General features: G+C 45.2%; 3 protein-coding genes across 4 annotated transcripts; 1 reads left to right on the top strand and 2 right to left on the bottom strand.

The window, feature by feature from the left end:
* Positions 1-1,641: 1,641 nt before the first annotated feature.
* LOC118853842 (glutathione S-transferase theta-2-like) lies at positions 1,642-13,832 on the bottom strand. The gene is made up of 6 exons (XM_036764072.1): positions 13,638-13,832; positions 9,227-9,314; positions 8,082-8,232; positions 7,731-7,904; positions 3,328-3,537; positions 1,642-1,968 (listed from the first exon to the last, which is right to left on the bottom strand). Exons 1-5 carry the CDS (start codon positions 13,747-13,749, stop codon positions 3,334-3,336), a joined length of 729 nt encoding a protein of 242 aa, XP_036619967.1. The 5' UTR covers positions 13,750-13,832; the 3' UTR covers positions 1,642-1,968; positions 3,328-3,333.
* Positions 13,833-22,385: 8,553 nt separating this feature from the next.
* On the top strand, positions 22,386-39,233 carry LOC118853859 (glutathione S-transferase theta-1-like). Its single transcript, XM_036764095.1, has 5 exons — positions 22,386-22,497; positions 25,465-25,552; positions 29,979-30,129; positions 34,480-34,656; positions 39,042-39,233. Exons 1-5 carry the CDS (start codon positions 22,386-22,388, stop codon positions 39,231-39,233), a joined length of 720 nt encoding a protein of 239 aa, XP_036619990.1.
* Positions 39,234-45,471: 6,238 nt separating this feature from the next.
* On the bottom strand, positions 45,472-59,861 carry LOC118853821 (zinc finger protein 454-like). 2 transcript variants are annotated; one of them, XM_036764041.1, is made up of 4 exons: positions 59,039-59,845; positions 56,562-56,743; positions 55,936-56,031; positions 45,472-50,670 (listed from the first exon to the last, which is right to left on the bottom strand). In XM_036764041.1, exons 2-4 carry the CDS (start codon positions 56,728-56,730, stop codon positions 49,442-49,444), a joined length of 1,494 nt encoding a protein of 497 aa, XP_036619936.1. In that variant the 5' UTR covers positions 56,731-56,743; positions 59,039-59,845; the 3' UTR covers positions 45,472-49,441. The 2 variants fall into 2 exon arrangements, with proteins under 2 accessions (XP_036619936.1, XP_036619945.1); XM_036764050.1 differs by having other exon boundaries at positions 46,466-50,670; positions 59,817-59,861.
* Between the last annotated feature and the right edge of the window lie 11,064 nt (positions 59,862-70,925).

Below are 70,925 nucleotides of genomic sequence, written 5' to 3'. Positions count from 1 at the left end.
TGAGAACTAACACTGACACAGATGGATACAGAAAAATAGCCACCCAATGCAGGAAAAAGTTCAACAACTGCAGTGTCTCCATACCAGAGAAGAATACTGGCTAGGGTCTTAAGTTTGTTCAGTCATTTTTCAGTTGTGTCTGACTCTTGAGGACCCCATCTGGGGTTGGTTTTTTTTTTTTGGCAAAGACATTGGAGTGGTTTGCCATTTCTTTCTCCAGCTCATTTTACAGATGAGGAAAGTGAGGCAAACAGGGTTATATGACTTGCCCAGGGTCACACAGTTAGTGTCTGAGGCCAGATCTGAACTCATGAAAATGAGTCTTCCTGACTCTAAGCCTCCTGCTCTATCCACTGCATCCCCTAGCTGCACCTTATGGTCTTAAGAGAAGCCTTTTAATAACCAGAAGCTATGACTTAGCCCTTTGCCCTGTCTGCTGGTCACTTGTACACTTCACCATCACTGTAAGCAACAGTTAGAGCCCACTATCCCAAGGAGGTGTGTGTACTTGTGGTAGAGTGTGGTCCAGACTATTGGGGGGGGGGGTCACGGGGCAGGGGGAATTTTGATATTCTTAATATACCACAGTAGTAAATCCTTTTCCAAAAGTTAATGGAAATCTGGCTGGTTTTCCACAGGAAGCACACTAGTGGGGCCTCACAAGCAACAGTATTAAAAACCAGCCCCTTGAAATTACCCCCAAAAACCATGAGGGGAGAAACAGTCAACTGCCTCCGGGGACCCAGCCCTACAACATACATTGGAGTTGGGGAAGTAGTCCAGAGGTGCTACCCCAAGTGTGGCATGGTCCCGAGAACTTTCATCATTCTAGTGGCCAGGAGGAGTGGTGGGCAAGCTTCTACCTCTTCACTGCCACTTAGGGATCATTGCCTTTTTTCTCTAGAACTTGGACACCCATGTTGTTCTATCTGGTGACCGCCTCACCTGGTTCACTATTGCAAGTAAGTCCTGTCCTACTCCTTGTCCAACAGCTGACTTTCTGCCAGACACTGCCCTCCCCCTGGCTCTGGACCCACCATCAAATCAACTCTGGCATTGTTCCTGGAAGGAGTGTGTCTGTCTACTCTTCCAGAATCTAATCATTATCCCAGGAGCACAGAGCCTGGAATCAGGAAGACCTGAGTTCAAATCCAGCCTTAGACACTTACTTGCTGTGTGACCCTGGGTAAGTCACTTCACTGGTTTGCCGTGGGTTCCTACACCATAAAATGGAGATAATAAGAGGAACTACTTCACAGCGTTGTTGTTGAGGATCTAATGAGATGATAATTATAATGTGCTCAGCACAGTGCCTGGCACTTATTGAGCGCTCCAGAGGTGTTAGCTACTATTAGTTATCATTATCGATCCTTACAATGCCCTGGGAACTAGGTGGTGTTACTGTCTGCGTCTTACAGATGAGTTACCAGGAAACTGAAAGCCTGTGACATGATGTTTATTTGAGTCTCAGAGACTAGTTTGTTTGACATGGGCAAAGAATGGAAAAAGCTAATGGGGAAAAGCTAATGGGGTTTACTTCATAAAGCTGAATAGAGAATGAGAGCTGATTGATTAGTCCATGACATTGTGTGTTTCTGTAAATTACAGAGAGGAAAGAATGAGTGAACAGACAAATAAACAAATGAATGAAAAAGCATTTATTCAGTTGTTACTCTGTATCAGGCACTATGCCAAATGCTTGGAATACAAAAATAAGCCAACAAGACTGTCCCAGCCATCACAGAACTTACATCCCAATGGGGGGGGGGAGACAACAGAAAGGGGGGCTAGGCCATGAGGAAGAGGTGGAGGACATGGGCATATGGTTTGGAAAGAGTTGGGAAGTGGAATGGAGTGCTGGAGAGAGTTCATCTGTCAGTGTCCCAGAGGCAGAGTCCAGGATCTGGAGTGAGGAGGAGGAGGAGGAAGGCAGATGACCGGATTACAGACAGCATTGTTTGGAAATGTCTGGGAAAATATCAGAACACAGCCTTTGGCTGGATTATTGTGAAATTAGTCTGGTATATCCAGTTCCTCTATAGTGGGTGCTAATAATGTTGGATTATTCTTCATTAATTGATCTTCAAATATTTCAGAGTCTGTCATGTGGAAGAGCAATTAAACATGTTCTCCTCAGCCTCAGAGGGCAGAGAAGAGCAATGGGGAGATGTTTCAAAGATTCATATTTGGCATCAACATAATGAAAAACCACCTGGCTCTTGGAGCTATCTGAAACTTTGGATAGGCTGTGTCCAAAGGGAGTGAGTTCCCCACCACTCGCCATCCAGAATTTTAAACCGGATGAACATCCCTTTGGGATGGTAGAGAGAGTATTCCAGTTTGGCGCACATTAGACAGGTGGGCTCTGGGGTCCTTTGGCCTCCAAAGGCAGCCCTCTCCCCGTCCTCCAGGTGTGTCTCTGTCACTCTTGAGCCCTTTGGAGCTCTTAGTTCATTTAAAGCCCTAGGACCTTTTCTCCTTGAATTGCCATCAAGACAAGTGGTTTCCTATTCAGTTTTAGTGTTGGATTTTATTTTTCTAAATATGATTTTACTTCTGTTTGTGTAAAACCTATAAATTCCCTAACCCAGTCTGAGGATTCCAGACAACTGGGATCTTTTTCCTCAAACATTGTTGGTTGGTTCACTGATCTCTCCCTACATGTGGATATGAGCTTCTGTATTTATGTATTTGAGTTATACATATGTGTGCTGGTGTGTACATGCATGGAGGTGTGTGGATGGCGGTCATGAATTTAGGTAGAAGGAGGCAATATCTATGGATGCATCTGTCAGTACTGAGCTTATTATCACTGGGGCTCATTCCTTTGAGGATTCTGACCTAGGGAGAAATTCTAGAAGAGAAGCAGATCCTGCTTATCAGGACCTTATTTACTTTAGTCCTCACTGACTGGGGAGGGCCTGGACCCTGGTTTTTCTTTCTGCCCATCAGCTTCTGGGAAGGTCTGAGGCTGTCTAAGGAAGTAGGAGCTGTAGGCTCTGTCCCTGAAGGGTTCCCAGGTGCTACAGCCTGGGAATACCTGGGGGGTGGGGACTACAGAGGAGCTGGCTGGTCCTCAATGCACAGGAGAATGGGATGTGAAGTTGAGGAGAAGCCAGCCTCAGCTCCTGAACCAAGAAGCAATTATAGAAGATGGGTGTTCTGTGAACCCGGCTTGGGAGGTTGTTGCTGAAGATAGGAATTACATTTCTAGGGAAAAGAGACAAGGTGCCAGAAACTCTTCCTTCTTTTCCTCTTCTCTTCACATCCAGATGGCTTCCCCCTCACTTGGCCCTAATTTCCTCATCCCACAGCCCTCCATCTCACCTTGTATTAGGGGATCTTTGAAAGATGTAATCTCATCCAATCCACAGTGGCAGAGGGGATATCCTTCAAGGACTTGGGCTCTGCGCAAAGTTTACGGATGGCTTCCCGGGTCTCTTGGCATAGCTTCTCTCCCAAGGTGGCTTCCACCCTTCCACGCCAAGCTGCCAGCTTGGGCCTTCCCTCGAAGACATCAAAACCAGCATAGAAGGTCTGCAGGAAAACACCTCCAACTCAGTATTTCCCAAACTCCCCACTAATTCTCCCTGGGGGAGGGCAGAGAGGTAACCACTGGGAAGCTGGAGAAAGACTTGATGGAGAAGGAGGTGCCTGAGCTCAGACTTGGAGCAGGGAAGCTGAGGATTCCAGGGGTGGGGATGTGGGCAGGGTGGTAAAGAAGGAAAGGATTCCAGGCATGGGAGAGTTTGTTTAGGTATGGAGATTGGAAATCTCCTCACTAACCCTACCCCTTCCATCCAAACTTTCTGTTCCACCTTCCTTCCAATCACCTTGATTTGCAAACTTGGGGTTATCCTTGATATCTCCTCCATAACCATTTCTAGCCAATCAATTGCCATGCTTCATTCATTTCTTCATCTCCATTTTGTATGGCCATCACCCACTAGGGACTCATCATCTCCTGCTTGGAAAATATGTGCTTAATTCATCTCTTTCTAATCTATCTGTCTTATAGCTCCCCAAATCTTCTTCCTAAAATACAAGTTAACCCCCTATCCATGGCACTCTCTTGCTCAACATTCATCAAAGGTTCCCTATTGCCTTGCTCAAAGAACACAATGTGAATAGACTAGACCTGAACATCTGCTGTCTTGGTCTTCATAGTCTGATTTCACATTACTCCCTTCTATGGAGTCTGTGTCTCAGGAAACCTGGCCATTAAGCTTGTCTTTGAACTTGGCATCCCATTTTCAATCTTTACTAGACTTTAACACACAAACTCTCCCATGCCTGGAATCTTCTTTACCACCCTTCCCTCCCACCTGCCCCACTAACCGCCCCCCCTCTCCCACCCCCCCACACCCCCCCAGAATCCTCAGCTCACTCTCCAAGCTGAGCTCAGGCAACTCCTTCTCTATCAAGTCTTTCCTGAGCTCCCCAGTGGTTAGCACTCTGCCTTTCCTCAAGTGACCTTAAACTTTATTTCTTTATTTGTATCCACATTATATCTTCCAGTAAAACAATATGTCCTTGAGGGCAGAGGTAGGCTTTCTCTCCACCCCAATTTGTGCCCTCATCCTAGGGCACTTTAACCTACATATTCCTTCTCCCTCAAACACTCAGACTTCCCAGGTCCTCCATGTACTCATTTTCCATAACCTGTACCATTGCACCTCAGCTACACACAAAGATGGTCAAACCCTTGACCTCACCATCACCCACAAGTCTTCTACTTCCATAAACATGAGCTCAGAAATTCCTTTATCTGATCAAACTCTTCTATGGTTCCAGCTTTCCTTCTGCCTCACACTCCCTTAAGGTTTTCTTGGTCTTCACCATGATGTCCAATTCTTCTATTCTTTCTCAGGCCATCTCTGCTACACTGACTATACTGTCCTCCCTTCACCATCTCAGCCCTTGGGGAAGCATATCAACTCCACAGGACCATCTACACCCAAGCTCCTTGCCCTGTTGTCCTCTTAATCCTGAGGGCCTCTCTAAGCCCAACCCTGGATTGCACTCGCCATCCACTGCCTCTGCTCCTATGCTCGTGCTATTGAATGTAGCTGGAAGAAACCGCAAAACCAAGCTGACTGCGATCCACTACAGCCTTACCTTCCATACTCTCACCTGGGCCTTGCTGAAACAAGGCTATCCTTGCACATTTTCCTAATGTACTCAGCAGAGCCACGAGTCCAAACCTATCCATCCCTCATCAGGCTTCTTATGGGAGACTGCCTTCCACATCCACACTTGAGAGAACCTTACCCCACAAAAACTTACATTATTTCAATAAAAAATGTGACCCTCACATTTGTCACCATTGCCATTGCCAAATGCCACTTCTCCCCTCCTCCTCACCCACATCACTCAGACGTCTTTCTCCACTGTTTCCACTTTTGCTTGTTTCTCTTGTGATGAGGTGACCATTCTGCTTGCCAAGGCAACCCCTCTACGTTCACATCATTCCATCACTTCACCTCTTCCAGGAAACTGTGCCCTCTATCGTCCCCACACTCTCACTAAACTTCAGTCTCTCTCTACTTAACCTCATCTTTATCATCAACAAACATACCCACATCTCTCCCACTGTTAATCAATCCTCACTTCATCCAAGCCTCACTGCTGACTATCATCCTACATCTCTCCTCTCCTTTGTGGCTCAACTTCTTGAGAAAGAGATCTCCATCAGTGCCTCCATTCCTTCTCCTCCCTTTCTGAAACCCTCTACAGCCCAGCTTCTGATCTCATTAGTCAACTGAAAGGGCTCTCTCCAAAGGTCCCAATGATCTGTCTCATAGTTGGTAAATCCAATGGCTTTGCTCAGCTTTCATCTTTCCTGCGCTCTCAGCCTCTCTTCCTCTTCTTTCTCCTTTCTAGGTTTCCAGGACACCATCTCTCCTGGGTTTCCTCCTACCTTCTCAGTCTTCTTTAGTGGATTTCACCCAGGTCATGCACACTGACCATGAGAGTGCCCCAAGTCTCTGGCCTGGGCCTTTTTCTCTTCTCTCTCAAGGCTAGTTCACTTGGTGATCCCATCACCTCCAATGGATCCAGCTATCATCTCTATGCTAATTATTCTCCGATCTATTTATTCGGCCTTAAATTCTTTCCTGACCTCCACTCTGACTGCCTCTTGTACATCTTCAAGCATCTCAAACTCAACTTTTCCAAAACAGAACTCATTAGCTCTTCCCCCACTTCACATCCTTCCCCTTTCCTTATTTCCATCTTCTATGTGAGGTTAACATCATCCTTCCAGTTACCCAGTCTCACAGCCTCGATGTCACTCTCTACTCCTTACTCCTGTCATTTGATTGCTGTCTGCCTCACTTTCCTCAACTGTTAATTAGGGATAATATCAGCATCTCCCTCCCAGGGTTGTGGGGAGGATCCAGTGATATATTTATAAAGTCCTTTGCCAACCTTTAAGCACTATGTAGATGATAGATATTAGCTGTTATTCTAGGTGCAGAAAGTGGATTCTCCATCCACAGGAGAGTGAGCCACAGGAATCTGGGAGCCAGAATCCCAGCCAAGTGTTTCAATTAGCCCAGCATCAATGCCCCGAGGATCAAGAAGCAATCCTCCAAGGGGCCCTGAAGGTCTCCAAATCTGAGGTAGTCTCAATGGATTGGAACATGAATTTGGTTAAACCAATGGTGTGTGGAAACTAAACAAAGTGAGCCTACACTCCAAGAGTCTGAGATGGCACAGGGGAGAGTATGTCCCAAAGGCAGTGGGGGGAAATGTTTGTGTGTTCATGCCTATCTTTGAATTGAAAATCCCTTGATGTTCTAGGGCAAAATGGAATTGGAGTGCTGGTCACTGACCCCTAATAATGTGGGGTAACACAGCCAGTGAGAGCTTGAACCAACTGCAAAGACCTAGCACCACTTATGGGGACCCTAGGACCCTAAGGGGAAGAAGAGCTTGGCGTGGGCATAGGGAGCCAGAGCATACCTCATGACACTCCCTTCTACTCCTATCCTTTGCTCCCCTCTGCAGACTCCGAGATCAGCATCTCAGCTTCTGGCTGTTCTCCCACACAACACTGCACTTGCCAACTCTGTGCCTTTCCCCTGGCTGCCCCTCATTCCTGGAATGCTGTACCTCCTCATCTCTCCTTTCTGGCTTTCTCTGATACTCAGCTCAAATCTTCCCCTCAGAAGAAGCCTGTCCTGGTGTTCTCCCTGCCTTCCCCCGCCCCCCGCCGCCCCCAACTAGTGCCTTCCGCCTGGCACTGCCTCCCATCTACTCTGGAGAGGCTGTACATAGAATTTGTTATCTCTGTGCTGACTCCCCCATTCAATTTTTTATTTCCTAGAGAACAAGACTGTGGTTTTTGCCTTTTTTTCCCTTGGTTTTCCTTGTATTTGGCACAGGGCCTGGCACACAATAGCTGCTTAGTAAGTACTTGTTGGTGTTTATGACGACCACACATCCCTGGGTCCCCGTTCCCTCAGCTGTCTAATGGAGATATTAATTCTGTCCGTCCAGCTCCCAGTGTGACATGATCCCATGAAAAAATGCCAAAAATAATGCACAGGACAGCCAAAGGGCTGTGCTTGGGTCTCCCCCAGGCCCCAGGAAGGGAGTGATAAAGGAGCTGGGAGGCTAGGCTGAGGGGGCTCAGGGCAGGGACAAGCAGGGGTGGGTATCATCTGGGAAGATGTTCACTTCTGACTCTGGACAAGTCCCCTTAGCTTCCCACCTGTCCCTCATACCTGCATCAGCTCCTCCAGTGCCACCAGATCAGCCACAGAGATCTGCTCACCAGTGAGGAAGGGTTTGTCCTGCAGGAACTTCTGCTCCAGATGTTGTAGGGATTGCATCATGAAGGCTATGTTCCTGTCCACTTTCTCCTTGGGGATGTGGACATCAATGAGAGGGCCCAGCACCTGTCAGAGTGGGGGAAGAGGGTTCAGTCTCAGCTCTGCACGAAAGGTCACTTCCTCAAGTCCATCTGGGTTCATCTCTCCACCTGAAGGCTTTAGGGACTCTGATCAAGGCTAAAGTTCAGGGCAGGTTGTAAGGACTTCCTATCCCTCACCCTCAGCTCAGGCCCATTGTCTTACCCGAATCCATAGCACTGAGCCAAATGTGCCTCGAATGGAGTCAGCATGCCAGTACAGATATTCTTCAACCCGTGCCCGGGCCTGCAGGTCTAGAGGATACCAGTGAGCTGGGGTGTTGTATTTCTGACTCAGGTAGTGCAGGATGGCTGCACTGAGTGGGGAGAAAGGACAGCCTTGGTCACCTCCCTCCTACTGGCCCTTCCCAGGATTTTCTCCCTTGTGCCTTCTCAGGGCACATTAGGTTTATATGGGCATTTCCATAAATAGACCCCTTCCTTCAAAAGATTAAAGATTTCCTTTGGTCATCTCATCCAGCTATTCTTGTGTAATTCTTTCCAGGAAATTGTGCCTGTGCCCCCCCCCCATCTCTCTCTTCTCTCTTTCTCATCTCTCCTCTCTCTCTCTTCTCTGTCTGTCTCTGTCTCTGTCTCTCTTTTTCTGTGGCTAAGAGTGAGTTTGTTGAAGGGTGACTGTGGAGGACAGAAGACGATGTGATCTCCCCCCAAGACCAGCATCTTGGCCCTTGACTTTCAGTCCTTGTCAGAGGCAAAAGGGCCTTCGAGACAAGCCATCCAAATGCCCTTGAATTACACCAGGAGGATAAAAGAAGAAAAAAACAAAGAAAAAAAAGAAGACACTTGGCCAACTTCTCATAGTAATTTAGAGACAAAGCCAGGACTAGAACCCAGGACCCAAATGTCCTCTCCTCTCCACCCCCAAGTTCTATCCACTACACATTTCTCTCTCTTTCTCCTTGTGCCATGGACATTGTTCTGGTCTCCAAGAAAGCTGAGACTATGTAGCCAAGGTGAAATGCAACACAGTGTGTGTCTTTAGGCCTGAGGTTGGCTGAATCCTGTTTGTTAACCCATCCAAAGGCAGAAGGCCCCATTATCTCTCCCTTCTTCTCTCTATCCTTCCTTTCCTTTCCCTCTCCCTCTCTGACAGTCCATCTCTGTCTCCCTTTCACCCCTGTACTAACTTCACAACCTTAGCCAAACTTTACAAAAATAACAAGGGTTCATCTCACTCCAAAAGTCTTTCAAAGACAGATAGTGAAGGAAAATTTAGGAAGACAATGAGGGTGTGAGTGTGGGAGGGCACAAGGGCAGTAGGGGAGCTGGGCCCAGGGCCAGGAAAGGTACCTCTCTGCCAAGGTGAAATCTCCATCTTTCATGGCCGGCAGTCTCTTCAGGCTGTTCACTTTGGCGAAGTCATCAGTCATGTGCTGCCCTAAAGGGAGAGCAGATGTGCCAAAGGAGGCAAGAAGGCCCCTGTCCCCTCCCCACAACCTGTAGCCCTCAGGGAGCTGGCCACTGCTTCTCGGTGCTTGGGCATCCATGAAGGGTGGTGACGCACTGGTTGCCCAGGTTCTCATTGTGGGGCAGTTGGCCAGGATGTGTTGGTGAGCATATTAGGGCTGTCACTATTATCCTCACTCTTTGTGACTCCTCCCTCCTGGGGAAACGGCTTGTCCAAGGAGGTGACCAAGGTCATGAACATGGCCAGCTCAAGGTCAAGGTAGGGAGAACTGCGCAGGACACAGCCCTGAAGGCCTCTTCCAGTCAGCCTAGTCCAAACCGTTTGTTCCAGAAGAGATCAAGCAGGTGAAAGGAGCAACAAGAGGGTGTGCCTGATTCTGACCAAAAGGGAGAGAAAGACCAGTTGCTAATGTGGAAATGATGGAACCCCTGGGGAGAGGTGGTCATTCCACCTGAGAGCTTGTGATTTTGTTGTTGTTCAGTCATTTTCACTCTTGTCTGACTCTCAGTGACCCCATTTCAGGTTTTCTTGGCAAAGATACTGGAGGGGTTTGCCATTTCCTTCTCCAACCCATTTTATAGAAGAGGAAACTGAGGTAAACAGGGTAAAGTGACTTGTTCAGGGTCACACAACTAGTAAGTGTCTGAGGCCAGATCTGAATTCAGAAAGATGAGTCTTCCTGACTCCAGGCCCAGTACTCTATCCACTGTGCCACCTAGCTGCCCTAGGGTTTTCAATAAAACACTGCAAAGTGGGTGTGGTCTCCTGTGCACCCTGAATTTCTGAAGAACAGATCCCCAAGGGTTCTGGGAAAGCTTAGGTCCCATCTCATGGACCAACAGTTTGTAAGGAAAGTTACCCCAAACCAATGGGTGGCTCTCAGCAATGAAATTAATCTCTGAAGGTGCAAAGAAATGATTCCATGAGATATAGAAACATTGGAGGTGTCTAAAGAGATGGATGTGAGGCCACTCAGACTTTTTGAACAATCATGTCATCCCACTGGTAGATGGGATAATGTAGAAGCCCTAGTACAGCAAGTAATTTGACAAAGCAACTGACTCATTTTATCCATGTGTAAAAGATGGAAAGAGGTGGGCTATATGATAATACAGGTAGGTGGGATAGAAGCAAACATCATGGTAGATTCAGATCTGGCTGAATGATCAGACCCTCACAGCAGATATAAACTGTTTGAAGGGGGCTTGGAAAATGTTCTCTCATGAGGTGTCCTTGGCCAGTCAATATTTTTATCAGTGATTTAGATGAAGGCATCGATAGTGCAAAGTGCCATATTTCCAGGTGCTATGGAGAGTTAGTATGTTAGATGACTTAACCTCCCACCTGGCTGAAGTCTTTGGGACTTGGCCATCCTCTCCTAGAATCTCTTCCTCTTGCAAGATCCCATCAACTCTGACACGTACACCTCCTCAGAATGTTTACTCCTGGGACCTCTTCCTCCCTCTGCTTGGGTAGTGGAGATCCTCTATTTAAGGAGGGCACCCATCTCATCCTTTCCTGCCTAGCTACACCCTCCTCCATCAGGCCTTCAGGCCAGGTGCCGTTCTTCCCTTGGCAGTTTTTTTTTTTAATGTGCTGTCTTTTCCATGATATTGTGAGCTCCTCAAGGGTGGGGACTGTCTTTTCCCTTTTTGGTGTGTGTCTTAGCATTTATATAGCACTTCAAATGTTTGGAAGGAGCTTTGAATGCATTAACTCATTTATCTTCACAACAACTTTGTAAGGTGGGCACTACCTTTATTTCCATTTTTCAGAGGAATCTGAGGCTGACAAAGGTTAAGTGGCTTGCCCATGGTCACAAAACTAGTAACTAAGGAAGGAGTTGAACTCAGTTCTTCCATGTACTTCAAGGCCAATACTCTATCCACAGTACCACCTAGCTGCCCAGGATTGATTAACTCCTGAAAGACTGAGGGATTTTACAGAGGAAAATGTTTGATACAATTGGAAAAGGTGGCTTTCTCCAGTTCATTTAATAAATATTGAATGAAGTGGGCTGAGGACCCTGAGCTAAGTTGATTAAAATTATGTGTGTGCAAACTGTATTAATTAATGGGAAATACACAAACATGATCCCTGGATGTAGCTTGTTCTTCATTCTCAAAGAGGACCATGACATCAGGAAGATGATGCCATGACCTGCAAGTGAATTGGAGTCCAGGGAGGGAGGGCTGTGCAAAGTCACCAGCCTCACTTCTCCTCCACAGCCATCTGAATCCAGTGGCCATATACAGATCAGGACAACTGGAGATGGCCCCACCCCTGGAAGACTCTGGAGTTTGAGGTATTAAGATGAAAGATGAGGCTGAGTCAAGTAGCTGGCTCTAGAGGCCAGCCAGTTTCCAGGGCAGCCCCCAGTCACCTGCTCAACCCATTCATTGGTCCTCTTTGAGAAAGAAGGAGGAACACCAAGGCAGCAGCACTTCCTCTTCCAATCCACTTTTCTCCCTCCAGTTTGTCAGTCAATCCCTTAGCTTCCTGTTCCTCCCCTCATTGTCTTTCCCCCCACTACTTTAGCCAGATTGGAGAGTTTTGATTTTCCCATTTAATTCAATTATCTTTAGACTACCTACTTTTTTTTCAAAAGAGTAAGTAGTTGGCCAACAAAGGCAAGCCGTTTAACGTGGTCATGGAATTTAAGGGTGCCAAAAAGAAATAAGGGTTGTTTCCCTTGCAAGGATGGGAGTTTATATTATTATGTAGAGAAGCTGGGAAGGAAAGAAAAAAGGAAGAGAGGGAGGAAGGAAGAGGGAGGGGGAGAAAAAGGAAGAAAAGAGGGAGACAGGAGCACAGAGAAGAGGAAGGGGAAGGTACAGGGGGAAAAAGAGGGAGAGAAAGAAGACAGAGAGAGCAAAGGGGATAGCGACAGGGAGTCAGAGAGGAGGAAAGAGAGAGTTATTTTCCATAAGTTTTAAGCAAAAAAAAAAAAAAGTAGCATTACCAATAGAGATAGATGAGAAAAGCAACCCGGTGGAACCACTGGTCCCCTAAGTCTGTCTAAGAGAAAAATCTGCAGGATGGGGGACGAGGAAGCAGATGGTAACTTTGTCACTGGTTTGAGCTGGAGGGTTGCAGTTGATCTCAGCACTAGTACTGGGAGCTAGTTGGCCTTGTGGCTAGAGGACTTGGAGTCGGGAGGGTCTGGGTTCAAGGAATACCTCAGACACACGCTGGCTGCATGGCCCTGTATAAGCTCCAGAAACTTTGCCCCTTCCCAGGCAACACTCCAAGACTGAGCATCAGAGGTAGTGGCAGGAATCTTTTCATGCGTGTTTACTAAGTGAAGTCAAGAAGCACCTATTAAGTGCCAGCCACTCCACTAAGGGGGGTGGGGTGGGGAGGATACAACATCAAAGAGTTCTGCTTTGTTTCCTGTCGTTTATTTATTTATTTTTAAAATCATGCCTCTGTACCCGGGGAGGGCTAATTTCCAAAGCACCCAGGAGGGTGCAGGTGGCCCAGGCTGCTCTCAGGACTGGGAGCCTTGGACTGTGGGCCACAGTATTCACAGCGTGACTGACTCAGACACAGCTGGGCCACCCCAAGATCTGAGGTCCAGCTCGGGCTTCCCGAGGAAAAGGATTTTTTTTTTCACAATTGAGGGAAAGAGGGAGGGAAAGAGAGTCAAGATGGGGACAAGAAAACTTCCCAGGGAGAGCACTAGGGAAAAGTGAAGGTGGGGGGGAGGGAGGGAGGAGGCAGGTGGTTTTCCCTTCCCCTCCTCCCCTCATAAAGCGGCACATTGCGTTCTTTATAGAGAGGAGGCTGCTTTACCAAGCTCACATCCCTCCTCAGCCACTACGCTTACCTCCCTGGCTTATCTTGGTCATTAGATAGCATCAAGCAGGGCATGCAGTGACTGGCGGGACACCCGTCTTTGCCTCTTTCAAACCCCAGCCAAAGGGTTCCCTAAATGTCAGGGAGCTGGAGGAGGAAGGTCCACGGCCATCTTGAGCTCCTCCCTCCGATCCCATTTTGGTCCCCCCCCCAATACCTACGATGATAGAGTCAGGGCGGGGGGAGCTGTCCTCTCTTCCCTAAGGAGCCCGGGGCCCATCCGCAGCATCCCCCACAACCCGATACGTCTCCCCCACCCCCACTTTCAGTCTGAAGGGGGAAGGGGGCTTGGCTGGAATGGAGGCGGGGGATGGAGTCCAGGACGTTTGGACTCCTCTGGACTCGAGCTGAGCTCAGGGTGAATGGGGGTAGGGTTTGTTCAAGGATGGAGCAGAGATTGTTTGGGATTGGGGGCAGCCTGGTCTGGGCGCTCACCCTGGAATATCTGCACGCTCTGCACCTCGAAGGGGATGCGATTAACCTTGGCGAAGAGGTAGACCGCACGGCAGGGCTGGGAGATAAAGTCCAGGTAGAGCTTCAAGGCCATAGCTGCAAAGAGCTGCGGGATCCGATCGGTGGGGATCTAGGGATCCAAGTGTCCCTGCCTAAATAGGGTCCGGGCAGTCCTCCGCCCTCCGAGAAGGCCAATGCAAAGGCCCGGGGGTGGGGGGTGGGTGGGAGAGGGCGTGACTAGTTCCTAGAGATGTAGTGAGACAATCCCTTTTGCTCCCCCCACGCCCCTCTGGGCGTCAGGCCAAAACCGGGCGGAGCGAAAAGAACTGGGCTCTGGGGACTGGCCTCCCCCCACCCCGCCTTCCTCTTCCCTTTCCCCTCCCCCTCCCAGCTCCTCCTTCTCTCCTCCCCCCTCCCCTTTCCCCCGTCCCCCCTCCCGCAGGCTCACTGCCAAGGATCTGACCTTGGGGGAGGCAAGTCTCCAAGTCTCTGGGCCGCCTTCCCCCTCTGTAAACCAGAGGTCGTTGCTGGGTCCTTTGCCGCGGCTGCCCTGACTGTTGGAAAGCTAGCCTGGCTGGATATGTAGAGGGAGAAATGAACCCAGGGATGTAGAAATCCCAAACCAAAATTCCCAAGGCAAGGCCGCCTGGAATGAATTCGCCAACCCAAGCATTCTTTAAGTCAAGGAGGCGAAGATTTTGGTTCCCTGAAGGGTCCAAGCACAAGCACCCCATCAGATAAACCTTGGAAGGGCCATTGCCCCTGGAGTGAGTCCTATCTGGGGCAGAATGGGATGAACCAGGCCCCTTTCATGATCCCATTCTTGCCCATCTGCTTCCCCAGGGGCCCAACCACTACCTGACCCCCTCCCCCCATCCAGCTGTGCTCCCCACCTCCTCCCCCTTCCCCCACCCCATCCCCTACCACCCTTCCAGCAGGATACAAGGGGATGGAGGCAGAGGGCTTTGTTTGTGTCTATGCCCTTTGTGGAAAATATACTATTTTATATCATTTTTAATTTCAACCAGACCCAGAGCCTGAATTAATGAGTAACTGGAATAAAATCCAGGACCAGGGCTTCTTTGTTCTCTAGAGTTTGCTCAGGAAATACCCTTACCTCTGTCAACAAGGCTGGATAAGACTGACCTAAGGACATTCTCACCCCTGTTAGCCATTAAGGGATGAGACCCTAACCCCAAGAGAGACTACCTCGCTTAATATGAACTGACCTTTGTCAACATTCTATACAACCCTATTCCATTAAGGAAAATCCTCTTCTTGTATCATGGTTAAACATACATGGGGGTCATAAAAAATGAGGTAACACAGGCTTGCTGGGTCTGCTAAAATAACGTATATAAGTTTTCTCATTCCTTTGTTCAGACAGCCAGAGCTTATGCTCTGACTCCTTGTATGTACAAGTAAGCTAGCTTAGCTATGCTTTAAGGGAAAATGATAAACAACATGGATTTTTCTATCACCTATAGCTTGTTTGCCTCCTTCAATCAAACTTTCAGGTTTAACAGTTATGGTGCCATGAACTTCGGATGGAAATAATGGAAACGGGACAAAGCAGCCCAAACTTGCCAATGCTTTGGGTGCCATAGGATTAATTTTTCCTGGAATTTTGGCCTTGACAAGGTGGGGGTAAGTTGTCTCTCTTCCCAGCTTCCAAAAAGGACTCCCACAAAATTGGTTGAAGTCCTAAAATTCCCTTTAAGCTAGCTCTGGGGGCAGGGATCAAATCTGTGGTCAAACACACATAGATCCCCTGGAAACACTGATTGATCTAGAAAATTAGCTATGGATCAGTCAAAAAACTAGAATTAGAAGTCCAACCGTTCCTCCACTCCCTCTACCCTATTCCTCACCCCCTCCCTCCCTTCCTTCCCTTGGAGGCCCTGATCCTGGGGAGAAAAACTGCACTTTTTCTGTTACCTCCTCCCCCTCTGCCTCCCAGTACCTACTCTAACCGGAGAGGAGTAACTGTTCTGCTACCGTTGCCCCCTCTCTCTTCTCCTCCCCCTTTCCCCCTTTCCCCTAAAGGCTCTGTTTTTGCCTTCTGCCCTATTCCTGCTTCCTTCCCTTAAAGGCTCTGATTACAGGGAGGATAAATGCATTTTATCCTTACTCCTAGCCTTCCCTTACCTGTCCTAGTCTTCCTCCATCTCCCCTTTTCCCCCTTCCTAAGAGATAGGATATGGAGAGTCAGAAAAATCAGGAATGCCAAGGCTTCCCCAAAGACCATAGGGGTGCTAATAGCTAAACTCATGAAAGCTTTTAATTCTCTGTTGTTTAAACTCTGAGCTCAGTCTGTATTTGTTTTGTTAATTGTCTGTTAATTGTCTGTGTGAGAGCATGTGCTCTATGTCTGTACCATGTAAAATCTGAAACGCAGGTAGCCAGAGCCTATTATTTCAAATAATGTATTTAATGCTGGAATTAGTTGATATTTAAATGTCTGATAGAATTCACTTGTAAATCCATCCATCTAGTCCTGGGACTTTTGCTTAGGAAGCTCAGTTATGGTCTGTTCAATTTCTTTTTCTAAAATATGTCTATTTAGATACTCTGTTTTTTCTTCTGCTAATTTAGGCAATTTATGTTTTTGTAAATATTCTTCCATCTCAATTAAATTTATTGCCACATAATCGGGCAAAATAACTCCTTATAATTAATTTCATCTTCCTTAGTGGTATATTCACCCTTTTCATTTTTAATACTAGTGATCTGGTTTTCTTCTCCCTTTTTTTAAAATCAAATTAAATCATAAATATAGGTTATACATTATGACCAAAATGGATTTATACCAGGAACACAGGGATGGCTTAACATAAGGAAAACTACTAACATAATTGATTACATCAGTAATAAAAGTTAAAGATTATATCAATAGATGCAGAAAAAGCTTTGGATAAAGTACAATATTCATATCTGTTAAAAAACACTTGAAAGCACTAATGATTATGGATGCAAAAACCCTAAATAAAATACTAGCTAAGAGACTACAGCAACATATCACAAAGATTATACAAATGGGATTAATACCAGGAATGTTGGGCTGGTTCAATATAAGGAAAACTGTTAATATAATCAATTATATCAATAAGAAAATAAACAAAAATCATATGATTATATAGATATATAATAAATACCAATAGATGCAGAAAAAGCTTTTGACAAAATACAGCACTCATTCCTATTTTTAAAAAGCACTTGAAAGCATAGATATAAATGAATTTTTCCTTAAAATAATAAGAAGCATCTATCTAGAAACCACTAGCAAGCATTATTTGTAACAATGTTATGCTAGAAGCCTTCCCAGTAAGATGAGGACTGAAAGGAAGATGCCCATTATCACCAATATCATTTAATATTGTACTAGAAATTCTAGCAATAGCAATAAGAGAAAAAAATTTTAAGGAATAAAAATGGGCAATGAGGAATCTCTTTTGCAGATAATATGATAATATACCTGGGAAATCCTAGAAATTCAACCAAAAAATCAGTTTAAACAATAATTTTAGCAAAGTAGGATATAAAATAAGCCCACGAAAAATCATCGGTATTTCTATATATCACCAACAAAGCCTTGCAAGAAGACGTAGTACTAGCTGTTTCATTTACAATAATTGTAGACAATATAAACTACCTGAAAGTATACCTGCCAAGACAAACCCAGGAATTATATGACCATAATTACAAAACACTTTTTTATACAAATGAAGTCAGATGTAAATAATTGGAGAAATATTCATTGTTCATGGGTGGGCTGAACCAATATAATAAAAATGACAATTCTACCTAAATTAATCTACTTAATTCAATGCCATCTCAATTAAACTACCAAAAAAATTATTTTATTGAACTATAATAGCAAAATTCATTTGGAAGAACAAAAGGTCAAGACTATCAAAGCAATTACTGAAAAAAACATAAAGAGGTCTAGCAATACCAGGATTTGTTGAACCAAGTCTTCCTAACTCCAGGCCCAGCATTCTATCTCTCCACCAACTGCATGGGGAGGTGGAGTGATGAGTCAGAATACCAAGGTTCTGAAGATGCCAAAGATAATGAGGGAGGTGGGAATGATTGGATTGTGTTGGGCCATCAAGGTAGGAGTAGTGATGTAAGAACTAGGAGCAGGTCAGCCTGGCCAAGTGCAATTTGAGCTGAAGATTGAGCTGTAGGATTCAGAATTGAAAGGGAGCTCAGATATCATCTAGACCAAACTCCTTGTGTTACACACGAGGAAACTGAGGCCCAGAAAGATGGAGCTACTTGCCCAGGTCACCTAGTAAGTCACAGAGTTGGTCTAGGCAACAAATCCTCTACTGGTTCCATTCTACCACACTGTGAACCATCCTGAATGTAGGTGACAGAAAATGGGGTCTGGAGCTCAGGAGAGAGGTCAAGGTTAGATCTTGGGAAGTCATCCATCTATACTCCAACTGGTGGGCCACTAGAAGGGCTGAATTCAAAGCCAGGCTCTGGGCAAGTCACTTAAACTACATCAGCATCTCTAGAACCACATACTAAGAGCATTATAAACAGGGGTAGGCTTTCCAAGCGATCTAGATCTCTTCCCCCAAAAAGGGAAAATATCTGGAGAGCACAAAGGCTAGCCCTATGAGAACCAAATCCCTCTTTTCCCCAAAGGGGAAGAAAACCAGAAGAAAATGAAATTAAATAAAATCTTTATTAAACATGAAAATAATACGCTCCTGGGAACAGAGAGCCTTGAAGCAGTTCAGCTAAGCATGGCATATATAGGATACACACACACACACACACACACACACACACACATACACATACACATACACATACATATACATATACACATACACACACTAAGCATGGCATATATACTTTCCAGACAGAAAAGGCAGGGTATTGGAGAAAGAGACAGGGGTAGAGAGCTCCAAGCCCATGTGGGGTGAAGCCAGGGATGGAGAAATCCAGGGACAGACAGTTCCAGGGAAAGAAGCACTGACGTATTTCAAGGCTTGAGTATAAACAAGATAGGCAGGTTGTTTCCAAGGATCCTATAAACTTCTGCAAGTCTCATAAATTACAAGATAAGCAGTATGTTGGATATGTCAGGATGCCTCCAAGAATCCAAGGTTAGCCAATAGTTTGTCTCCAGAGACCACTCAAGGCTGGCTTGAGCTAAACCAGCTGCAGGGTCACTGATTCTGCACTTCCAGCTTGGTTTCACCCTTGATCACTAAACAGGATTGTTGGTTTGTCAATCCATTCTATATCCTGATTGTTCAAATCAGTCCCGTAAAGCTCCCCTCAGTTACCTGAATAATTGGGGGATTATTGGGGGGCTCAAGCAAATCAAGGGAGTTAACTTATCCATTTTCATAGCACCTACCTCATTTGTGAGACTCAAATAAGATACTATATGTAAATTGCTTTATAAACCTAAAAATACCATCTGGATGCTAGTTTTTATTATTAAATAATAAAGCATCTAGATAATGCAGTGGATAGAAATAGGACTTAAAGTCAGATAGACCCAAATTCAAGTCTTGCCTCAGAAACTTACTAGCTTTATGAGTTCAGACAAGTCTCAACCTCTCTATGCCTCAGTTTCCCCATCTGTAAATTGCGGATTCAAATAGCACTATGCTCCAAGGTTGTTGTAAGGATCAAATAAGATAATATTTTTAAAGGGCCTGGCACATAGTAGGTACCTTATTTCCTTTCTTCCTACTGCTTAAGAAACAGAGATGTTGATCAGTGGAACAGATTAACTGCACCTTATACAGAAGCTAAAAAGCACAGTAACCTAATGTTTAATAAAAACCAAATATCCCAGATACTTGGCAAAAACTGCTATGGAAGCTGGAAAGCAGCCTGGTAAAAATTAGGTGTAAACCAACATCTCACACATAAGAGCACATGATTTAAACATAAAGGGTGATCAGAAAAATAAATTGTGGGAACTAGGACAAAAAACCTTTCAGATAAATGAATAGGAAATGAATTCTTGATAAAGCAAGGGAGAGAGACAAAGAAGATAAAACAAGTAATTCTGTTCACAAAAAATTCAAATGGTTTTTGCATAAATAAAACCAATACAGCTAAAATTAGAAGGGAATAAAGGAACTGGAGAAAAAAAAATCTTTGCATCAAATTTCCCTGATAAAGGTTTCATTTCCAGGATGTGTAGGGAAGTGGTTCAAATTTATAAGAATAAGTGCCATTCCCCAATAGATAAATGTCAAAGGATATGAACAATCAGTTTTCAGAAGAAGAATTCTAAGCTATCAGTAGCCAGAGGAAAAAATGCTCCAAATCACTAAAGAAAGACAAGTTAAGGCAACTCTGAGGTTTCACCTCATACCTCTTACATTATTAAGTTTGCCGAAAAGGAAAAGAACAAGTGTTTGAGGGATTGCGGGAAAATGGTTAACTCTAGAGCATTGTAAGGTAGAAGTGTGAATTGGTCAGGCAATTCTGGAAAGTAGTTTGGAACTATGCCTAAATGGCACTAAATGATGCCTATGCTGTGACCCAGAGATACAGCTGGGAAGGGGAAGAGAAGGGCATAAGCATTTACCTAGCACTGTCTATGTGCCAAGCACTGTGCTAAGCTCTTTTTCTTCCTTAAACAAATAATATCTCATTCGATCCTCACAATTTTCCCCTTCATCATTTCTTATAGCACAATGGTATTCCATCGCATTCATACACTATAGCTTGAGGTGTCATTACCCAATTGATGGACCTCCACCTGAGATTCCAATTCTTTGCCATAGCCAAAAAGAGCCGCTCTAAAGATTGTACCTATATATCCTTCTTCTTATTTTGATCTCTTTGGAGTACAAGCTTGGAGGAGTGCCATCTTTGAATAAAAGGTTATACACAGTTTAGTGACTTTGGGAGCTTTTTAGTGATTTAAGTTCCAAATTGTTTTCTGGAATGACTGAACCAATTCATAGCTCCTCCAGCAGCATACCTATGTGCCCGTTTTTCCCCAGCCCCTCCAGCATTTTGTCATTTTCCATTTTGGTTGTCATTGACCATCTGCTCATGGAACTTGAGTTACTTTGCCTTTCTCTAACAGTGATCTGGAGTGTTTGGATCTTGTTCTTATATGAATCCGTTCCATATTTATCTTGGAGGTGAGACCTTTGTCAGAGAAAACTTCGGGAAAGATTTTTCTCCAGGTTTACTATTTCTCTTCCAATTTTCACTACACTGATTCGTTTGCAAAACTTTTTTAATTTTATGCAATTTTTTTCCTCCTATAATACTCCCTTAGTTGGTCATGAATTCTTCCCCAACTATTTATCTCAAATGTAATTTCTTCCTGCTCTTCTAATTTATTTATGATCTGACCTTTTACAGCTAAATTTTTTGGGTTTGGGGGGGTGGTTGTTTGTTTTTAAGGAATCCAAACATCAATTTTGTTAAGCTAAGCTTAGTGAGTGCTTTGCGTGAAAAGAAGCTGCAGTCATTTGGGTTTTTTAAGTGACGTTATGAAGTTGATTTAAAAAAAAAGACAAGACCTAAAGAAATTTACGAGCCTAATGAAGCTTTTATCCACTTTACATTTGAAGTTTATCATGGCTCGCCTGCCATCTTTGTACCTTTTTTTTTTGAGTGGGGAGGGCCAGGCATTTAGGATTAAGTGACTTGCCCAAGGTCACACAGCTAGTACATGTCAAGTGTCTGAGGCCAGATTTGAATTCAGGTTCTCCTGGCTAGAGAGCCAGTGCTCTATTCACTGCGCCACCTAGCTGCCCCTGTCTTTGTATCTTTTCCCACACCTCCACTGTTGAGTATTGCGTTCAGTTCTGGACATCCCATATTCGGATAGGTATGGCTAAACCCATAAACATATAAAGGAGAATCACCAGGATATAAGGGCACATGAGGACAGGGTAAAGTGACAGGCTTTGAAGGCAGGAGACTAGTTCTCTAACACACTTGGATGACCTTGGACAAGTCACAAGTTTAAACCCCAATCTGAGGAGGATATCACCTCTTTCCCATCCCATTTGATGACATCATAGAAAGAAGACAGGCCAGAACTTTCCCCCCCCACCCAAGAATTCGTTAGCGTCTACTATGCGCTAAGCGGAGGGATAAGAAGAGTAAAATGAAAGAAACAATCCCTCGTTTCAGCACGGAGCTGATGTTCTAAGGAGGGATCCAACATGCACACACAAATATCAAGTGAACAAGTGGTAATTACTAGACTAAGTAAAAACACGTGTTTATGCCCCGCTTTCCCAAACCCCTCCTCCCCCATCAGTGAAGATACTCCTCTGGACTTCTCTTTTTCCTAAACCCCAAAAGAAAGTAAGTTCACTCTTCTTCCTCACTTCTCAAAGCTCCAGCCCACGGCTCAGAGGCTGCGTCTTCTCTCCTCCCGCCATTCATGTATTTACGGCTACGCGCTGCTGTAACAAAATGTCTTTTTGAGGCCAAGCTTTGTTTTCATTTTTGTCTTTGGCCTGGCTTGGCCTGGCATGTAGTAGGAACTTACGCTCTTGTCTGATGTTCCTTCCAGCTCGGAAAATTTGTGATTCTTACTCCGCAAACAGAGGAGGGAGAGCAGACCGGGGAGGAGGGGGAGGGATATCAGTCAGCCAATGGGGTGCCCGCTCGGTGAGGGGGCGTGCCCCTCCGCATTCAGAGCCATCCTGGCGCAGAGCCCAGTGCTGAGCTCCCCGTAGCCCAGCCCTAGGCGCGGCTCCAGCTCTCGCCATGGTCCTGAACTTGTACCTGAATCTGCTCTCCCCCTCCTGCCGCTCCCTCTACATCTTCGCCAAGCTGCACTTCATCTCCTTCGAGATGATACCTGTGGACCTGATGAAAGGTCAGAGGCCCAGAGAGCACCTGTTCTAAAACCAGCTGATGGAGCAGGAATAGTCTAAAGGGGTGGGATGGGGTGGAATGGGGTTTGGGACGCACTGCCAGGATCTGGAGTTTGGAATCAATCCAGAACCCATCAGTGGAGAAAGGCCATCCTAGGACCAGCAATAGCAAGGAACCCGGGTGGGGCTTACCAGAGAAAGGGGTCATTCATCCTAGAACCCATCAGTGCAGGGGCCAGTCTAGAATTCCGCAGTGGAGAGGACCCACAATAGGAGGGATCCAGCAGAGTCCAGTTGGAGAAAGGACCAGTCTAAAACTCACTAGAGTGGCAGGATGAAGCCTGCCTAAGTTTTCCAGGCAGCTTAATGGCCTGTGAAAGATCATAGACTTCTGGTTTGAAAGTCTCTCAGAGCCCACTTAACCCAATGACTTCATTCCACTGATAAGGAAACTGAGATTGGAAGAAAATCGCCTTCCAAGTTACACAAGAGCCTAGATTTGAACGTAGGTCCTTGTACTCTACATCCATAAAGGGGGGAATGAAGGAGGAAGGTACTGAAGTCCTATACTATCATTCTCTACCCCCATTAACCTCTTATTTCCTCCTCTCCCCCAAACCCCACAGGACTTGGCCTTCAGTCCCTGATCTCCCCAAAGCGAACACCTCCTCAGCCAAAACTCAGCTTTCCCTTCTCCCTCCCTTCCTCCCCTGCAGTCTCTGGACAAACCTTGCCACCATTCTTCTGTATTTCTGAGAAATGTCAGGCTGGAACACCAAGGATTCCTTGCAATCTAACAAACATTAAGCACCTACGATGTGCCAGGTTCTGTGGAAGCTCCTTGAGGGCAGGGACTGGGAGGAGGGGAAGGTCTTTGTAGCTCCGGTGCTTAGCACAGCCAAGGCACTGTGCTTAATAAATATTTAATTGATTGATTAATGTAAATGCAAATTACTTTACACAACCAGGGGAAATGAGTGGCAGGAGTCCCTGGGAATCCCAGAAGATGAGTGAGGCTCTCAGTCTTCAGGCTCATACTCAGCTTCTGGTTCTACTTTCCCATCAATCCAAATGAGGCCTCAGCCTCCCCCTAAAGACCTCACAGAGTCAAAGATGGAACAATGGTAACCACAGGTGTTTGTGCTGTACCACCAGCTGTCACAGAGGGTTCAGGAGAGTCAGCTATACCTCTGAAATGATGCAAAACTGGCATCTCACTCCTTAAGTGGCATGCTTCATGTGGATTCCTTGGCTTAGGTCATTCCCTGACAGAGGGAGAGGGAAAGAAAAACCTCTCAAACAGAATAATGAACTCACTAATGCTTTAAGATTGCCTCTGACCCCACTGCCCCTCCCCCACAGTTCTCTAATAACCTTAAGGGGATTTGGGAAGGAAGGCTAGGCTTTCATTGGCTCCAGCTCCCACTTGCAACTGAAGAAACTTGTGTTCCAATTGCCAGGGTCCCCTGTACTGAAGTTCTATTTCACCACTAACAGTTAGCTTTTACGAAGGAATATTTACTTCAAGGGTGACAGCAAGAAGAAATATATAAACATTCCCTTCAGCAATGCCTGGGGGAGGGACATAATTGCCACCTGACTCAGTCTGTGGAGAGAAGACACTTAGCTCAGTTTCTATGGACCACAGTCCCAAGTTCCAAGTCCCAAGTGCCCTGGGGCTGACTGGCTCCACCATTTGGACTGGGATCCCATCTCCAACATCTCCCTGGCTTCCCAGGCCCAGTAGGAATTCTGATGTCTGTACCTAGAACTGCAAAGGACAAACCAAAACACAACCCACAGCCTGATGCTCTGGGCCATAAGGCAGAGAAGGGAGGAGGGGAAAGTAGCCCTTTCGCCCTAGCCAGTTCCTTTATGGCACCCAGCTCTAGATGAGCCCTCATCCCCTGGATGATGCTGGAAAAAGTGCACATGTCCCAGGATAGCAGTTCTTAAAGATTCAGCCTGTTCTGACTATGCAGCTAAACAGAAAGGGCCTGTTGCCACCCATGTGACAGGGCAGCTCCATGTTAGGTTAGGTGAAATGAGCACATGCCAAAATCCCCTTACATATGCAGAGCTCCATCTCCCACCTCCACAGGCTGTCCTCCATGCCTGGAACACTCTCCTCCCTCTCCTGACTCTCAGAATGCAGAACCAAATTCAGGGCTCAGATTATGGGCTGCCCCTTTCAAAGGGCCTTCCCTGATTCCCACAGTTATTACTGCCCCCCCCATCTTGAGGTGTGTGTGTTCATATGTGTTCTTTTTTTTAAGTTTGTGAACATGATCCCCCTAGCAGAATGTCTGTTCCTTGAAGGCAGGGACTGTTTCCATCTTGTTCTACACATTGCCAGTGCCCAGCACAGTACCTGGCCCAGAAGAAGCGACTAATGAGTATTTGTGGAGCAAGTACATGAATGAACAACTACCATCTGAGATAGGCATTGGGAGTCTTAGCCCTTTTTCAGCCATGAGGAAACAGGGTTGGAGAGGATCAATGGCCTTGGGCAAGGTCATATAGTCAGTAGGTGTCAGAGCCAGGCTAGAAACCCAGGTTTCTCCTGACTCCAAGCCAAACACATGGCACCCCAGAGTTGGCAGAGTCTTGCTCACACCAAGGCTTCAAGGTGGGTTGTCTAAGTCTCTGATTTCCAATCAGAAGATGAGGAAATTCAGAGTCAGAGAGGGGAAGCAACTTGACCACAGTCACTCCTTTTAACTGCTGGCCCTGGAATTCACACCCAGGTCTTCAGACTCCTGGTCTGCTGTCCTTTCCATCACATTGAGAAGTATGTGCTCACACAGGGACTTTCCCTGAAGGTCTGCCTTCCCCCACCCCCCTAGACCAGGCTATCTCCTATGGCAGCTCTGGGGGAAGGCAAGGCCTGGCCATTGTGGGAGAGGCAGGACTGGGCTGGTTCCCGTTCCCCTCCCATTCAGGACCCTATGTTGCCTCCTCTTTCTCAGCTGAACACCACAGTGAAGAGTTTGTCCAAATGAGCCCACTAATGAAGGTGCCAGTCATGAAGGATGAAGACTTCGTCTTAGGAGAGAGGTAACTCCAGGCCAGGAAGGCTTGACCTTGGAGGCAGCTGCTGTTACTGCTCCAGCACTGGGCTGGCTGCTATACGGTGGTCCCTGCCAGAAGGAATGGTCATGGGAACCTGGAGAAGAGAAGACTCACAGGGGGCATAAGAACCCTCTTTAATCTTTCCTGTAGACCAGGAATTAGACCTACTTGGCCCTGGAGGGCAGTACCAAGAGCAGTGGGGAGAAGCCCACTAAGTCTGAGAGTCAGGGATGGCTTCTTAACTGTGAGCATTGTCCCAGAGTGGAATGGGCCTCCTCCAAAGATGGTAGGCTCCCCCTACTCTGGAAGTCTTCAGGCTGGACTCGATGGTCTCTCTGAATTTGTTCATTATGATGCTACCTTTTCTCCCTTCCATCTCTCCCCACCTCTTCCCATCACCACTGAGAAATCAAGAAAAACAAAATCCCTGTTACAAACATGTATAGTCAAACACAACAAATTCCCACATTGGTCATGTCTATACAGAGTAATGCCTCAATCCACACTCAAGTCCATCATCTTTCTATCAGAAGGTGACAGCATGTTTCATCATGAGTCCTCAGAAATTAAGTGGTGGACAAATCCCCCTACCCACAACCCCAAACTGATTCATTTCCTTCTCTGAGTTCCCAAAGCATTCGTTAGATCTTTTAGTTAGTCAATATGTTAACTAGTATTTATTAAGCACCTACTGTGTGCCAGGCACTATATCAAACACTGGGAATACAAAGACAAAACATAGTAAAGTCATAGTCATATCCTCAAGGAGCTCCCAGTCTAACGGGGGAGATAACACAGAAACAACTATGTATAGACAAGACACCTAACATGTAAATGGGACAGGAAATAGTGTATCTGATCCTGTGGACCATGAAGTCACTGAAGACAAGGACTGGGTCTTCTTCAGGTTTGGTGCCTCGAATCATCGAGCCCAGGTGTGGCTCAGAGCAGACAGGGGTCTGAGGCCTTAGCTAGACAGAAAGGAAGAAGCAAAGTGCCAGGTTACTGTGTGACCTCAGGTAAGTTGCTTGTCCTCTCTGGCCTCAGTTTCCTCATCTATAAAATGAGAGGGGGAGGATCAGGTGATATCTAAGGTTCTTCCAGCTCTAAAATCCTATGTCCCCTATCTCTAATTTAACTGGACGATTTTTTACTAAATGCTAATGAGGTTCAAGCCCAGGTACAAAATTATAAGTCTAAAGAAATACAAGATATAGTCCCTGCCTTCAAAGAGCTTCCATTCTAATAAAGGGGATAAAACTCACCCACATCACAGAACACCAGCATTGGAGGTGATAGTTTGAGAGGTTCCTGGCTCCCTCAGGGACTGAAGTATAGGAGAGACTGGTCTGGAATGAATTCATAGACTCCAGCATTCTTTAAGGCAAGTTGGCAAAGGTTTATTGTAATGACAATATGGTGGGCAGAGCTCCTTAGGGAACTTGCAACTTAACAGGAATGATGCTAAAGCTTATATAGGAAAAGTAGTGGATTATGTGGCAAGTATGCTAATTAGGCGGCAACATACAACCTTGGTTACTGTGATGCCAATCAGTGATTAAAGATCTTTCCCACCCACTCGACAGACCTGAGGTGGGGCCGATTAAGGGAAGCTTGGTTGAAGTTTGTAGGCAGGCCTTTACTTACTCGGCACTAATCCGCAGGCCCACACCCTTTTCCTGATTGAGCATGTCCTTGGGCCCTAAAAAGAATATATAAACCCAGAAGGTAGCCATTGAGAACTGAGAATTCAGAAATCAGAAGCCAGAATTCAGAATCCAGGGCAAGGAGGAGAAATAAGAACTCCAAGACGACAGGGCTGCAGAAAGAGTTCAGAACAGAGAGTGAAGTGAAAACCAGGGAGTTTCAGAGACCAGAGAACTGAGGGGAAAGAAAACAAAGGCAAGCAAACTGGATTTGTGAGTGTTTATGTGGAGGCCCCAGCAAGGAGGAAGGTTACAGGGTGATTTGGTTCATTGCTATAATACTGTTACAATTTCCTTGTTACTAAATTGAGGTGGGCTTATTGGTTTTGGAATATAATTACTGCAATATTGAATTGGAGTCATTGGCCTTGGGATTTGATACTCTGGTGTCTAAATAAATGTTATATTTCCTCTGCCTTCTACCTAGAGAGTTTTTCGTACTTTGCAATTCCAAACCATATAGGCATGTTCATGGTCATCCTTGAGGTCATGAATCTTGCCTTACTGATACAGTCATAGGCATCGTTCACTACTGGAAACTGGGGAAGAGGGTTCTAAGGGGTGTGTTTTTGATCTGTTATGTCTGTAACAAGATAGCTTCGGGAGTTGAGGTCTATAGTTTGACCTCTGGATTGTATATTGTAACTGTGGGAATCAGTACATGAATAGTTCTGCTAGTACAAGATATTCCTGTTCATACAAGGGAAATTCTACAGATATCAGCTTGTTCTTATAATAGGGAAAGATAGTTTGCCTCATTGGGGCCCACTCATGAGTTATTGCTAGGTATAGTGTCCTTGGGCTGGGGTAAAATTGTCAGGGATAGTGTTTTGAGGCTAGGGAGAAATGCGATCTTGGAAGTGGGGTCCAAGCACAAGCACCCAAGCACCCCATCAGAGGGACCTACAAGGCATCTAATCCCATGTATACCTGACGAGAAATCCCTCCTATCACATACTTGGAAGCTGGTCATCCAGTTTTTCTTTTAAAATCTCCAGCAATGGGTGAGCCACCACCTCTTAAGGCAAAGCCATTTTGCTCTGGAACAGCACACATTGTCAGGAAGCTGCCACTGACAGCAAGATGAATCTGGCTGCTGTATAAGCTCCTTCTGCTCCTGGTTCTTCCCTGGGAGCCAAAGCAGAATAACTTGAATCCCTCCTTTATGGGAGGAAGACAGCTCCTGGCCCCTCTGAGTCTTCTCTTCTCCAACCCAAACTACCCCAGTTCTTTCAGCTGATCCTCCTGGGACATAATCTTGTGGCCTTTTACCTTTTTGTTTACCCTCCTCTGGCCTCTCTTCAAATTACCAATGTACCATGACAAGTTAATCAATATTAGAGGGCAGTATGTGCTCTGTCCACATGAGAAATACAGACAGGAAGAGCTATGTGGAGTGCGTATGGCAGGGAGCCTAGTGGAGACAGTCAGAGTTAAAGAAGACTTGAGAAGGAAGGAAAGAGGGAGGAATGGGAAGGGAAAGAAGGAGAGGAATAGAAAGGTTAGGAAGAAAGGAAAGAAGGAAGGGAGGGAGGAAGGGAAGAAGGAAAGGAGAGAGGGAAGGAGGAAGGGGAAACAGAAAGACAGGAAGGAAGAAGGAAAAGAACAAGAGAAGGAGGGGGAAAAGAAGGATGAAGAGAAGCAAGAAAGGGTGAGAAGAGAAAGAGAAGGACAGAAGGAAAAGACAGAAGAAATGAAGGGGGGAAGAGAAGGAAGAACAGAAGGAAGAGAACGAAGAAAGAGGATTAGGTAGGGAGAAAGTCAATAGGGAGGAAGATAAAGTGGAAGGAGAAGAGGAGGAGAGATGGAAGGGAGGGGGAGGAAGTGAGAGAGGGAAAGAGGGAAGTCTTCAACTGTGTCATAGAATATCAGATAATACAAATAATTGATATTTATATGGTGCTTTAGGGTTTGAAAGGTGCTTTTCATATTCTCATCTGTGCTCCCCACATCCCTGAGAGGAAAGTTCCTACACATATTATCTCACTTTTACAAATGAGAAAATAGGGAGATTCAATGAGTAGTCCGTAACCACATAGCTGCTGTCAAAGCCAGAATTTGATCTGAGGTCTTTCTGCCTCCAAGTCCATTGCTCTTCTCATGACATGACGCTGTCTCTCTTCTAGAGCTGGCAGTTGTTAGCCAAAACCTTCCCTACTGATCAGCCCTGTCCCCAAGTGAAGGGGCCCCCTCAGGAGGTGCTGGGTTCTCCCTGATTGGATGTCTTTATGAGACGGCAGCAAGTGCATTTGGGGGGATTCCTTTGGGGTAGGGGTTAGAGTAGGTGGCTACTGTTGTCCTTTCCAACTTTCTGATTTGGGGACTCTGAAATTCAGGGACCTCAGATGAAGAGCTTGGGTCTCCTAAACTCATCCCAGGGCTCTTTCCCTCATGTCCTCTGCCCCCTGAGGATGGTAGTAGGAAGGAGTGGGAAGCTCCTGGTTTTTCAGAAACCCCAGGATGGAGTCCTAGTCAGGAAGAAGGTGCCTGTCTTGGGGAGCTGGAGTCACACAAAGGAGCTCCTGGATTGGGATGATGGCCTCAGCTCCACTTTGGCACCTTCTGACCTAGGGAAGCCAGGGCCAGAGGGGTAAGGGGCTAGAGCTGCTCAAGGTCCAGGAAAGGGGGAACAGAAATGGAGAAAATTGAAAGGAGAAAAGGAGATCTAAGTGCCCTGAAGCAGCCACCCTTTCTCTTTCCCACAGTGTGGCCATCATGCTTTACCTGTGCCGAAGATTCAGGACACCAGACCACTGGTACCCGAATGATGCCCAGATGTGTGCGTGTGTGGATGAATACCTAGCCTGGCAACATCTGAACTTAAAAAAGCATTGCACCAAAATTTTGTGGATGAAGGTGAGTGAAGCAAGGGCACCCAGAACCCCAAGCCCAGGAACAGCCTCCCCCTTCTGGCCTCTGCTTCATGATTTTATCTCACGTACTATCTCCCAAACAGCCCTTGCCAAGCTCAGATGGGATCCTTAGAAAGGAAGCCCCCTGAGGATAGGGACTGTCTTTTTGTCTCCTTATATTCCCAACACTTTGCACAGTGCCTGGCACACAGTAAGTGCTAGTAGATGCCTATTGATGGATTGGTTGGTTAGCAGGAGAAGGATGAATGAGTTGCCCATCACTGAAGGTATTTAAGTAGGGGCTGATTGACCCCTTCTGGGAAGTCAAATTCCTGAATTGGGTAGAGGCTGAACTCAGAGGCCCCAACCAGCTCCACTTTGATTCAACAAACATCTATCAAGCACCTATATTTTGGAAACTTTTGTTGTTAGTTAATGGAAATACCAAGATAAAAAATGACCCAGTCCTTGCTCTCCAGGATCCAACAGTCTATGGGGAGATGACTTGTGCACTGCCTAGGAGGATGTATGGCAGCATTGGGAGAGGCCCAAGAGTTGTTCTAGGGAAATTTAAGGAGGAAGAGAACCTTCAATAGTGGGGTGGGGAAGGGGAGATCAGGAAAGTCTTCCCAAAAGAGTGGGCCTCAGGGGGGTTTTGAAGAAAGAGTAAGGTGGAAGGAGCTGTCCATGAAGGAGGGGCAGCAGCTGGAGGTGAGAGCCGAGAGCTCCATTTGTGGACCACACTAAGGTGCCAGGATTCCCATGGAGGAGCCTTCCTTCTTGATATAAGATGACTGTGGTTTCCCTTTGGGTTAATATGTTCCTTTTGAGTAAGGTATGCTCTTCTATTGCCATAGTCTTTGAGTGAGTCAAATCCCACCATCTCTATTAACCGAGGTAGTAAGTGCCTATTATGTGCCAGGCACTATGCTAAGTGCTGGGGATACAAAAAGAGGTAAAAAGATAGTCTCTCCCTTCAAGGAGCTTACAGTCTAAATGGGGGAGACAATAAGCAAAAAAAAATGTACAAACAAGCTGTCTAGAGGAAAAACAGGAAATAATTAACAGGGAAGGCACCAGAATTAAGAGGAAGGCTTCCTGTAGAAGGGACTGGGGGTGTCTAGTCTGGAGAAGAGAAGATTTAGGGGGAACAATGGTACATGTATGTGAGCACTTGAAAAGCTGTCACATGGGGATGGGCCTCATTCTTCCTGGCCCAAGAAGGCAACGCTAGGAGCTGTGGGTGAAAGTTGTAAAAGCCCCAAAGGCTCGAGGTCAGGAAGACCTTCAGGTGGTGGGCTCCTCCTCCCTGGAAGTCTTCAGCAGAGGCCAGATGACCACCTTTGATGCATAAGACCAGGCAGCCACTGGGGGCCCTGCCAGTTCTCAAATTCTGTGATTCTGGGCCTGTGATTCAGAAGTGTGTCTATAGCTCAATTTGCCTAATTCAGTTCAACTCAAGGAAGCTTTACTGAGTGCCCATTCCATGCGGAGCACAGGACAGGTTCATAGGGGAGGCAGAGAGCTTAGAGAGGTCTCGACAAAGCTTAGTCTAGAGGGGTAAGTCGAGGACTTCATAGCATCAGAGGGGTGCAAGCAGAGCATCATGGGAGGTTCCCAGAGGGAATGGACATTCCAAATGGGAAAATGGAGGAAGGCTGCCTTTGCAGATGGCCTTGAAAGGATGGCCAAGAGGGCATTCCAGGAATGGGGTACCAAATGCTCAAAAACATGCTCATGATCGACTGTTCCTTCCCATCCCTGCCCTCACCCTGGCCTGACTCCATCTGGGCTGCCTTGTCACCCACTCCCCTTGTGGATAACTGGATGATCTGCAACTTTTTTCTCCCTCCCTTCTCATTTCAAGACCTGCCCCTGCCTCTCTACACATTTCCAGCCCATCCCTTCCTCTCTGCACCCACTACAGCCCATCATTCATGCATTCTGTTTATGACTCAGCTGGGCTCTCCTCTCCCACCTCCAGACCATTCTCCATCCTTACCGGTGGATGATCGTGCAGATCTGGTCGCACCCTTCTCTGCCCCAAATCTGCAGGTGCTAGTTCTGTTCTCCTGTTCAAGTCTGACTCTACATTTGAGGATCTCCACAGTCCAGAACTCCCCCCTCTTTGCGACTGCTCCCCTTCCAGCCAAACTGGCAACCTGTCTGCCCACACTGCCACATCTGCAGGCCTCTATCCAGGATGTCCCATCCTCCTGGGATTATCTTCTTCCTTCTCTTCACCTGTTAAATTCCTATCCATCTTTAAAGCCCAGTGCACATGCTCTTTGCTGTCTAATTCCTCCTGCAGAGATTGATGTGCTCACCAGAGATGGAAGGGGCAGGGGGCCTTCTCAGGCCCCTAGTGAATCCTCCGAGCCTCTGCTGGAAAACCTCCAGGAGAGGAAATGCACTGTCTCCCTCCACTTAGCACTAAAGCCCTTCACAGCCTCACCCCTCCCCACCTTTCCAGCCTTCTTGGGCTCACCCATGCAGGACATGATCCATGCTCTTCTTCATAATCAACGCTCCATCTCCCATTACAGGGCCTTGGCATTGGCCATCCCCCACACCTGCAATGCCCTCCCTCCTCATTTCTACCTCTTAAAATCCCTGACTTGCTTCAAAGATTTGGGGGTAGGATGAGTCTGGAGTGTGGGATGGATCCCCCATAACCATCCTAAATGCTTGCCCTCAAAGGCAGTGCCATTGGTGTTGGTGCAGATGCAGAGGATGCTGCAAGGCTGGCTTGAGTGCCCAGGGAAGCCTGCTCCGACACTGCTCTGAGCTGCCCAGAGGCTCATGGGTAACTGGCAGCACACCCAGACCACCTTCATCCATCAGTCAGCTGCTCTTACACAGAGAATCTATGCTGAGCCCGGGGGGGGGGGGGGGGGGGGGGGCAAGAGGGAATGAGCAAGGATGTAATGACTGTCCTTTAGAGCCTCACCACCCACTCCTGGCTGCCCCAGCTAAAACCCCACCTCCTACCAGCCTTCCCAGACCCTGCCGATTAGCTCAGGACTTTGTATGTGGTGTTTGCAGCAGGGAGCTCTGGGAGACCAGGTACTGCCCTTCCTGTCTCCTCAGTGCTTAGCCCAGCGCCTGGTATACAGTGAGCACCTAATGAGTGCTTATCACTGTGGACTCATTGAGTGACAAAAGTCAAGAATCAGAAAGAACTTCAGGAGACATCTGGTCCAGACCACTGCTGACCAGGAAGCCTGGCTCTCAGGAATCTGCTGGAGGACCCCCGGGGAAGAGGCACTCCTTGCCTGCGCACGCCTCACACACACACTCACAGACACACACACACCACACTGGTCCAGCACTCATTTTTAGGCACTTTTCCCTTCTTACAGTTGCCCCCACCCATCCTGATTCTGCCCTCAGGGGCCAAACAGGCCTTTATAGCCCCTTCTCTAGGTGACAGCCCTTTAAATTCCTACAGGAAGCTCTCTTGCTTTCCCTGGCCTTCTCCCCTCCAAGCCACACTCCCCTGATTCCTCTGACTGATCCTCATCTGTCAGGGGCTCCAGGCCCTTCCCCAACATCTGACCAGTGTCTGACCTAACCAGGGATGACATGTGCCCAGGGTGAAGGATGAGGGACTATCCTTTTTCTAATCATAGAACTCAAAGGGCACTACCTGCAGGAAGACCTCTCAGATTTCCCCCAGCTTTGCCCCTCACTGGTGCCTTCTAACTCTCTGTCTCTCTCTCCTTTTGCGACTTTCCTGCCCAGTAAGGGCAAAGGCAGGCTCAGTTCAGGGTTCTGCCCACAGCAGGTACTTAATGAACCAATGCTTTTAGGAACAATGTGTGGGTGTTAGCAAGCAGGCCTGTGGTCCCTGATGTGAAACCGAGCCACAGACAGGTGAGGAGCCCTCAGAGGATGCATGTTGGCGGGGGGAGGTTCCTTGACAGCGAGTGCCTGGCTACTCAGGAAGCCTTGGACCCCACCGTCCCCCTAGAATATAGCAGGCAGGCTGTGGGGGAGGTGGGGAAGATGGGGAAGATGGAGGCTGATCAGCTGGGATCCAGATCTGACTACACTACCTGTTCATTCTGTGACCTTGAGTGACTTTTATTTCCCCTCCCCAGAGCCTGACCTCCCCTAAGCTATCTCATGACTCTCAGTTGGATCCTTCTCCACACACAGCCCCGTGGCTCACTTAGAGCTCATGCTTTGCCTGAGCTCCTGCGGTTCAGTCTCATCCCCAGTCTGGGGGCCTGTGGAGAGCAGAGCTTTCTCTCCTTCTCTCTTTCTTTCCTTCCAGAGCAGGTCTGCCTTCTTTGCTTCTGGGTGTACTGATGCCCCCTCCCACTGAGCCTCTGCCCCTCTTGCCATTCAGATGATGATCCCACACTTCTTCAAAAATACTGTGCCCAAGGAGAAACTCGAGGAAGCCATGGCAGAGTTGAACCACAGCCTGGACTTGCTGAAGCGGAAGTTTCTGAAGGACAAGCCCTTCCTCACGGGAGACAGGATTTCCCTGGCTGATCTGATGGCTCTGGAGGACCTGGTCCAGGTACACAAGGCAGAGGGCTGGACAGAGCTGGGGGGACCCTGGGGCCTGGCCGGGAGCCAGAGGCAAAGAAAGTGTCCAGGTGCTGGGCAGGGAGTCAGGAAGACCTGGATTCAAATCCAGCCTCAGATGGTTCCCAGCTGGCTGACCCTGGGTCTGCCCCAGTTTCCTCAAATGTAATATTGAGATAATAAAAGCACCTGCCTCCAAGGATTGTTGTGAGAATCAAATGAGATATTTGTGTAGTGCTTGGCACAGTGGCACATACATAGTAGGCACTTAATCTATCAGTCCTTCCTTCCTTCTTCATTCTTCCTTTCCCATTCAAATGCCCATTCCTTCCAGTCAGCCTTCTGAAAAATAGCCTGACCCACTATGCACACTAAGGTCTAAGATGTGGGTAAGATGGGGTGAGGCCCATGCTGAGATCAGTGGAAAGTTCCATCAGTTAAAAGTGCCAAGCCTTATTAGTCTTTTTTACCCCGAGTTCAGTCAAGTCACCCAACATTGATTAATCACTCATGACATGCCAAGCCCTCTACTAAACGCCAGGAATAAAAATAAAGGCAAAAACATGAGTCCTGCCCTCAAGGAGCTCACAGTCTAATGGGGGAGACAGCATGAAAAAAAAAAACTATGCACAAACAAGCCATCAACAGGAAAAGCCGGAAATACCAACCGCAGGAAGGCCTTAGCCTTCGTGGAAATTGGGAAAGGCTTCTTGCTGAAGATGAGATTTTAGCAGGGTCTTGAAGGATACCAGAAAGGGGAGATGAAGAGAGAGAGGATTCCAGGCATAAGGGCCAACCAGTGGAAATGCCCAGAGTCAGGAGATGGAACATCTTGTGTGAGGAACAGCCACAAGGCCAGTGTCACCAGATTATCGAGTATGTGCAGCTGGGCCATTTACTGCCTTGGCTAAGATACTGTATTCCCCAAGCCTCTGTTTCTCCATCTGTAAAAAAAGGTGGTTCTTCTCTATGTATGCGTTTATGAACCCAAAGGAATGACTCTCTAAGAATGGAATTCCTAGAAATATGACAGGTACACAGGAGAAGACAGTTACATTGCCAGATTTCACACCACAGCATAAGCTCCATGGGGGCCAGTAAGTAGGCCCTTGTCTCTTGTAGCTCCCTAGATGCTGGGGGCCTGGGTTAGAATCCCAGCTCAGCCACTTACTACCCAAGGGATGTTGGGGAAGACACTTCATTTTCCTCATCTGTGGAATGAGGTCATTGGAGCAGGTGGCCTCAGAGGTCTTTTTAGCCCTGAATCTGATTCTGTTTTTGTATGCTTTGATTTTTTTCCTTTAATTTATTTTAAGCATTTTTTAAAATTCTGAGTTCCAAATTCTCTCCCTCCCTCTCACCTTCCCCCACCCACTGAGAAAGCAAGCAATATATCAATTACACATGTGAAGTCACGCAAAACATATTTCCACATTAGCTATGTTGCCAAAAATGCACAAAAAGCAATAAATATAAAGAAAGTAAAAAAATTATGTTTCGATCTGCACTGGGATTTCATCAGTTCTCTCTCTGGAGGTAGAGAGCATTTTTCATCATGTGCCGTATGGAAATGTCTTGGATCAGTATCTTGATCACAGTAGGCAAGTCATTCTCAGCTGATCATCACACAATGTGGCTGTCACCGTGGTTCTGCTCAGGTAGCATTTATATAGGACCTACTATGTGCCAGGTGCTGTGCCAAGCGCTTTACAAGTATGATCTCAGTTGATGCTCACATGAGTCTTCCCACCTTTTTTGGAAACCATTCTGCTCATCATTTCTTACAGCACAGTAGTATTTCATCACATTCACATGACAGCTTGTTCAGCCATTCCCCAATTGATAGGCATCCCCTCAATTTCGAATTCTTTGTCACTACAAAAGGTAGTGCTATAAACATTTTTGTACATGTAGGTCCTTTTCACTTTTAAAAAATCTCTTGTGTAGAGACCTAGTAGTGGTATTGCTGGGTCAAATGGTTTGCATGGTTTTATAGCCCTTTGGATATAGTTCCAAACTGGTCTCCAGAATGACTGGACCAGTTCACAACTCCACCAGCAATCCATTAGTGTCCTTGCTTTTCCACACTCCCTCCAGCATTTGTCATTTTCCTTTTCTGCCATGTTAGCCAATCTGATAGGTGTGAGGTCCTTTTATATGAAACTATTTTTATATGATCCTACTTTTAAAAAAGTATTGAATTGAGGCCTTTCTTGAATTAGCCCTTCATGGGTATGCCCCACCATGCCTGGCATGTGTTCATCCTCTCCTAGGACTGTCATCAGAGCCTCATAAATGAATGTGGGCTCCGGCACCATTGGTTCATCCCTCATCCTCCCTGGGTGGTCCCACATATCTTGGGATAGAATTAGGGTGAATGATACTGAGGAATCTGAAAAGGAAGATTTATGCCGGTTAAAAGAAAGCATCTAGAAAAAAGATGATTATTGAAAAGTAAAGATAAATGTGAGGCTATCCCAGCTCCAGAATGCCTGGGGACTGTGGACAACATCCTTGATGTAGCTGTACTGCTATTTAAAAAAGTGGCCTTAGAACAAATAATAATTGAAAACAGATGTTCTTGGTCTTTATAACCAGTTGTTCAATTTCTAACTCCTTTTTGTCATCAGGGACTCACTTGCAAACGTGGCAGTGACCTTTGAAGGTCCATGATAGACTCCGGGTCTTCACTGAATAGTGGGGAAGGTGGCTTGCAGGCAGGCCTTCGAGGCAAAGAGGTTTACATCCTGTGTAGGCATCAGCCCATCCACAAGCATCAACTAATACGCTGGGCATTGGGCAAAGTGCTGGGCACCCAAAGAAAAGCAAAAACAGGATCCTTGCAAGGCTACTGTAGTGAGGATCAAATGAGATCATTTTTGTAAAGCACTTATTGGCACAGTGCCTGGCACATAGTAGGGACTATATAAATGCTCGTTTCTTTACTCCCCTCCCCCCTTCTTCCCCCTTGCACTCATGGAGCTCATGTTTTAAGGGGAGAGAAAACATGGACATAATTAAGTAGATACAAGATATAGAAAGAGCAGATAGAAGACAACTTAAGAAGGAAAGATTCCAGCAGCTGAAGGTCTCTTGCTAAGGGTGGGATTTGAGCTGAGTATTGAAGGAAGTCAAGGGGAAAGGGGAGAAAAGAAGCATTTATATAGCACCTATGTGCCAGGCGCTGTGCCAAGCCCTTTACAAATATGATCTCATTTGATTCTCACAACAATCCTGTGAGGTCCCTGTTATTATGCCCAGTTTTCAGCTGAAGAAACCGAGGCAAACAGCTGGGAAGTGATTTGCCTAGGGTTACCCCACTAGGAAGTATCTGAGGCTGGATTTGAACTCCGGTCTTCCAGACTCCAGGCCCAGCACTCTGAACACTGTGGTGGCCCCAGTGGCCTCATCTTTTCTTAGAGATTCTAAGGGAGAGAGTGTTCCATACTTGAATTGCCAGGAAAGAGATCAGTGATGGAGCATCCATGTAAGAAAGAGCAAGCCAAGCCAACAAGCATTTATTAAGCATCTACACAGTCAGGCACAGGGCCAGGCACCATTTGCCCAAGTGCTGGATACAGACGAGGCCACAAGCAGTCACTGTTTAATGGAGAAGTACAAAAGATACAAAGACAGGTTAAATTGAAGATGATCTCCAGAGGGAACGTCCCAGCATTAAAGGGGATCAGGAAAGGCTAGACCTGGGAGACAGCCAGCAGAAATGTGGTGCTGTTCTAGGAACAGGCAGGAGGCCCATGTCCAATGGAGGGGAAGGAGGAAGAAGACTGGAGAGGTAGCAAGGGGCAGGTCAGGAAGGACTTCAACTTTGATCTTGGTGGTCACAGAGGACCAATGGCATTTGCTGCAGGGGGGGAGGGGTAGGGCAGCCATAGGTAGACTTGCATTTAGCAGGGTCAGTTTGACAGCTAGCCTGCAGAGACACTTGAGGCTGGGAGACCAACCAGAAGGTTACTTCAGTAGTCCCGATGTGAGGTGATAGAGGCCTGCACCAGGGTGGTCAGAGAAAAGGGCACAAAGATGTCACGAAGGTAGAATTGATTTGAGAGTTGAAGATGACACATAGGCTACAGCCTGTGATCCTGAGGGACTGAGAGCAGAGGACAGTAACAGGTAAGTCAGAAATAAGGGAGAGTTTGGGCTGGTGGAGATGAGCTCATCCAGCTGGCCAGTAGAGTTAGGTGACAGCATGGGTAGAGAGACAGGCAACAAGGTAGGTTTCAGGAAGAAGGCCCCTTTCTTGGCTTTCTGGACCCAGCTAAAGCCATGATATAACAGCAGAACTCTCAGACCTGCCCCAAATTCCCAGGCAGCTGCCCATCCCTATGCTTGACCCTACTTTGCTCTGCATGTCCACAGGCCATCAGTGCTGACTACAATGTCTTTGAGAACCGGCCCTGGCTAAGAGTATGGCAGAAGAAGGTAGAGAACATCGTGGGCCAGGACCTCTGTGAGGAGGCCCATGAGCCTATCCTGAAGCTCAAGGATGCGCCCACCCTAACCTCTGATATGGTGAGGAAATTCGATGTAACAAAGGGTCAGCTGCTGTGAGCTGAGGGGACAGGCTGCCATCTGGAGCTGACTCCTGCTCCACCAGCTAGCCACACACTAGGCAGCTATGTAAAAGCACTGAAAAGTACAGGCAGTCTGTCCAGTTTCTCAATAAAGAATGGATGATCTATTCACACCCCCTGGACCAATTAGCTTAGAAATCCTCTCCAAAAAAGGAAATGAGGCATGACCTGTTCCTGCTGAAGCCACAGGGTTCTGTGTACTTATTGCTTCCCTTTCTAAATACTCACACACCATCCCTTTAATAATGTTCTAGAATTTTGCCAGATATTGGAAGTCAGAGTGCCTGGTGCACAGTTTGCAGCCTCTGTTTCCTTGCCTGTTTAGAAAACCAGAACAACAGGGGCTGCTCTCCAATCTCCCCGACTATAATGCAGCCATCACGTCTGCCTGCTCCTTCCATACTGGAGAGCAACCAGATGCTTCCTGACTCTCCCTTTCCCCATCTTGGCCTCACTTTATGTCTGCCCAGGCTTCTTGGGGTCCATCCTGTTCTTTGCTATCCAAAGAAGCTCCTCTGCCTTCTTTGCCAACCATCCAAATCAGAATTGATCTGCTGCATCTTCCCTTGGGCATGAGTTACTATCCCCTCCTTTCTATGATACTCCCATTACCCCCTATGTAACACTGTTAAAGTCCCTTCTGTTTTCAGCTTCCCTTTCTACCCTCAACTTATTTCGAATGAATGAATGAATTTATCATGTACTATATCATGTCTCTATGCCATGTTTTTGGTCCATTTCCTGAGATGCACATATTTTTGCCTTCCAGGTGGTCAGTAATAACATCAAGGGCACAGGCTGAGGTATTCTCTTTAGTGAAGAACAGCAGTAGCTCTGGGACTGGGGAGGAGGACAGAGTAAGTGAAAACTCTGTGTTCTGAGAAATGGAGTAGGTTGAGGTCCCTCATATCAAGTGGCTTCCATTGCTCGGCACTCAAATGGCCCTCCTCAACCCCAAAACAAAAACAAAAGAAAATTGGTTTCCTATTGTATCAGTAAAGTAAGATTCATGACCTCGAGGATGTCCATGAACATGCCTGTATGGTTCGGAATCACAAAGTGTGAGAAACTCTCCAGGTAGAAGACAGAGGAAGTATAACATTTATTTAAACTCCAGAGGCTCAAATCCAAGAACAAATGCCTCCAATTTGATATATGCTATGATAATATATATGCTTTTATACATACATATATATGCAATTATATGCTAATGATATAGTAATTATATTCCAAAACCAGTGTATTAGGAGGGCAGAGTTTATAATCTCAAAGAGGATCATATATATGTCTGAAAGGTTCGGAACCGCCGGATATAAGAAACTCTCAAAGTAGGAGGCAGAAGAATCAAAGCATATATTTAGGCTCCACAGTAACCAACCCATGAACCAGCATCCCCATTTTGATATATTGATCAAAAGCTTCCAGGCCCAATAAGTACGCCTTACAAGAGTAACCAGGAGGCCACAGAGAAGCATGATGGTGTACAGCAAAACCATATACATGCTTCCCCTCTATGGTAAAAAGATTACCCACTGGCCTCAAGTCCTTGTTCAGCTTCCTCCCATAGGTCAGCTCTGCTACTGGCAGCTCCTGCTTCAGCTTTGGCTGTGGCTGTGGCTGTAGCTGTACCAGCCTCTGGCTCCAATGGAAGCTGTTTTTAACCATCCGGCTTCTTCGGGCGTGTAAGGTACGCCAGGGAAAGCACAGGTTCTTTCAGTCTGCTTAAGCAAGGTGAAGGGGTTGACCGGGAAAGCACAGGTTCTTTCCATCAGCTTAAGCAAGGGAAGCAAGGTGAAGGGGCCGACAAGCTTACTCCAACCCAACATACAAACAGCATTCAGTTCAGGGGAAAAAGCCAAACTAGTCAAGGGCACTTGTTGACTAAGTGCTAAGGAGCCCATTTTTGGTTGCCAACACAACCAGTAAGCCCACCTCAGTGTAGCAACAAGGAAATAATAACACAGTATTTTAGCAAGGAATCAAGTCATCCTGTAACCTTCCTCCTGCCCCTGCTAGAGCATTCCTGTAAGCAATCACTCATGAATCCTAACTGTCTGCTTGCCTGCATTCTCTCCCCGATCAATTCTCTGATCTCTGCAGCTTCCTGGTTTCCACTCTCCACTCCACACTCTTTCTGCAGCTCCACAGTCTCATTCTCCTTGGGCTGAATTCTGAATTCTAGCTTCTCTTCTGACTTGGGAATTCTCAATTCTCAGTTGTCAATAGCTCCCTTTTGGGCATACGTACTCTTTTGGGGGGCATGAGGGCTTCATGCCCAATTGTCAAAAGGGCATGAGCCTGAGGCTTAGTGCCCAGTGAGTAAAGGGATTAGGCCTGCCTACAAACAAACCTCTAAGCTTCCCTTAACTGGCCCCACTTGAGGTCTATAGAGTGGGTGAGAAGGGGTCTTTAATCAATGATTGGTATCACAAAGGTGTGGGCCTGCCCCTTATCAGGCCTGCCTGAGGCCAAATCAATGGGCAGGAAAGATCTTTCGCTTACTGACTGGCCTTCCACCTATCTTGGAAGGAAACGAATCTTAAAGAGCTATAGCTTTGGGGGTCAAATAGAAGTCACCCCCTCACTATCTTTTTTTTTAAGATCAAGAGGATTTTATTTACAATAGAATGGGACTACATTTTCTTCCCTATTAATTTTTTTTTTACTTTTTAAAATCATTTATTTTTAACATTTAAAAAAAATTGAGTTCCAAATTCTCTCCCTTCCTCTTGCCCCTCCCCCACCCATTGAGAAGACAAACAATATGATATCAATTAACATGTGAAGTCATGCAAAACTATTTCCATATTAGCCATGTTGCAAAAAGATGAAAAGTAAAAAACATCAAGAAAGTGAAAAAAGCATGCTTAAATCTGTACTTGGAGTTCTCTCTCTGGAGGTAGAGAGCAAGTATTTAATGATCTATCTATCTACCTGTCTGTCTATCTATCTAATATGGTGACACAAGGGTTTTCACTGACCATAATAAATGCTGGACTCTGTATGTGCTGATGACAGCTGGGTGGTGCTGATGGGGTACAGGCCCCAAACAGAGACCTTTTATCCTAACCCAAAAAGGCCCATTTGTCTATAGGCCCTAGAAGAAACCCCTACCTTGAATTCTCCTTGAATCTTCCCTGCTTGATCTGGCCTTGGCCTGTGGCTATATCCTTACATTATCATTAGGCCCAAATCTCTACCTAAGCCTTGCCCTCTATTGATACTATCTATATGTATGCCTTCAGTTACTTCCCAACCTTGATATCAATGTGCATGCCTTCAGCTACTTCCCTGCCCTTAAACCCATTCTCTTGGTTCCTGGAGTTTGACCTCATCCATGGACTCCTCCTCAAGACCCTCCCTGAACCCCTCCTCTAGTCACCCCAGACCACCCCTCAATCTCTCCCACAATCTTTTCTGTATTTAAATCTCATCCAGCTTCCAAAAAGGGCGCAGATTCCTTAAGAGTCTAGCCAATGGCATGGCTTTTTGAGGATCTGGCCAATATAGCTCATCCCTAATAAACTTTGTCTTTTTTCTTTGACTAAGAAGGCTTGAGTCGAATTCTTTCGGCAGGACCCGGCGTGTAGGTATTTTGGAGTCTCGAGCACCCCTAGAAACCTATGGTTCCCTACCTATCATCATTTTGCTTAAACCTCTTCAGTGTAGTGGATAGAATGCTGGGCCTGAAGTCAGGAAGACTCATCTTTGTAAGTTCAAATCCAGCCTCAAACACCTACTTAGCTGTGTGACCCTGAGCAAGTCATTTAACCCTATTTGCCTCATCTGTAAAACGAGCTGGAAAAGGAAATGGCAAACCACTCTGGTGTCTTTGTCAAGAAAACCCCAAATAGAGTCATGAAGACTCAGGCATGAGTAAAAAACAATTAAACAACAAGGGTGTATGTGCTGGGGTACGGGGGGGGGGGGGGGGGGGGGGGAATCAAGGCATGTCTGATCTTTGTCTTGGACAAAGAACCATGATCACAGGCCTAGATAGAGGGACTAAAAGAAAGGCTTTAATCTAATAATCTGAGTGCATTATTCGTAGCCTCTGGGTATCACCAAAAGACTGTCACCCTGCCTAGACCAGAGAAATGATTTTAGTCACTATATCCCAGGAGATCCTGGCTGAGACAGTCATCAACTGGTCCTGAAATGATGTAACCCAGAAAAGTGAAAACAGGGAGCAAAGTGGAGCAACAACCAGTGGAAAGACAGTCGTAGTATGATGCGGAGAAGCTGAGAACAAGAGGCAGAGGGATCAGAAGAGATATCACACATCCGGGGAGGGAGCAGCCACTTCTCAACATGCAGCCCCCATTCCGGCCCAGGCAAGAAAACAGAGTTCAGGAAGCTGCCAACTCAGGACAAAGAATATGATAACATTGGCATAAGACACGGGCCTCCATGCAGCACATGGAGACATGGGCTGCCTCCCTGTGTGTCCTGGCACATGGGTATCTACTGTGGGGGTGCCACAACCCATCACAATCCAGACATATGTGTTTACATACACATGTGCATACACACAGCTATGTGTGCATATATGCATATGGTCACATCCATGTGTGTGCAACACATACTATACACAGAAATATGTGTGTATACACATACCAGCCCACACATATCTATATGTGTGCATACACATACGTGAAGGTACACACACACACACACATATACGTGTGTATATACACACACAATTTCTCTCATAGAACATAATGTCTCTGAGAGCAAGAATGATTCATTTTCATCTTTGTATACCCCCTGCATCTAGCACAGTACCTAGCATACAACAGGCATTAATAAATGAGTTTTGACTGAAAAAAAAGTGTTGATTGGTCATCTTGTCATTATCCGTGAATTCCAGAATCTGATCATAACCTCATCATTCTGTCTCTAACAGTGCCTTATGCCTCCAGACCAGCTCCTCATGCCTCACCAACTACACTCATTTCCAATGTCTCTGGCTTCTCCATCATGCCTCCATAACCCTAAATTCACCATTGGGAAAACTCATCATCTTGCAAGATCCAACAATACTTGGAACTCACGATTCATGACTGATTGAAGGATGGAGCCATCATCTCCTCACCTCCATTTAAGAAGAGGGGATAGGACAGATCTCTTCAGATACTTCACACTCTCTCATCTGGCAGTACTCATTTTGGCTTCTCTATGCCAAGTATGCCCCCCTTCCCCTCTTTTTCAGCTTTCTTTTCTGTGTTGTCTTCCATTAAATCAGAAGCTCCTTGAGGTCAAGGACTCCTTTCTTTTTCATATTTGCATCTCTAGCACTTAGCACAGTATGTGACACATAGTAAGTGCTTAATGTTTACTACAACTATGACTCTTCCCAAACCTATTCTTCACCTTCACCACGACTTATAATCCTTCCACCATATTTTCCAAGGCCCTAACCCTTGCTCTGGTTTCACTCTCCTGTCTTCCCAATTGTGACCTTTTAATTAACCAGTTCAACTCTACATTTGCCTTTACTCTTGAATCCCTTATTCCCTTGTCCTGATGCCACTCCCATTTTACCAATCCCTAACCCTAGATTACACTCAACATCCACATCCTTGTGTTGAACTGAAAGGGGTGGCACAGGGATGGGGGATAAGAAAGCAGGCTCCTATGGTTACACCATAGGATTGTGTAAGAAAACTAAAAAATGGGAAGGGGCCAAGTTGTGAAGAGCTTCAAATGCCAAATACAGGGGTTTGTATGGTACATGCACAGATCCCATCAGCTTGCTCAGCTGATGCAAACTCTCCATGTGGAGGATGATGGGAAGACAGTATCCACAAAAAACATGTTACATAAGAGAAGTGACTTGCAGACACCAGCCAGTAGAATGTGGTTGGCTAACCACATGCTTGGGAGAAGTCTTTTTCCATTGGCTATGTAGATAAAAAGATGGCATCTTCAATGATTATAGTTTCATATATAGTGCTTTTTTGTTGTTGTTCAGTCATTTCAGTCACGTCCAATCCTATTTGGGGTTTTCTTAGCAAAGATACCAGAACAGTTTGCCATTTCCTTCTCATTTTACAGATGAGGAATTGAGGCAGTTAAATGACTTGTCCAGGGTCACACAGCTAGTAAATGTCTGAGGCCAGATTTGAACTTAGGAAGATGAGTCTTCCTGACTAGGCCCAGCGCTCTGAGCACTATGCCACCACTTAGCTGTCCATATGGTGCTTTAACTTTTGCTAATTCTAGTGCCTGTCTCTGTTAATTATATCCTATTATTCCTGTATATAGCTTGTTTACACGTTGTCTCCCCCATTAGATACAAGCTCTGTGGAGGCAGGGCCTGGCCCATAGAAGAGAGAGGCATTTTGGAAAGACATAGGGCACAATGTTTCATCAGAAAGTGAGAATCTAAATACCCAATAACCCATTTGTAAGGTTTCTCTTCAATACCAATTCCAAGGTGTTCAACAAGGTGACCCCCCTGGGTGAAACTTTTTCCATAGTCAATTCCATTCAAACCATTTATTAAACACTATGTGCAAAACATTTTACTAGATCCCAGCAAAAAATACCAAGATTAGATAATACATATGCTCTATGATCACAAAGCTTAACACCCAGCAAGCGAGTTGGACACACACAAAATACAAAATAACCTTAGGCAGTAGGTACTACAGGTATGGTAGTCACCATTATACAGAAGATAAAGCATGCTCGGGGGGCTTAAGTAACTTGCTCAGGGTTACACTGTATATGTCGAGGGTAGGAGACAAGCCCAGCTCTCCACTCATCAAGCACTGAGTCCATTAATACTCTGTCTTGACCTACTGGGCTATAGGCTGTAGGAACAGGAAGGAGGAGACATGAAATATATCGTGAGACAGTAGAGATGACAAGATATAGTGACTAATTAGATATGAGAAGAAAGAGAGAGTAAAGAGTCAAAAGCAATGGTAGTTTTCCTACATGGGAAAGTAGGGAGATAAGGGTGTGATTAACAGAAATGGTGATACTCATCTTAAGTTCCAGAGATCATGACTGGACATGAAGGGTCAGTGAGACCAGAAGCTCTGAGACCAAATGAGGCTCCCTAGGGGAAGAAGGGAGAGGCAAGGAAAGAGGGCAAAAGGTATATATAGATAGATAGATAGATAGATAGATAGATAGATAGATAGATAGATAGATAGATATAGATATAGATAGATAGATATATACATATATCTTGGAGAAAATATATATATATATCTTGGAGAAAATATATAGCTTAAGGGCTGAGGAAAAGATGAGCAAATGGGGACAGAGAAGTTCAGAGATTAACTAGCATGGTGTGGTGTAGTCCAGAGTGCTGGACTTACGCTGAGAAACCCAGAGTCAAATCCCACTATAAAGCTGGACTCGTTGGCAGAAGACAGGCAAAACTTGTAATCCCTAAGAGCCTCAGGTTTATAATCTGTAAAGTGAGGCTAATTATGCTTCCACAATTTGCTTCGTACAGTCATAGTGAGGAAGAATACTGCAAATCTTAGCAGGTTATCCAGACAAATGAGTGATTAGACTTAACATTAACCAAAAAGGTTGCAATATCTGAAGACATGGAGGTAGAATGTACTCAGAAGGAAAGGCTGGGTGGTGATGTTAAAAAAAAAAACATTGAGCCAAAGAATGATAAAAACCATAAGGGAAAAGGTCACTAGTTGGCAATTAGGAGGTCAATAATGACCATTAGGAGAGCCATTTTAGTAGAGAGGCCCAAAAGAAATCAGATTGCAAGGCTTTGTGGTGGTGAGGAACTGGAGGAACTCGGTATAGAGAGCTTATGCCAGAGGTTTGGAAGTAAAGGGGAGAAGGGAAGGGAGATGGTAGATGGATCAAGTGGAAGGTCAAAGGTAGGCTTTTTAAAGTACTGAAGCATGTTTCTAGGCAGTGTGGAATGGATCCATTGGGTGGCATGGTTTGTAGATGTAAGCACAAGAGACAAGACACAGCTGAAGCAATGTCCTAGAGCAGGGAGGTGGGGATGGGTTATTTGCCTTGGCAAGAAGTCAAGATTCCTCTTCTCCATGACTAAAGAAGGCAAGCATGATTAATTATTCTGTTAATTTTTGAGGACTGCAGCTACATATGAAAGCTTACTGAAATCCTTCTCCCACTCATAACTTTTCTTTTAATAAAGCATTTACTATATACAAAATTTTGGACTGAACTTTGACTTAATTGGTATAGGGAGCCCATAGCGAGGAAGACCTCTACACCAACACTGGTCATGAAACTCATAGTCTTACCCAGTTGCCTGGAGCACTGAGAAGCTGCGACTTGTCCAGCATCACCCAGCCAGGTGTCAAAGGCACCATGGTCTTCTAAGCTCTGAGATCAGCTCTCTCACTATACCACCGCCTCTATACATTATCAACAACCTTGAACAACAATACAAATAATTAAACTTGCTTTGCAACTATTACATTTAAACAAATGGAATTTAACCTACAAAATGCCATAACACCTTTTCGATCCAGCCTTCTATGTCTCCATCAGGATTCTTAGTTTTCCATTGATTCTCATTCCTATTTCTTCCTCTCATCTGATTACTAGGAGGTACTGTTCTCTTGGATCTTCATTTAGACACTCCGCATCATCCATACTTCCTTATATTCCTCAGAATTGCCAATCTTAATTGCAGGATAAAATTCCATCACACTTTTGGACCACAATTTATTTAACCATAAATAGACATTCATGCAGAGAATTGTTGGTATTCATTATTCTCACAAATCTCCTTGAAAGGAAAGCAAAATGTGTCAATGAAGATTAAGAAAGGATTGATAGATTGGCAATTAAGATATCACTGGTAATTTTTGAAAAAGCAGTATGCCGTAGTACAGAGGGTTTAGAAGCAAGTGAGAAGACAGGAAATGAAAATGTTGATTGTAGATGGTGTTCTCAAGGTGAGCCACAAGGGGAGATATAGGACAACTTCTATTGGTGATGGCCAGATCAAGTGAGAATATTTAAATATGGGGGAGACATGATTATGTTTGTAGCCAGTAGGGAAGCAACCAGTAGATAAAAAGAGATTGAAGAGAGTGGAGATAATAAGAGGAGGCATTTTGCTGGTGAAGTTGGGATAGAATGAGCTCAAGGATGCAGGCAGAGGGTTCGTTATAAATCAGATACAAATACAAACAACATCGAGGCAACACCTCACACTAGTAAAAATCAGCAAAAATAATTCGAAGCAGCAACACAATGTGCATGAAAGGGTGAAGGGGCAAGTATTCATTCATTGGCGGTGGAGCTGCAAACCTGTATCTCCTAAGAGAATAATTTGAGAATGTACAGTTACAAGTTACATTTACTATATTCTTAAGCCTTTTCTCCACTATGGATTCTTAGAATGAGAATCTCAGAATTGGAAAGGACCACAGAAGAAACCTACTTTAGACTATATGTGAACAGCAACTCCCCAAACATACCAACAAAATCCTCATTCAGACTGTGCTTAAAGGCATCCAGTGAGGGGTAACCAACTACCTGCCACTCAAGGCAACCCTGTCTACCAATGGATTGCTACCCTAATTGCCTAAATTTTCTTTTAAAACTTTCCTGACTGCCCTTAGTCCTACCCTTTAGGGACAAACAGAACAAATAGAATCCTTCTATGCCTTGACAATTATGACATCCCTCCGTAAGCTTTCTCTTCTCTGGCCTAGATATTCCCAGTCTGGAAGCCCTTCCCTATCCCACAGTTCTCTAGGGCTAGATGTGTTTAGAGGGGTTTCCCTCCACCTCCCAGGAGGGAAAGACTGCCTGTGTGACCTTGGGCAAATCACCTCCCTGGGCCTCAGTCTCCTCACTAGTAAAGAGGAGGATGGGCTAGATGGTCACTGAGGCCTCTTTTAGTTCTACATCTATGATTTATTGTAAGGTATTCTCTTTGGAGAAAAGTCTTCCCTTTATCATTATATTCATAAAGATTTTCTCCAGGATTAATTATCTGAAATTTACTAAATTTTATTTGCTGGGGAAGGGGCTTCCCACATTTATTATATTCATGTTTCTCTCCACTACGAATTATCTAATGTTAAATAAGCCCTGTGGCCTGAGTAAAGGCATTCTCTTACTCATTACATTCATAAGACTTCTCTCCAGTATGAATCCCTACTGCTGAATAAGGCATGAACTATAGAAGACTTTGTCAAATCCTTTACGTTAAGGTTTCTCTCTGTTATGAGTTCTCTGATGTCGGCTAAGTCCTGTGCTCCAGCGAAAGGCCTTCCCACATTCACTACATTTGTAAGGTTTCTCTCCAGTATGAATTATCTGATGTCGAATAAAGTGAGAACTCCTGCGGAAGGCCTTCCCACATTCATAACATTCATATGGTTTCTCCCCTGTATGAGTTCTACGATGACGAGTAAGGTGTGAGCTATAACGAAAGGTCTTCTCACATTGATTGCATTCATAAGGTTTCTCCCCAGTGTGGATTTTATGATGTTGAGTAAGGTGTGTAATCTGGCGGAAGGCTTTCCCACATTCATTGCATTTATAAGGCTTCTCTCCAGTATGAATTTTATGATGTCGACTGAGTTCTGCCCTCTGACAAAAGGCCTTCCCGCATTCATTACATTCATAAGGTTTTGCTCCAGTATGAGTTATCTGGTGTTCAGTTAATTCAGTATTCCGGAGGAAGGTCTTTCCACATTTATTACATTCATAAGGTTTCTCTCCAGTATGAATTTTCTGATGTTGAGTAAGGCCTGAGTTTTGACAGAAGGCTTTTCCACATTTACTACATTTATAAGGTTTTTCTCCAGTATGAATTCTATGATGTTGAATAAGGCCTGAGCTCTGACGGAAGGCCTTCCCACATTCATTACATTTATAAGGTTTTTCTCCTGTATGAATTCTATGATGTTGAATAAGTCCTGTGCTCTGACGGAAAGTCTTGCCACATTCATTACATTCGTAAGTTTTCTCTCCAACAGGTGTTCCATGCTTTTTGATAAGTTCTAAATTATAACTGAAGGATTTTCCATATTTATTATACACAGAAAATATCTTCTTTGAGCATATACTATTATATTTTCTTAGCTCTGAATACAGTCTGAAGCTCTTCTGCATGTCATACTCATGGAGACTTTTTTCAATCAATTCTCTCTGTTGTGGAAAAAGGGTTGGCTCTGGAGCAAAGCTTCTCCCATATTTATTATATTCATTTTTTCTTCCTTCATTGGGAGTTTTCCTTTGGATGAGTTTTATTTGTTTAGAATGTCTCTCCTCTAGGCTCAGCTGTTTCTCTAATCTAGCATCACATTCCCAAGAATATTTCAACTTAGAGACACAGACACCAGCTCGTATGAGTGTCTCATTGGATGATTCTTTTATAGAAATGGCCAGCTTTGGAGATGACTCTTTGACTTCAGGCCTAATATCCCAATCTGAAAGAAATAAAACATTTAAACAGACCTTGTTTCAGAATGTGTGCTTACTTCCCCTTTCTGTGTATTTGTAACACATTTTTGCCATTATTAAGATACAGTCAACATGTATTTTTTTTTACCTTGCATCACCTTTTATGTCTTCTCAGATTTCTCTTTATTTTTCATATCTGTCATTTCATACAGCATGACAATATCCAATTACATTCATATGCCACATTTTCTTCAGTTATTTGTTCGAAGGGGAATGAGGATGATTTCCCTCTTCATCCAACATGTAGGATGCAACTAGGGCCACTTTCATGTGGGCAGATCTTACTGACACCATGCTGAGGGCATAGTCCTAGTCATGTGATAATAAGGTTAAAGAGTGTGAGCAATTATGGAGCTCCTTCTGTGTGAGTGAATGCTTCCTAATCCACAGCTCTGCCACCGGGGCAACAGCATGCTTGTTTTCCTGTGGCACTACCAGCCTCTCAGGGGCTCGTTTCTAACTCTCTGTGCCAGCTGGTTAGGTGTACAGTCACATACTGTTATAGAGACCTACACTATTGCCTAACTATAGTCTGGGTCTGTGTATTGAGGATACTATAAAGGCCCTTAAAGGTCCCTCCAGTTCTCAGACTCTTTTTACTCAGGTAAGAAAAGTCCTTTGTGAACAGGCCCCCAGTTGAAGAGAAGGAAGAGAACTGGAGAAGAACACTTGGAGGAACTGGGGGGTAGGGGGAGGGGAGAGAGAATCGAAATGAAAGCTGCATCTGCAGTACTGGAAGGGATGTCACCTGGAAGGAGGACTCAGTTTGTTCTACTTGGCCCCAAAGGCAAGAACAAGAAACAATAAATGAGAGCAGAGAAGAAACAAATCTAGGCTTGGTCAAAAGAAAACATTTCTAACAATCAGATCTAACAAAAGTGGAGCTGGAAGCTTTGGCAGGCAGTTGGTCCCTCTGTACTAGACACACTCAAGTAAAAGCTAGGTGAACAATTCAATATCACATAAAGTGGATTATCTAGCTATGGGCAGAACAAGATGCCCACTCAGGCCCCTGCTCATCTCTAAGTCCCACGGTGTCAGGGCCACAGAAGAGCACTTTTCTGGGAATTCGGCACTATTTGAGTGGCCAGACTCAAAAGATACTCACTAATGGCTTGAGATGAACTCTAGTGAATGTTTCCAGGAGCTGCCCTTGGCCCTGTGCTGTCTGACACTTCCGGCAGTGACTTGGAAGAAAGCACACACAGTATTCCTGTCACTGTCACTGTTCTCTCCAGGGTCTCTTCCTACTGACCTGACCCTCCATTTTAGTCACCTTTGCTGGTTCATCATCACCCATATCTCACATCTGTATCCTCACCAGCCTAGTCCAGGTCTTCACTGCCTCTCACTGAGAAGTCCTATTAAAATCACTTGCACATCTACATACAACTGGCAAAAACCAGAAGTGATGGAAAGAGAAATATAATTTATAACAATGACAAAATTTACCAAGTACATAGGAATTGAGCTACTTGGACACAGAAGAACCATGGATAAAGACAATGAATGAAAAACTAAACATAAATATAGAAATTATTAAACAAATGGGGAAAAAATGGCAGAGTAACAAGAAGCACAGAAAGATTCCCCTGCCACCTCAATTCTTCCAAACAGATGTTACATGGAACATTCCAGCCCAGGGAGAGCTAGAGACCTCTAAGGCAAGAAGATGACTCAGATCCAGCACAGAGAGGCCTAAACTTGGACAGAGTACAGCAACAGGTGTCCACTGGGAGCTCTGTCATTCACTACCCACTTCCAGGTCACAGATCCAGGGCATGTGCCAAAGAGCAATACTGCGGGTCTGCTGTGTACCAGGCAGGGAGCAAGTACAGAGGCCAGAAGCAGCTGAGTAGTTCTGACCCCAAGACTGAGTGGTGTTCTCATTTCCAGTTTCCAGCCTAATCTGGAGTCTACAGCAGAACAACCAGGGCATGAATCCCAGACCAAAGGGAGGCCAACGGTTCTGTCCCCATTAACCATAAGGAGCTTTCTGGATGCCTAAGACTAGCAGAGACTAGCAGCAGTCTACTGGAACTTCAGATGGGGCAAGCCAACAGATGCTCTGACCCAAACCAGGTCAAGAACTCATAGAGCTCTGACCAGGAGGCCAGCAATCAGGCTTTGCCCTGGTTCAGTCCACTCTGAGAACACTAAAAGCTTGCAGGTCCCCAGCCTTAGCTCTCTCTTAAATCCTGGAACACTCAATACTCCAATAAAAGCAGTAACAGAAATAGTCTAGCCATTCCTCCAGAAGTGTGCAGAGAATGGCCCTAAAATAAAGTCTAAAGCCAAGAAACAGGCTAGAAGAATGAGCAAAAAAAAAAAGAGTCCTACCATAAAAAGCTATAGTGGTAACACTCATGATACAAACACAAAGATCACCATCATAGCCAACATTTATTTATATAGCACTACTATGTGCCACACATTGTTCTAAGCCCCACCTTGCTGCCTGTTAACACACACAAAAAAATGAATGACTCCAAAACATCTATAAGCAAAGCCTCAAAGAAAAACATGGCTTGTACACAAATTCAACTAGAATTTTTGGAAAGGATGAAGCAAGATTTGGGGGAAAAAACGAGTTAAACTATTTTTATAAATGAAAGCTATGGAAAAAAAATTAGAAAGGGAATTAACAGGTTAGCACAAAAGATGAAAAACCTTGCCCAAGTAACAAACTCCCTCAAAATTAGAATGAACCAAATAGAAGCCAAAGGATTTTATCAGACATCAAGAAATATTAAAACAAAATCAAAAGACTGAAAAAAGAGAAGAAAATGCAACAGCAAAAACAACTGACATTAAAAAAAAATGAAGAAATATAATTCAAGAATCGTTGTACTACTTGAAAGCTATGAGCATAAAAAGAACAAAGATATCATATTTCAAAAAATCACAACAGAATACTGACCAAATCTCTTAGAACCAGAGGGCAAAGTGGAAATAGAAAGAATCTACCCTCCTAAAAGATACCCCAAAATGAAAATGCCCAGGAATATTATACCCAACATCCAGAGGAGGGAGCAAGAGGGAGGGCAAATTAAGGGAGGGAATGACTAATTCTAAGCAAAACAAACTATCTAAGGACATACAAAACTATTTAGAACAGCTCTTTTGAAAACTGAAGGCATGTTCTTCAGTTGGGGAATGGCTAAACAAGTTGTGGTATATGACTGTGATGGAAAACTTACTGTGCCGTGAAAAAGGAGGAAGGGGATAGTTTCAGAAAAACCTGGGAAAGCCTGTACGAACCGATGCCAAGTGAAGTGAGTAAAACCAGAAAAACAATTTATTCATCAACAAGAGTATCATAAAGGCAAACAGTTTTGTAAGACCTAGGAACTCTGATCAGTGTAATGACCAACAACAATTCCAGAGGACTCATGAAAAAACACACTGCCCATCTCCAGATAGAGACGTGAAGGGCTCAAAGTGCATAATAAGAAATAAGGAAGTAAGTGGGGGGAGAATGGCCAGTGTAGAAATTTATATGGTTAGTCTAACAGGGGTTTTGTTTTTCTTTCTTCTTAATTGGGAAGACTTGGAGAAGGAAAGAAGGTGGATTTTTACTGATTCAAAAAAATTAATTTTAAGTAATTAATTTTAAATAAAGAAATAAGCAAATAGTGAAAGATCTACTACCCATAGTTAGGAAAAGCTAATGTAGTAATGATGGCAATACCAATCAAATTAATTCATACAACTATCATGACACAAATCTAAATATTACCAGGCTCCTTAACATGGAATTAAACAAAATGATAAGAAAATACATGTGGAGAAATAAACGAAAAAGAACATGAAGAGGAATTATGGACAAGAGGGAGACAGGGAAAAGGTGGGACTCACTCCAACAAACAAGAAATTATTGAAGACAAAATAGATGAATGTAATTAAATAAAAATTTTGCATGCAAAAAGTCAGTGTCTCTATGCTAAAAAAGAAAACTAGGTTGGGAAAAAATGCCATAAATATTTCTGCTAAATACCTGACATTTAAAAACTAAAGGCAGTGATACAAATTGTAAGCACCACAGATGCATTTCACAAAAAATAAAAGGTGAAAGCATACAAAGATTCACTTCTTCCACAAAACAAAATCTCTGGCAATGAAATACAAAAGAAAACAACTCTGGCACACAAATGAATGAAGATGTTTTGAAGTGTCTTGAAGATGTTTCTAAAATGTTAAGGTTAAATGGCAGTCAAGCTACAAAGCATCACCTGCTAAGCTGAGAACTGGGGTTGTCTACCTGAAAAGCTGTATGGTTATAGGAACCACGGCCTCTGACAGTGCACAGAGTGTAGAATGGAGTTAAGGAAGACCTGAATTCAAATCCAGACTCAGACACTGAGCAGCTGTGCGACCCTGGGCAGGTCACTTAACCTCTGTCTGCATGAGTTTCCTCCACTGTAAAATGGGAATAATAGCACCTCTACCCTAGGGCTGCTGTGAGGATCAAATTAAATAATATTTGTAAAGCACTTGGCACAGTGCCTGGTGCTCTATAAACGCTAGCTATCATTGTCATCATCATCCCCAACATCCTCATCCTTGGGCTGGGTCCCGAGGGTGTGACTGAAGGGAAATAAAGACTTCCTTTTACCAGAGTTACAGCAACTTCCTCTATGATAACAGAAGAACACTGAATCGAATGGGCCAAATGGCGAGGTCACAGCTGAACAAAGCCCCTCCCCCCATCCTTCCTTACAGATTCAAAGAGAAGTGGAAGGAGGAAATACCCAACATCAGCTGTTCCATATACAAGGCTGGGACACAAAATTAAAAAAAAAATGATAAGGGCAATATAATCCTGATAAAGACACAGAGAAACGGACAGAAGGGGACAAGGAGACAACCAGACCTTTTCTTATTTTGTTCAGGTTACTACATACATTTTGAAAAGGAAGAATACATTATCCCCAGGGAGATATGGCAGCTTAGGCAGTATGTTCTGTGTTCTGACCTAAGGGCATGCCCCAATCCTTGGCCTGTAAGGCTCTTTTGTCCAATGGGAAAGCCTGGGAGCTCGTCTTGCCCCCAGTCCTGGCACACCTACTCTTTCTCTCTGGCAGCTTAAGGTCCCAGGTGTCAATAACGGGGTGTTCTCCAGATTCATGACATTCACAAGAGTGTCTTGGATCTACCTCCCAGGTGAAGCTTTTCAAGTGCTAAACTACCCTGAATAACCTTACTCCCAGTGAAGGGTCCCCCAAACTCACCTGCACAGCTGCTTCCTGGGACTCCACCCTTGGGCCACCAAAGTGCTCCACCTTGCTCCAGCTGACAGATCACGTCCGGTTTGGAAACAGCAAGGCCTGCTCGTTGGGAATGGCAAAGAGGTGGGCACTGAGGGTCACTTCCAGATTCCATCCTTCTCCTACCCCCAACCCTTCCAGAAGCCACAGGCAAGAGACGGAGACCAGCAGCAGGGGAAAAGACTCCTTAAGACTGCTCTGGTTGGTGCTCTTAGGAAATACTGGGGAATGCGTCATGGAGTGGCACAGGGCTGGGTTGTTCACACTCCCCACTGACAGGATGGGGACCCCAGGTATCTGTACTGGAACTTGAGGGAGACTCTGCCTTGAGCAAACAGCAAGTAGGGGAAGCCCAAATTCAGGAACAACAAAATAAGTTGATGGTTTCTAGTTCTAAAAATCAAATACCTTTCATCTGGAACCATGGAGCATGAAGGCCCTGGCTCCTAGCCACAGAAGGATTAGCCCCATGTGGTCTCTGCAGGTCCAACTATAACTGCTAAACCCCGATAACTCTCCACAGCATTCACCAAAGGAGGAAGCAAAGACCCTTCCTGGGCAGAGCCCAGGTCCCAGAAGAACCTCCTTACCCAGGCACACCAGGTTCCTGTAGTTCTCCAGCATCACCTCACGGTACAGCTCCTTCTGAGCAGGGCCCAGGTGTCCCCACTCCTCCCATGTGAAGTCCACGGCCACATCCTTGAAGGTCACTGACTCCCGAAACACCAAAGATGCTTGCCCAGCTTGCCCAGCAGTCATCCTTCATGTGGATCTGAGGAGAAGCAAAGGTGGCAGGACAGTTAGGGAGACTACTCACAGTATCTGCGCATCAGGGTTCAAAGTCAACGTTTACCAAGCACTCAGCAAGCACCTCAGTTGGTGTGAGATTCTGAATCACGTCAAGAGTAAAAATGGGTCACAGCTACACAGGACTTTTCAACTTACAAAGTGCTCTGGCAACAACAGTCTTGTGAGACTGGGGCTGCAAGGACTTGTTCTCCCCACTGTACAGATGAGAAAACTGAGTTTAAGAAAGGCTAACAGGAATGTTCCTGGTCACAAAGCTAGTCAAGTCTCTGAAACGTGACTCCAATTTTTCACCCTGCTCCATAGCTCAGGCACCCTTCTTAGCTGCCTCCCCAAAGGAGCCCATGGGAATCCCCACAATCATCCACCTGAAATGCCAAACTGAAATACTGTATTCAGAAGGGCCACACTGACATCAGAGGAAACAGCACCCTCTCCATTAAGAATCAGGAATCATTTTTATCGGAAAGCAAACATACACCACTGTAATTTCTTCCTAACTGCACAATTTCAGATTAATTGAAACAGTTATGAGCACAACCCATCCAAGTCCCTTTGACCTAAAAAATTAAATCTAACAAAAATATTCTAGTCAAACACCAGGAATTAATAAAGTACAGAATTGTGGAATTTCAGAGGTGAAAGTGACTTCAGCAACTAAGAATAAGAATTCACACCAGCACCAGCCCGTGCTTGAAGAATTTTGGTGAGGAGGAGCCCAGGACTGCTCCGGGGCCTCCAAGTTTCACTAAGTCTTTCCAGATATGCCTCATTCCCAATTACCTCTGAACAAATAACAAGCATGCAGTGACTGATCACAGTGTTTCAGCACCGGAGCACCAGGGACACAAAGAAAGGGAAAACTAGTCAATGCTCTCAAGGAGGTGACATTAGGGGTGGAGGAGACATGAGGATGTACATGATTAGGTGCATCAGCAGCAGACGGAAGGACATCTTGGAGAGGAAGGTGCTGGCATCTGGGAGAACTAAGACTGGCTGCATCTAGAGAATAATTAAACCCATAGGGATTAATAAGATCAGAGTGAGAGAGCAGACAGCAAAGAGAAGAGGCCTAGGACAGAGCCCCAGGGGACACCTTCCTATACCAGGCACAATATGGAAGAAGATCCAGCAAAGGAGACTAAGAAGGAGCAGTCTTGTAGGCAGGAGGAGAGCCAAGAGCAAAGGGCCTTACCCAACCCCCATGGGAGACAGCATCAAGGAGGAGGTTGTCAGCAGAGTCCAGAGCTGCAATGGGAGCAAGAAAGAGGAGCCCTGCAAAAAGGCCATTGGATCGGTCAGTTAGGAGGCCAGTGGTGACTTTGGAGAGGACAGATTCAGCTGAATGGGGTGAAGCTAGATTGCAGAAGGATGGGGGGGAGTGGAGAAGAGAGAGGGGAGAGAGAGAGGAGAGGGGGAGGGAAAGAGAGAGAGAGAGGGCGTGTGACAGAGAGAGGAGAGGAAGAGAAAGAGGAGGAAAAGAAGGGAGGGAGGGAGAGGAAATGGAGAGAGAAAGAGAGAGGAGAAAGAGAGGAGGGAGGAAGAGGATGAGGAGGAGGAAAAGAAGAAGAAGAAGAGAGGGAGGGAGAGAGACAGAGAAGGAGAGAGAGGAGGAGAGAGAGAAGAGGAAGAGGAGAAGGAGAAGAAGAGGGGGAGGGAGAGGGAGAGAGAAGGAGAGAGGAGAGGGAGAGGGAGGAAGAGGAGGAGAAGAAGAAGAGAGGGAGGGAGGGGGAAGGGGAGAGAGAGAAGAGGGAAGAAGAGGAGGAGGAGAAGAAGAAGAGAGGGAGGGAGAGGAGATGGAAAGAGAGAGGAGGGAGAGATGGAGGGCGGGAGGGAAGGAGAGGGAGAGAGAGGACATCACGGCACTGAGGGGCTTTTCAGGGTTTAGCTGACAAAAGGGGGGAGAGATGGGACCCTTGCTCTCCAGGATGACTGAGGCCAAAGGGTGTTTGATGAAGACTGGGAAGGACTGGATAGGGATGGCTGATGGAGCAGACGGGAGCGGGGCTGCCCTCCTTCTCCTCTTCCTCCCTGCCCTATCCTTGCCAAGGTCAGCACAATCGTCTCCATTTCCCAGGCCTGCCCCAAGGGTCACCCCAACGCCTCCATCTTTCTCCCCTCCCCCTCCTCCCAGTCCCCCCCGCCGGCCTCATCCTCTCATCCAACCCGAAGGTTGTAAAGCGCTGCGCACAATGCGTGGTACACAGTAGACGTTTAATAAATGCTTCTTCCCTTCCCTTTCTCCTGGACTACTGAATACCTTGTAAGTGGCCAGATGAAAACAGAGAGTGGGAAGACGCCCCACCCCCCCAGGTCCTGGCTCTCAGCCGGGCCCTTCCTTCACGGACCATCCTGGACAGTCACTGCCGGACATTCCTGGACAGGGGCAGGCCGCCCTCACACACTAACGGCGAGCTCTGGGGAAGGCCAGGGGCCCGGTCAGGGGCAGACTTCCAGCCCCCGCTGTCATTCAGTCAATCAACAAACATTTATGACCGTCCGGTCGTGTGCCGGACACTGCGGCCCAGGATACGACGGCCAAAGGGGGCCTGGCCAAGGCCTTCCTCGAGGGCTTTCCATTGGGGGAGGGGAGGGAGATGAGTGAGCTGAAGGACTCCTCATGTATTAAGCACCGACTGTACACACAGGTACTGCACACACTACAGACCGAAGGTCCCGGAAGGGCCGCACGACCGGACACTGCAGTGGCCAAAGAACCCTGCGAGCCCCTGAAAAGCCCCCGTTTGGGCCATGCGGTGAGGTGGGCAGCCGGCTGGCGCGGGGGGGAAGACCCAAGTTCAAATCCAGCTTCGCATACTCAGGAGCCGTGGGGCCCCGGGCCGGTCACTGAACATCTGCCGGCCTCATTTTCTCCAACTGTAAAGGGGGAGGGGAGTGCTAACATGGCCTAAGCGTTTAGCACAGCGCCTGGTACACAGCAGGAGCCCCCTCGGTGCTTGGGAGGACGAAGGAGGAGGGGCGGACGTGGCGGAGCGCGCGGGGGGCACGAGCCCCGCGGCGGCGCCCTCTCCACTCACCCAGCAGGGCCGCTTCTTCCGGCCAGCCTTCAACTCAGGGCCGCTCACGGAGGGGGCGGGTGAGAGGGAGAACAGAAGCTCTTTGATTGGCTGCAGTCGCTCCCGGACTGGCCAATGGGCACAGTCGCTCGCGGAAGAGGCGGAGCTCCCCGAAGGCCCTGGGGTGGCCGAGGCTCAGGGCCGGGAGTACCGCCCACCTTCTCCGCCCTTGGGCTCGTCCTCGGGTGCGGCCAGGGACACAGGACTGCCGGATTCGGCCCCCGGGGCGGCCGATATACAGCGGAGCCAAGGAGGCCGAGAATAAAGCGGCGACCGGAAGAGGCTGACGACCGTAAGGCCGCGGGGCGGAAGTGACATTTGCGCCTTCCTGGGCGCCCCCCCCCCCCATCTATGGCAACTTCAGTGATTGGCAGGAGAGCGGGGGATGGGGCGGGGAATCGGGAGTCCAAGAAGGCCTCTGTTGCCCCCTTGGGGCTGGGCGGCCCCGCTGTGCCGTGGCAGGCCTCCACACTCCCTCCCTCCAATCTAACTTCCTTCCTTCCTTCCATCCATCCATCCATCCATCCATCCACCACCGTATGCCAGACACTGTGCAAGGCGAAGATGAAACAGCCCCTGTCCTCGGGTAGCTTCGATGAGAGGCCTCTGTCAGGGGAATGGGGAGCCAGGCGCTCTGCTTACCACCGACCCACACTGATGGGGCCAGTCCCCTGACCTCTCTGGACTGGTCAGAGGGGCACCGTTCCTACTTGGAGAGCAGGCCCAGAAAGCTGATGTTCAAGGCCGCTTCTCACCAGCTGTGTGACCCTTCTGTTGACCTGGGGTACAAAGAAAGGCTGCCCTCCGGGAACTTCCATTCTAATGGAGGAGATAACGTGTCAATGCCTACGTGCAAACAAGACTGCCCACGGTCCATGGGCAGTAACCTGGGGCGGGGGTGGTGGCGGTACATGGACACCAGAAATGGGTGAAATAATCCATGAGGTATGGCGGGTGGTGGCTGAATGTGTGGAGAAAAGAGGGAACGGTTTGGAGGGGAAAACGGTGAGTTCTGTCGTGGCCAATAGTGTAAGATGTCTACAGGCATCCCATGTGAACTGTTCAGCTGGTAGCTGCTGATGCGGCACTGTAGCTCAGGAGATAAGAATGTGACTGGACATATAAGGATATGGATCATCTGCATAGAGTTGATAATTGAATTCATGGGAGCTAAGGAGATCTCCAAACAAAATAGTGTAAAAGGAGAAAAAAGAGCCAAGGACTGGGAGACACAGGCATTTAATGGGTGATACGGGTGAGAATCCAGCAAAGGAGACTAAGAAGGATCGCTCACATGGGCACGAGAACCGAGAAAAGGCAGTATCAGGAAAACCTAGGGAAAAGAGAATATCTGTGAGGAGGTGACCGATAAAGGAGATCACTGTAACGAAACCCAGGAGGAGAGATGATCAACAGTGTAAAACGTTACATGGAGGTCAAGAAGAATCAGGGTTGAGAAAAGCCTATTAGATTTGGAAATCAAGAAATAATTTTAAGACAGCAGTACTAGTTGAGTGATCGATCAATCGTTAAACCTTTATTAAGTGCCTACTGTGTGTTGATTCTTCTCATTTCATCCGCATCCATTCAGATTTCCCCATTCCTCTGAAATTTTTGTACATACTGGTCCTTTTCCCACTTATGTTGTCTCTTTGGGATACAGCCCTAGAAGTGGTATTGCTGGGTCAAAGGGTATGCACATTTTTATAGCTTTTTGGGCGTAGTTCCAGATTGCTCTACAGAATGGCTGGATCAATGAACTGAAACTTTAAAGAGGAACAAAAGAAGATGGAGACAATGACATTGACAAAGGCAATAACAGAGAACTTGGTTAGAAAAGGGAGGTTAGACTTGGTACTTCACAAGCTTTAATTCCATGAGGAATACGGAGATTAAGGAAGAAATAAGTCTATAGACCACGAATCAAAGAATAAAAGCTTTAATTCCATGAAGAATCTAGAGATTAAGGGAGGAAGAAGCCTATAGACCATAAATCAGGAATAAAATATCAGCATAGACAGAGAGGGAAGAGAATTCATGAAGAGAATAAGGTAAAGAGCTACTTAAAAAAAAGTGAGGGGGGGAGAGTGGGAAAACTAACGAAAGAAATTAAAGGACAGAAGAGGAGCTGATATTTTGAACTAACCACTTAAGAGAGGGAAAGGGGGAAAATGAATTAAATAGCCAAATAAAAGAAACCAGTGTCAAGTGAAACTCTAAAACCAGGGTCAGAGTTAACAAATAGCAGTTGCTATAAAAGAAGGGAGGGCTTATTGTAATAGTGATACATCAAAGTAGATTAAGCAAAATTAAACTGATCATAAGGTACTCATCAAAGTATTGACTTAAAATAAGAAGGGAAAAATTCAGATAATAAAACAATACTGGAGACAAATGGAGGAAAGCATAAACCTAACTTTGATAATTTTAACTGTAAGTGGATCAAACAAGCCAATAAAATGAGAGTGACAGGATAAGAAAATTAAATTCCACAATATGTTGCTTACAAGAACACATCTAAAAAGCAAAGACATTCACAGAATAAAAATGAGGCTGGGCCAAAATGTACTATGCATAAGATAAATCCCAAAAGGCAAGAGCTACAACCAGCTAATCTTACGAAGCAAAAATAAAAAGAAATGACATCATCCTGAAGGGAACCATAGACAACATGCCAATTTCAGTATTAAATTCATATGCCTCAAATAGCATAACATCTAAATTCATCAAGGAAAAATTAACTGAATTACAAAAAAACTTAGTAACACAACAAGATCAATACTTTATGCCATATTCCACAATAAATTCAAAATGGATATGAAACAGCATAGATTAAGTCATTTTTAAAAGGACAGACACAGGTCATAATTCTTCGCAACTTGACTAGTGTATAAATTAATTCAACGCAAAGTTATACATGGTAGTTATATGAGCTTCCATGCCGTCTTGGGGAGGGAGGGGAGAAAATCTGGAACTCAAAATTATGTAGTAAACTGTGGTAAACTAAAAATAAAAAAAAATTAAAAAAAAAAAAAGACAGACACAGCTCATGATACTTTGCACAGCTAGAGGACAGGGAGTGGGTAGAGGAGAGGGAAAGAGGTGGTAACTTCTTAACCAAATGAGATGTAGGCAATTACAAATGATAAAGTTGGTACTTATGATTATATCAAATTGAAAAGGTTTTACATGAACAAAAGTAACGCAACTAGGATGTAATACATGGAAATACATTTGTTATCAAATAGTTCTGATAAGAGTTTCATATCCAAGATATATAGACAACAGAAATATTTAAGAACGAAAGGCATTCTGCAGTTAGAGTAGCAGTCAATGAATGTGAACAGTTTTCAAAAGAATTACAAACTGCCTATAACCTAGGAAAGAAAGTTCCAAATCATTTAACACTAAGATAAATGTGAACAGTACAATGGACCAATGACTCCATGAGAAAATAAGAAAAACTTTACAAAAGTCAAAAGCCTGGAAAAAAAATTTTTTAGTGTAAGGTATCTTATAGCTTGGAAAACAGAATCAAGGGGAGCAAGTTTAAGAATCATTGATTCAAAGCTATGACCCAAAAAAAGAGCCTAGACAGTATATTTAAAGAAAGCTTAAAATTACAAAGCAGAAATGGAAGGAATACATAGATTACCACCTGAAACATTAAAATGAAAACCCCCAGGAATATTAGAGCCAAAATTCAGAGCTTCCAGGACATATATATTTATATTTATTTATACTGCAAATAGTATGTGTGTATATATATATATATATGTGTACACACACCTATACATACACACGTATGTATGTATGTACACACATATAGGTGTGTGTACATATATATACACACATACATATACTTACCCACATGTATATACATACACACACACACACACATATGCAATTTCAAAATGAAAACTCCCGGGAATATTATAGCCAAAAATCCAGAATTTCTAGATTCCGTGCATGTGAGTGTGTGTGTGTGTGTGTTCATCTATTCCTGATGAAAAGGCTAGTGCTGGACAGAAACTTTGAAGTTCAAACAGTAGAGTTAAGAGAAACACAAAAAGTAAATATGAATGAACAGCAAAGGACAAAAGGATAAAATGCTTACATTCTATTATGGGAAGATGAAAAGCGTGCCCCCCCCCCAAAATAATCTTATAATCAGAGTTCATAAAGTCTAATTAAACAGAAGGCCTGGATATGTTTCTGTTATGTCTTGATAATCTTAAAAGAAGAAAAAATGGGAGGAAGAGGAAGGCCCTAGAGGAAGAGGAGAGGAAGGTTAGAGAAATTCTCTTATGTGTAAGTAGAAGTCTATAGAAACAAGAAGGTAGGGGCAGGGACACCTGAACCTTACTCTCATCTGAACCAGTCAAAAGAGGAATGATACATAAGCACACACAGGGTTAGGCATAGAAATATTTCCTTCAAAAGGGAAAGAAAAGGTGAAAGGGAGAAGAGGAATTAGTCCTAAATAAAACAAACTTTAAGGTGTACAAAAATATTTATAGCAGGTTTTTATGGTGGCAAGGAAATAGGAACTGAGGAGATGCCCATCAATTGAGGAATGGGCAAACAAGTATATTAAGGGGTTGTTTGTTGTTGTTGTTGAGTTGTTCCAGTCGTGTCCAAGTCTTCATGACCCCATTTGGGGTTCTCTTGGCGAAGATACTGGAGTGGTTTGCCACTTCCCTCTGTAATATTAAAGTGATGTCATATTATTGTGCTGTAAGAAATGATAAAGGGAATAGTTTCAGAGAAACCTGGGAGGACTTGTAGGAACAGATAGAGTGAAGTGAGCAGAACCAGAAAAACAATTTATATGACAAAAATATTTTAAAGGCAAATACCTTTGAAAGTAATAACCAACCACGATTCCAGAGGACTCACAATGAAACACACTACCTGATACCACTCCCTTAGAAGGAGCTGATGAACTCAAAGTGCACAATGAGTCATTTTTAACAGCCAGAATGAGGAAATTAGTTTTGTTTGGCTATCTGTGTTTGTAACAAGAGTTTTGTTCTTCACTCTTTTTCCACTGGGGGGAGTGGGTTGGAGGGAGAGAAGGAATATTTTTGCTGATGGAAAAAAAATAAAATTTAAAAGAGAGAAAGGAAAAGCAAAATGATCCTGAGGTTTCACCTCACAAACAGCAAATTGGCAAAGATGGGAATAACAGTCAACACTGAAGGGTTTGTGGAAAGATAGGCAGGTTAAAGCATTGCTGTTAGACCTATGAATTGATACAACCATTCTGGGAAGCAAACTAGGATCATAAAAAGAAAATTACTAAAATGCCCACACCTTTTGACCTGAGACTCAACCTCTAGGTATGTACCCCAGAGATCAATACACCTAAATATTTATAACATAAATTTTGGTGGCAGCAAAGGACTAGAAACAAGGTAGATGCCCATCCACTGGGAATGGATAAACAAATCATGGTACATGAATGTAATGGAATATTAACATGCTGTAAGATACGAGAACAGAGGCATGGGAGACTTTTACAAACTGAGGCAGAATAAAGTGAACAGAACCAGGAAATATATATATAATGATTACAAAAATGGAAATGGAAAGACCAGCACAAAAGAATCAAAACTGAATGCTAAGAAATTATGACCAAGCTAGCCCTGCAGAGGAAATACGAGAAGACTCCTGCTCCCACTTCTTTGTAAAACTAAGAGAACATTGGTGAGAAATATGATATGAAATTAGACTTTTTCATAAGCTCCTAGTTAGTTTTGTGGAATTTTTTTTTCTTTCTACATTAGATTTAGTCTGATTTTCCAGCCCGTAAAAATCATTTTGGACACTGATCCTACCATCCAATGACAAAGCTTTGCTGTGCAGTGGGCCATGTGCAAATCTAACAAGCAAACCATCTCTGCCTTTGACCAAGATTAAGAAAAAAATACTGTGCATCACAAAGCCCAGCACAGATCCCAAGGGTATGCCAATGGAGGAATATCTTTAAAGCTGCATTAAAACATTAGTGACCACTTTGGGGTCCAGCCATCTAAAGTCAGGCAAATAATAAACACTTATTAAACACCTACTATATGCCGGGGGTAAAAGCCAGTCCTTGTCCTCAAGAAGCTCACAATCTAATAGGGGAAACAAAAAGCAACAAATACATACAAACAAGTTATGTACAGGATAAATAATTAATCAATCTATAAACATTTAAGGACCATTATGTGTCTAGTGCTGTGCTAAACACTGGGGATATAAAATGAGGCAAAAGACAGTCTAGGCACAATCTAATTGGAGAAGACAACATGCAAAGACACATATATAAAGCAAGCTACATACAAGAAAAATATAAAATAATGAACAGAGGGAAGACTGGAATTAAAAGTGGTTGGGGAAGGCTTCCAGTAAAAGACAGAATTTTAGTTGGGAACTAAAGGAAAGAAGGAGACAGAGATGAAGCATTGGGGACAACTAGAGAAAATGCCTGGAGCCAAGATGGAGTGTCTGGTTCCTGGGATAACCAGGAGGTCAGTGTCTTTGGAGTAAAGAGTGTGTTGGGAAGGAAGGTATAAGAAGAATGGAAAGTTAGGAGAGGGTTAGGTTATGAAGGGCTTTGAATGACAGAGCATTTTGTATTTGATCCTCGAGGCAAGGGAGCCTGGAGTTTATGGAGTAGGGAAGGGGATGATGACATGGCTAGATCTGGGCTTTAGGAAAATCACTTTGGTGACCGATAGTGGATTGATTAGGTGAAGAGACTTGAGGCAGACAGACCCACCAGCAGCCACTGTAATGGTCCAGGCATGGGACGATGAGAGCCTTCACCAGATGGGTTGGCAGTGTCAGAGGAGAAGGTGGATACTTTCAATTGATGCTGCAAAGGTGAAATTGGCAGTTCTTGGCAACTGATTGGATATCTGGGGTGACAGTGGGGAGCCAAGGATGACACCTAGGTTGTGAGCCTGAGGGACTTGAAGGATAGTGTCCACCTCTACAGTAATAGGGAAGGGAGGAGGGGGTGAAGATTTAGAAGGAAAGATGAGTTGTTTGGGATATGTTTAGTTTAAGATGTCTACTGGGCATTCAGAGATGTCTAAAAAGGCAGTTGGAGATGCAAGATTGGAGGTCAGCAGAAAGGTTAGGGCAGAATTCATAGATTTGACAATCAGCCTAAAGACAGAAGCTGATGAAATCACCAACTGAAGTAATATAGAGGGGAAAGAGTGTCTACTACAAAATTCTGTGGGACAACTGGAGGACATGATCTGCAGGAGGATCCAGCAAAGGAGATAGAGGAATGGTTGGACAGGTAGGAAGAAAACCAAGAGAAAGGAGTTTTCTGAAAACCTAGATTGCTTGGTTGTCATCCTTCATTCTCAAAGAGAACCAAGATGACATTACTATAGTGGAGTCAAGGTACAGTGTATCCAGCTGTGGCTATCAGACCAAAACAAGCTCTGGTGGCTCTACCACAGGTCAGGCACAAATAGTCTATATGAACATTGGGAGTGGAGATGTCCTGAAATTTGCTCACCTCATGTTAATTTTGAGCTACTGAGGGTGGAGCCAAGATGGCGGCTGGAAAGCAGGGATTTCCGTGAGCTCCCCACCACATCCCTCCAAAAACCTATAAAAAATGGCTCTGAACAAATTCTGGAACCGCAGAACCCACAAAATAGCAGAGGGAAGCAGGGATCCAGCCCAGGACAGCCTAGATGGTCGCTGGATGAGGTCTATCGCACACAGAGTGGAGGGGAACGGAGCTCAGCGTGGGAGGCAGCAGGACCAACCAGACCAGGAGCCAGGCAGGACAGGCCCTAGCACCCTGAATCAGTGAGCTGTGGCAGTTACCAGACTTCTCAACCCACAAACACCAAAGATAACAGAGAAGGTTAGTGGGAAAAGCTGTGGGAGACAGAGTTCGCAGTTCGGCCACCGCCCCAGGGGCAGCGGGGGAGGTGCAGTTACAGAACTACAGCTTCAGTTACTTCCGGCCCCAGGCCCACGTGGTGGGAGGAATTAAGTGGCAGATCAGAGCAGGAGTGCAGAGCCTGCTGAAGATTTGCATCAGGTCTGGGTTGGTGGTTCTTGAGGAAGGAGGAATGCTGGTGTGGCAGAGCTGGCTGTATAGAATTAGCTCTGAAATCAACAGCGCATCCCCTCAAGCTTGGAACAAAGTACTCTTTGCTCTAATAGCAGTCATACCCTGTCAAAAAACTCAAGAGTCAAGTAAGTTGGCTGGGAACATGGCCAGGCAGCGAAAACACACCCAGACTGTTTTAAAAACAGACGTTCAAAAACAACAACAAAAAAAAAGAGTTTTTTCATGCAACTAGAAAATAAGACACACAGGCAATGAGGCATAGAAGTTTATCTTGCCCTACAAGAGAAGAAGGGAAAGGGGGATGGGAGGGGAGTGGGGTGACAGGTGGGAGGTCTGACTGGGGAACAAGGCAACCAGAATATACGCCATCTTGGAGTGGGGGGAGGGTAGAAATGGGGAAAAAATTTGCAATTTAAACTTTTGTGAAAATCAATGCTGAAAACTAAATATATTAAATAAATCAACTGAACAAGCAAAAAAAAAAAATCTGAGCTACTGCAATCCTGCTTTGCCAGTGGTGCTGGACCAATATCTCCCATGTCTCACAATCAATTCCAAAGTTCTTCAGAGACCTTGAGAGTGTCCTTATATCACTTCTTCTGACCTCCATGTGAGCCTCAGCCTTGTGTGAGTTCTCAATAAAATAGTCTCTAGGCAAATGTACATCTGGCATTTGAACAACATAGCCAGCCCATCAGAGTTGCTCTGTCTGCTGTAGAGTTGGAATATTTGGCAGTTCAGCTCCAGAAAGGAATTCAGTGTCCAGTACCTTATCTCACCTGATGTTCAGAATCTTCCTAAGACAATTCAAATGGAAGCCTTTCAGTTTCTTGGCATGGTGCTGGTAGACTGTCCAGGTTTCACAGGCATACAACAATGAGGTCAGAACAGCTCTGCACACTTTCAGTTTGGTAGGCAGCCTAATACCTCTTCTCTCCCACACTTTCTTTTGGAGAGTCGCAGGACCACTGACAGTAACGTGTTTTCTATGAGTTACCTTACCAGCTAGATGCACTGTACACAGAGAAAGCCTATTTGCTAAAAGGAGCCCCTCAGGAGCCTGCAGTGAGCCAAAGTCCTGCTTATTCTAAGACACTCTTGGCTGGTGTTGACTGACCTTGCTGAGCTGTATCCTGCCCCCAAACTGGCCCAAACCAACCTTGTGGTCAACTGTTCCTGCAAAACATCCTACTTCTATGCCCCATCTGTCCCTGGGAAAGACTGTCCATTTTTTTTCCCCAAGCCCTCCCCAAACTTCTCCTTTGTGGTTTCCAACCATACATCTGCCCTGTCTCTCCTGGGCTGTGGGCTCCTTCATACCTTCTACTTCAGACCTTGACACTAGTGTCTGATTTTCCTTCTAATAAAACTTTTCTACTTTCAACCCAGCTTGGACTCCTCTGCATGTTGAAGGGCAGGCTTCATCCACTGGCATGAGCCACCCAAACTGTGAGCTGGTTCTAGCAATCCATGCATCACCCTCATTTATGTGTACATTCCTGGAAAGCATACTGCCAAGGTAAGTGAACTTATCCACAGTATTCAAAATTTCTCCACTTGCTGTAACCAATAGTTCCATGTATGGATGGTGCGGTGTTGCCTGGTGAAGAACCTATTTTCACGTGATGCTGTTTGATAGCACTTTACCCACAGTGGAACTTCGTTCAAAATTGGAATTAATCCTCTCAAACCCTGCTGCTGCTTTATCAACTAAGCTTATGTATTATTCTTCAATACTATTGTGTCTCAGGGAACAGAAAGGCCCAAGGAGACAGAGAGAGTTGGGAATGGCCAGTCAGGGCAACAGTCAGAACACACACATCTATCAATTGAGTTTGTCATCTTATGTGGACGCAGTTTGTGGTGCCCTGAAACAATTGTAATTCCAAAGATCACTGGTCACAGATCACTATAACATATAATAACTGAAAAGCCTGAAATACTGTGAGAATTAGCAACATGTGACACAGAGACATGATGTTAGCACATGCTGCTGGAAAAATGGTGCTGCTAGACTTCCTGACACAAGGCTGCCCATGAGCCTTCAATCTGTATTAAAAAAAAAAAACCCTGTAATGTCTACAAAGTGTAATAAAGCTAAGCACAATAAAACGAGCTAACTCCGTACAGCAATCACCCTCCACCAATCACCTAATACTTCCACTAGAGAAAATAGACTCCACCTCTCCCCCCACATTTTAAGACATTCCAGCCAACCACACAAAATCCAGAAATTCCACAATTCCCAGATGGGAGGGATACTGGGCACAACACCATGGGGTTGGTGACGCAGTCACAAGAACAAGACATCCATTTTCAAATGTTATACCAGCAGCGAGCAAGACACGTCACAGAGTATAAGTTTTAATTGGAGAATTTATTAGCCGGCCATCCCGGGCACAAGCAACCCAAATCAGAGTGGCCCCGAACAGAGCTCAAGGGAAGGCTTTTATACAAAAAGTATACAGAAGCCAAGGTTCAGTGGTTAGATATTTCCCTTAACTGTATGGGTCATTGCATAAGGGTTTGGCAAAAGGGGCAAAGAACAGGGATGTTAGCAAATGTTTATCTTTGCATAACCTTATCCTTTTTAGCTGACAGGAACAGGCCTTGAGGGGCCCCACAAGGCCTAACTGCATTCATGTTGCCTTATTATTTTACTGTTTGGGGGCAGGGGCCTTGAGGGATATACCCATAACAGGACTTGTTTGTTCACTTTGGGTGTGGGTCAGTTCCTTGCTCCTAAAGCCTGAGTCTTGAGACAGGATCTTGTGCTAATTCAGGTTGAAGCAAGAGGGTGGGGGTCCCTTGGGGAATTACAGGAATGTGTGGCAAGGCATTTTCTTCTTGGTACATGGATGTGTGCTGTAATGCAGGGAGGGATCAACAACTGTCCTAAAACAGGGTTCTTTATTATAGATCTAAACTGCAATCTTAATTCCAAGTATCACATAAACATGGCTAATGTGGGGGCT

This window comes from Trichosurus vulpecula, chromosome 1, assembly GCF_011100635.1.
Source record: "Trichosurus vulpecula isolate mTriVul1 chromosome 1, mTriVul1.pri, whole genome shotgun sequence".
Taxonomy (NCBI): domain Eukaryota; kingdom Metazoa; phylum Chordata; class Mammalia; order Diprotodontia; family Phalangeridae; genus Trichosurus; species Trichosurus vulpecula.
Note: the sequence above shows the minus strand (reverse complement) of the source record. Positions and strands in the feature narration are given on the sequence as shown.

Coding starts and splice junctions, on each gene's coding strand:
- LOC118853821 (XM_036764050.1), bottom strand. CDS start 56,730: ATGACTGCTGGGCAAGCTGGGCAAGCATCTTTGGTGTTTCGGGAGTCA. Junction 56,032..56,561: donor CAGGAACCTGGTGTGCCTGG/GTAAGGAGGTTC, acceptor CCCAACGAGCAG/GCCTTGCTGTTTCCAAACCG. Junction 50,671..55,935: donor CCCAGGAAGCAGCTGTGCAG/GTGAGTTTGGGG, acceptor TATTTCTTTCAG/ATTGGGATATTAGGCCTGAA.
- LOC118853859 (XM_036764095.1), top strand. CDS start 22,386: ATGGTCCTGAACTTGTACCTGAATCTGCTCTCCCCCTCCTGCCGCTCC. Junction 30,130..34,479: donor CCAAAATTTTGTGGATGAAG/GTGAGTGAAGCA, acceptor CTTGCCATTCAG/ATGATGATCCCACACTTCTT. Junction 34,657..39,041: donor CTCTGGAGGACCTGGTCCAG/GTACACAAGGCA, acceptor GCATGTCCACAG/GCCATCAGTGCTGACTACAA.
- LOC118853842 (XM_036764072.1), bottom strand. CDS start 13,749: ATGGCCTTGAAGCTCTACCTGGACTTTATCTCCCAGCCCTGCCGTGCG. Junction 7,905..8,081: donor GCTCAGTGCTATGGATTCGG/GTAAGACAATGG, acceptor CCACTCTGACAG/GTGCTGGGCCCTCTCATTGA. Junction 3,538..7,730: donor CACTGGAGGAGCTGATGCAG/GTATGAGGGACA, acceptor GTTTTCCTGCAG/ACCTTCTATGCTGGTTTTGA.